At 37.8% G+C, this 72,089-nt stretch overlaps 3 protein-coding genes and 2 non-coding genes across 5 annotated transcripts; all 5 read left to right on the forward strand.

Annotated features, from left to right (window-relative positions):
- Positions 1-3,803: 3,803 nt before the first annotated feature.
- Positions 3,804-35,501, forward strand: senp3b (SUMO specific peptidase 3b). Its single transcript, XM_053343571.1, has 12 exons — positions 3,804-4,105; positions 5,593-5,718; positions 8,856-9,530; positions 10,381-10,494; positions 11,524-11,635; positions 13,275-13,422; positions 18,193-18,240; positions 22,335-22,412; positions 22,908-23,045; positions 31,011-31,094; positions 31,327-31,377; positions 33,859-35,501. The coding sequence occupies exons 2-12, from the start codon at positions 5,631-5,633 to the stop codon at positions 33,967-33,969; spliced, it is 1,647 nt and encodes a 548-aa protein (XP_053199546.1). The 5' UTR covers positions 3,804-4,105; positions 5,593-5,630; the 3' UTR covers positions 33,970-35,501.
- A 3,877-nt stretch (positions 35,502-39,378) lies between these two features.
- eif4a1a (eukaryotic translation initiation factor 4A1A) lies at positions 39,379-49,515 on the forward strand. The gene is made up of 11 exons (XM_053342939.1): positions 39,379-39,484; positions 40,825-40,867; positions 41,356-41,488; positions 42,508-42,647; positions 43,910-44,078; positions 44,649-44,758; positions 45,018-45,161; positions 45,366-45,503; positions 46,680-46,769; positions 47,185-47,264; positions 47,901-49,515. Exons 1-11 carry the CDS (start codon positions 39,462-39,464, stop codon positions 48,043-48,045), a joined length of 1,215 nt encoding a protein of 404 aa, XP_053198914.1. The 5' UTR covers positions 39,379-39,461; the 3' UTR covers positions 48,046-49,515.
- LOC128384878 (small nucleolar RNA SNORD10) lies at positions 42,996-43,135 on the forward strand. The gene has a single exon (XR_008324607.1). It is a non-coding gene; the product is annotated as a small nucleolar RNA SNORD10 (small nucleolar RNA).
- LOC128384880 (small nucleolar RNA SNORD10) lies at positions 44,184-44,323 on the forward strand. Its single transcript, XR_008324608.1, has one exon. It is a non-coding gene; the product is annotated as a small nucleolar RNA SNORD10 (small nucleolar RNA).
- A 15,293-nt stretch (positions 49,516-64,808) lies between the features above and the next one.
- sox19b (SRY-box transcription factor 19b) lies at positions 64,809-69,401 on the forward strand. Its single transcript, XM_053343019.1, has 2 exons — positions 64,809-65,541; positions 69,140-69,401. Exons 1-2 carry the CDS (start codon positions 64,877-64,879, stop codon positions 69,399-69,401), a joined length of 927 nt encoding a protein of 308 aa, XP_053198994.1. The 5' UTR covers positions 64,809-64,876.
- The last annotated feature ends 2,688 nt before the right edge of the window (positions 69,402-72,089 follow it).

A 72,089-nucleotide genomic window follows, 5' to 3' on the forward strand; every position in this document is an offset into this window, starting at 1 on the left:
ATAAGGCAAACAAAACAGGCAAAGAGCAGGCAGAAAATCTGAGGTCGAAAAAACAAACCAGTCTTACACAAGGAAACAGACATGAACAACACAAGAAAGCAAGTACACAGGGTAACAAAGACAATCTGGCAAGGAAGACATGGTGGGGCGGGGTTATATACACACAGGGAGGCAAGACACAGGTGAAACAAATAGGTAATCAACTAAGGCGGGAAAAAGAACAAAGAGGGGAAGTAAACTGACAGCACAGGGGAAGGCAGCTGCAGATGTGCCTTCCCCCTGCCGTATATATACAAGAACTTTTATTAGGATTTTTGACAGGATATGCCAGGCCTGTGATTTCAATAAAATGAACTAACCGGATCGTCTTCTTGTGGCTCCAACAGAGTGACTGTGTTCCCGGACACTGCAAGAAAAGTCAGACAGTAATATATTTTTTGATTGTTTTCATGTGCAGTAGTGCTGCATTATATACCTTGTATGAAGCAGTCAGTGTCCATTGCTGGGACACAGTCTGTGACAGTCCTTCCCAGGGTTCCCTCCATCACTGGCCTCCCTTTAAGGTGGAGTGCCAGCTCCTCTGCTGGGGTCATATCCTGGCTTGGTGGGCCACCCCCCGTGCCAGTTGTATGGGCTTTTTTTTTTACTGCTACAAAATCATACATTGAATATGTCAGGCACCTAATCTATTCACCTCATTTGTTCACTGTAATCTAAACGAAGTCACTTACCAGCTTGCAAAATGTTCTTATATTTAATTTTGACTTGCTGCCAGGACCTCTTCTGGCCAGACAAGTTTGTTCTTTATGAAGGATAGATCAATGAAATAGACAAAACACATAACATAGGAAAAACAGATTAAATAGATAACATTGAAACACACTGTGGATAATTGTTTGCACTTAATTATATTTTCTGAGTAGCATGCACTTTTACTTGCCACATTTAAATCAAAGTGTACAACTGTTGATTAGGGCTTGGACAGTAACTTCTTTAGTCCTTTAATTATAATTATGAGATTATATAAGATTATGACAGTTAATTGTACATTTTTGCACAACTTACGCATTGAGCCGGTCCCAGTTGTCTTTCCTTAATTACACTGCTTGTGTTGCCTTTTTTTGTCTTATAATTTCTTTAACCTCATCTTAAAATTCCATCAGGAGCCGTTGTTCAGCAGCCCTGAAGAATAACGCACATCACTTTTCCATTTTCCAATCTGTGATTCTGTGATCGATCCCGTGGGTCTATTTGAGAACGTGAACACGCACTTATCCCAACTATCTACACCTGGCTTGACATAGCTGCACCTTTTTATCCTGGCTCAGCAAACGTGCAACCGATTAAGCCAAGATGCGCCGGTCAGACTAGATCAAGCTGCGCTTGCTCAGTTATCCTGGATTTCTTTATTCTACTTTTGTGCAATACCCCTCTGGAGTCCTGTCTTCTCTCTGCACTGACTAATGGGCTGCATAATTCAAAATCTCTAACAGTATCTATCTGTAACATCCCTGTTAAAAGCAGTGTGACATACTTAGGAATAACCATTACTAAAGATCAAAAAGCAAGATGTCAATTTAATTTTGATCCCATAATTGATCAAACTAAAAAACGTCTCAGTCAATAATAATAATAATAATAATAATAATAATAATAATAATACATTTTATTTGTATTGCACTTTACATTTCAGCAATCGTAAAGTGCTACAGAGCATTAAATTAAAGGTTAAAATTAAGGTTAAAAAGAGAACCTATAAAAGAGAGACGTTTTTAGGTCTCTTTTAAAAACACCTACAGTCTGTGGGGCCCTCAGGTGGTCAGGGAGGGTGCTCCACAGCCTTGGGGCTGCAGAGGAAAATGCCCGATCACCCATGTGTTTTCAGAACAGAGGGTGCGTTAGGAGGTCTGGGGGGTGAGGAGTTCCTTGAGGTATAGGATCAATGGCTACAAAGGGATCTGAGCTTGATGGGTAGAATTTTATTGTCCAAAGCAGAGGGTTTATCTAAACTAGTGTACACTGCATTATCCTTTCATAGTCAGACACTGACATTCATTGACCACCTTTTGTGCAACTTTGTCTGGAATAACCAAACTCATTACATAAGAAAATCTGTATTTATAAATCCCTATGATAAGGGGGGCTTAAATTTCCTAGATTTCACAACCTTGAATCACACCTTTAAAGTAAATTGGATCAAATCCTACTCAAAGAATCCTACCTCCATTTGGAACAATTTCCTCATTACATATTCTCCCAACTGCAGTCTTAATTGTATGCTCCTTTGTAACTATAATGTTGATAAAATTCCTGTAATATTTTCAGCATTTCATAAACAGATACGTCTCTCATGGCTTTTCATTTATAAACACAAGTTTTCCCCGCACAAATTCTTTATTTGGTACAACAAATTTATACTTTATAAAACCAAATCCGAAAAATCTTGAAAAAACTGGTATGATAATAAAATACTATTAGTGGGTCAGCTCTTTAACAAGGAGGGTCTCTTACTGAAATATGAAGTATTTAATATGAAATTTAACCTTGTATATGCTATAGTTTTTGATGCTATCTCTGCTCAGATTTGTATGTTATTTAAAAATTCTTCTTTCAGTTTTGATGATCCTTCATTGTTGTACGTAGCTCACACCTCATTGGGCAAAATCCTTTGTCTGATAAGAACTGCAACAGCTATTTGTGCTCTGTTCCAACAAGATATTATTCCTATACCAAATGTTGTTTTTTACTGGAGTAAGTTTATTGCTAATATCTGTTGGAAAAGACTTGGATGCTGTCACATAAATTCCTGATAAACAACAAAATAAAAGAGGTTTCATTTAAGTTATTATATAGGATTTATCTCATGAATCAGTACCTAACAAGATTTGTTAAAACTCTGAATACCGATTGCTGTTTTTGCAAAGGTCAGACTGAGACAATCACACATGTATTTTGGGACTATGTAGACTGAAATTTGTTGAAATATATATATTTTTTTTTATCAGATCAAAAATTTGTTATGATTTTTCCCTTAAATAGGAGTAATTATTTGGGTTCTACAACAATGAAGGTGACAAAATGTACTATTTATCCAAAGTACAAAGTACAAAGAGTACACCACTCTCTTTTTTCCTGCTATTTCTTAAAGTACAAAGAAAAAAGCAATCAAAAGATGCAATGCTTGCATTATAATATTTGCTTGTAATGTGAACTTTGGCCTACTCCCTGGTGAATAATTGTGTATTATTTGTTTGCATTATTTGTCTTCTTTTTCTTTTCATTTCTTAATTAGCCTACTTGTTTTTCTTTTCCTGTGTCCTTGTCCTTTTTGACTATTGTATTTCATTTAAAAAAATATTCTAAGAATGTATTTTTTACTTACACCCACCTGAATGTTGACTTCTGTTTACATTGCCTGTATTGTCTACTGTTTTCAATTAAAACAAAACAAAACAAAAAACATCGGGCAGTGAATGTAATTTGGTTTGTCCAAGTGGAGTTACCGTACGTAGCTTTTCAAGATGGCGGAGCCCCAGCGCATGCGTGGTGCAAATGGGGCAGCAATGCAAATCGAACAAGAGGAAGGCTTTACTTTTATGTTCTTTGCTGTAACACAACATATAAGACACAATTCCAATGTTAATTACCAACAATCTAAATAAAATTTATTTTAAAAAAGTGCCCAAACTTTTGACTCGTACTGTATGTGTTGTTCCATTTTTTTTAAATGAAGAAAAAAAAGGAAGACTTTACTTGGTATGACGCCTTTGTTGTGCGACGGACTTGGTGTAGATGACATGAGAGCGAACATTCTGCAGTGATCGACTATCGCGCTTCTCTCGGTTCATTACAGATCTTTAAAAATATGACACAGTTTATTTTACTGTAATCAACTGTGTCGGTATGAGTACTTTCGTGTTTCTCTGAAGACTTAAAAGAAATCGAAGTTAGCAAGTAGGTGACATCTGGCTGCTCGATTCCTTTCATTGAATGAAGTTTAGCACCAATTAGCGTTTATTTTGTTTCGATACCCATACAGAATTAAACACGCAAAACATTCGATCAGAAGCAGTTGGACACGTTCTTATAAATCTGCAGGTTAACGGTAAGCATACAGTTGCTACGCCTAGCTGGGTTTGGAATACAAAAAGGCAGGCGTTGTATTTTTTGTTGCACGGTGTCTAACGCTCAACTAGCTAACGACAACATGGCTAACCTGCTAATATGTTAGCACGGATAGAGAGCACATACACACTCTCGTTATTTTAGATTGCTCTTAAATGTGCTGCAGTGGCTGCAGTAGTAGTAGTCTATAGCTCCTGACTAAACAATGTTTTAAATTTGCGTGAACCTTACTTCGGTTATTGTGTTCAGACTAAGATTGCCACAGTGCTAGCACCAAACAAGCTAGCACACAAATAGGCACTATTTCCTGCCCCGAAAAAAAACTCATCAGAGATCCGTTTTTCTTAGTCTTTCCTAGAATATCGCGACACATCAAATTATTCAATATAAAAAACGCCCAGTTGTTCAGTTATCCCAGTTTAGTCATTATGCTAATATTTGCTCCCCGACCAAGAAACACACAGCACATCTTTTTCTATGTATTCTGGAATACGACTGGAATTGTAATGGTTATGGCTTATTATGTGATATTAGTTAATAACAAAATATTTGTCTTAAATCCCAGTACTGCATTGTATGCTTTTGAGAATTGACATCACTATTTTATTGGAAGATAAGAAGAAGATATAACAGCCTGTTATATCTTTATGTATAAGTAGCATAACTAGCCATATCTGCTAGTTTTACCAATTGTAGCACTGTCATTGGAAGGGATGAATGATGCTTTGATGAGGCTGTTTTTGTATATCAACTGGACTGTGTTACTCAGTGGATGTATGCAGATAGGTGCATTGCTTCCTCATATCCAGTAACATTTTTAAAGGGACCTTTTTATCTCACAGTTGTCATTCGATTTTGGATGAAACCAACAGTAAAATTAATAACTATCACATAATGTTAACTCCGCTGTCCTAACCTATTGTAGGCCAGGGGAGTGAATGTAAATATTGATTTCTCCTGTTTTGGTTCCAGATTGGATGTAGACATCCTTTTCATTACAATATTCATCTGTGAGGAGAAATTCTATACGTTTGTTGACATGGAGTGAGAGTGGAGAACCATCGGGCAGAGTTCCAACAATCAATTGACTAGTCAAATAGTTTAATAGCTAGTTTAGTTTAATAGTTTTTATTATGTAGAGAAAATTAATAATTAATCAACCAAATAGTTTGCGGTAGAGCAGCTATGTTAAATGGGATGTTCCTGCTTGGTTCATGATAACTAGCAAGCTACATTTAGATTGAAAGTAAAGTGGCTTGCCACAACCACTAAGGTGGCTTTTAACTGTGTCAATAAAACAGAGTTAATATTAGTTGAGTTCATGACTGATCTTGCTGTGACAACAAGCATGTACTGTGTATTCCCAGAATTTGAACAGTTAACAAACTTGCAAGAAACTTCAGTTTCTCGTATAGATCCAGAGTGTATCTTTACATTCCCATTGTAGACTGTGTTTGTTGTTTGTAGGTGACGAGCTGGCGCAGGTCGTGGGTTGTCCGTGGATAATGCGAGACAGTGGTGGTAGCCTGGCCCAGAATCGCTGGCAGGGAGACCTGGGTCTGACTGCTGTAGGGCAGGACGACACAGTAGGAGGTAGGCATTCTTCTTGTAGTCGTTAAAAAGTTTACATTCTTGTAACGCTTGTATAATTATTATGGGGTTTTTGTTCAATGCTGAATGAACAGTTAAAACCCTCAAACAAAACAGCGAGAGTGCTTTGCTTTGCTTCCTTTGTATATATATATATATACTTTATGGCTTGGAGATGGCAACATAATTTTTAATTTTATTTATTTTTTTTTTTTATATATATATATATATATATATATATATGTGTGTATATATATATATGTATATATATATATATATATATGTATATGTGTATATATATATATGTATATATATATATATATATATATATATATATATATATGTGTATATATATATGTATATATATATATATATATATATATATATATATATGTGTATATATATGTATGTATATATGTGTGTGTATGTATATATATATGGGATGCATATTATGTATGTGTCTCATTTATTTAGTAGTCACATTTTTATTTTACTAGTTTACACATATACAAATGATATAGGTTATACACATATAGACAATGTGAAATGTGTTGGAGAAGTGCAAAAAACCCTCAAAGGGGGCTTTTTAAGGGTTACATTAATCAAAGGAAAACTAAGATGATTAAAAGGAAGGTTAAAAGAGAGATTAAGTTTTCACAGAAGATACAGGTAAGACATTTACATATATGCTGTACACTTGCACAAAGAAAACTTAAATTAGGATATGTGGATTGTTTACAAATATAATCCAACATTAAAAATAAACCTTTTACAGCTCTCTTGCAAGTGCTAAATTAAAAAAAATTGAGATGACAATGCATTTCAAATCACTGAACCTCTGTAGATTATATACCAAATTGTAACTGAGATGCTCGACAGATAGGAGTTATTACGGGTGAAAGAATTATGAAATTGGTGACAGTACAAGTACAGTTCATGATAAAATGGAGGAAGGATCTTGTTCAGAGAGCTGTATACAAATAAAGCAATCTGTAGTTGGTTGACTTGATACACAGTGAGAATGCCTGATCTTAAAAACAAAGGATGAGATGAATATGTTTGATGTACACAGTAGATAATTCATAATGCTTGTTTCTGAAGACAAAAAATAGGAACCAATTTAGTGGGATGGGTGCTTCCCCATACATAGTTTCAGTAATATATGTATGCATAAACCATAGAATAATATAAACGCATGGGTACCTCCATGTTTATCATGTTTATCAGGTATCATCCCAACTTTTTTAGCAATTTTTATTGTGATTGTGCCAATTTGTTTTTCCCAAGATAGAGATTTATCAAGATGTAGACTGAACTCTATCGATAAAGGTGTTGTTTATTTTTATATTTAAGGATAGTACAGTGTTCACTGGTTGAACTCCAAAGAAAACATCACAGGTTTTCTTAATATTTAGAGATAATTTGTTACAGTTAAACTAGTCACTTATTTTAATGAGTTTTTGATTTAATACTTAAACTATTTCATCAGGGTTTTCATGTGAATAAAGGACAGTTGTGTCATCAGCATATATACCCTAAGTCAGTTTCTTTGAGACATTACATAAATCATTTAATGTAAATTTAAAATAATAACGGCCCGAGTACCGACCCTTGATGTACACCACAAGTGATATTATAAAGAGAAGAATTAAGATCATTGATGGAAATATACTGCCTCCTAACTTGAAAAACAAAGTAAAGTGGATTTTCTTATTCCTGTATGGTAAATTTTATCAAGAAGAATGATATGATTTACTGTGTCAAAAGCTTTCGATAAATCGAGAGAATTTCCTGCAGTGCTTTCATTTGTATCTTGAGTTTTGTAGATCTCATTTACGAGATAAGACACAGCCATGGAAGTGGAGTGGTTCTTTCTAAACCCGCATTGATGAGAAAAAAATAATATTATGCTCATCCAAATGATTCAACAGTCTTTCATAAACAAGTTTTTCCAAAACTTTTGCTATTACAGGTAAAATTGAAATTGATCTATAATTGCAAAAGAAGGCTGATTTTTGCTGTTTTTAATTCATCAGGAACAACACCTTTTTGTAATGAGAGCTATTATATAAGTATGAGTTAACGGCAGTAGATAAATACAATAATAACAGAATTAAATCCTGAATGGATTTAAAGTAGACTACCAGAAATGTGATCCAGCATTTTTTTTTTTTACATCATTAGAGATTATTTATCTACCAAATTTGTGTGTTCATTTCATGTCAGCTTTGTATGAGAGTCTACTGTGTTTTGCTGTAATTTATGGTTGTGCTACTTTCCTCTGCTCTCTATGGTTCACTGCAGGCAGAGCTGAGCCCTCTGTGTGTTTGTCTCTCCAGTGTGTGCAACACAGGAGAGACAGTGAAACAGGTGAAGTTGACAACTACACTTGTTGGATGGACAGATAATGGGGGGGTGTGGCCACATACCACCAATTTATTCATTGAATTAAAATGTGCTGTATTGAGATGGGTATCATTATTGGGATATAAAATTACCTATATTGTGATATGAGATTTTTGGTCATAGCACTGTGCTGTATGTCACAGAAATGCTGTTATTAATATCATTAGTGCAAGGACTGAGGTTTGATAATATTTCATTAAATCAGAATCCAGTATTGAATCTAAGTCCTTTCATATCTTTTATCAAATTTAATTAGGTTAAGCTTTGAATGGTAAATGGACTGTACAATATAGCACTTTTCTAGTCTTCTGAAGTGCTTTACACTATAAGTAACATTCTGCTGCGGACAGTCCTGAGGAGTTATAACATGATTAAAAATGTCTTTGAACAATATTTAACACATATTCTTGAGATTACATTGATCCAGTTTCCATACTTTCAACAATTAAAGTCCTGCTGAGTTTAGCTGTTACTCCATGACTGAACAAAATTATTTTAAAGAGAACCAAAGCTGTAATTACAAGATAAACAAAAATAAAATTGCAAGAAATGAACAGTGTTCATTTTTTCCACTGTTAAATTAACAGTAGCGGATTTGGATACACCCTAAATGCACTTCCATCACATGTGTCAGACCATGTGCTGTAGAGAGAAATGGGGACTGAAGGCTTCTGTGTCATGATGGCACATGGTTGAACACAGCTGCTGATGTTTTCTGATGTTCTTATTTTTAGATGGGATTCCTGGAGATCACCTCATAGTTCCAGTGTCAGGCCACAACATACCCAGCCCCATGCACCTCAGACTGGGGCAGAAAGAGATGGTGTGGAGAGGTGAGTTTGTGGACAAGGAGGAGGATGGGATGGGCATGATTGAGGCAATAGGTGAGGAAGATGACAACAATCTGGATGCAGAGGGTGAATTTGAGGTTTGGGATAACAATGAAGAAGAAGAAGCGGAGGTGGAAGGGGACCATGCAGAAGTGGTGTGGGACATCCCAGACTTTCCCTCCCAGTCCACCCAGCACCTTCATTCACAAAAACACCAATATTATGGACCACTGCCAAAGGCAGAAGAAGGTGATGATGTCTCTGTAGAGGATACTGTCTCTCAGTCTGTAACAGGGGACTTGTTCAGGTCCCATTTCAGCAGATACAGGGTTCTGAGGAGGCTCAGGCGCTGGCAACGTTTGCGTTCCCATGGAGGCCATGGATTTCGGCTCACCCAACACTGGAAGAGCTGGCGGCAGCGGGCCCAGTGGGTCTGCTCCCTTGGGCACCGTTGGAGCCTGAGAGGGCAAAGGTACAGTCTATATGGGAAGCAGAGGAGGATAAGAAGGTATCGGCAAGCCCCATACCCTGATGGAGAAAATGACAGCACTGAAGAGAGAGTCACAGAGTCTGAGAGAGGTACTGGCATACACTACACTTATATCTAAGGAAGGCTAATTGATGTAGACAGAATGTGTTGAAATGGAACAGTAGGGTTTAGAGCTTAAGGGATTTGGTTGGCAATATTGTATTTTTTTCTTGTTCTCAGTAAATCCTATGAAAAGACTAAAACCAACCACAAATAAAATGGTAAACCTCCCATTCATTTGAATGTGTGCTCTGCTCACAGAGCTCAGAAAAAACACAGGAGCCATCTGGTGAAAAATTGAACCAGGCTTCACATCTGCTGAAATGCAGTCTGGCCAATTGGCCAATTACATACATGCAATTGCACATACCTGTGGGTCATTCCGTGTGAAATCAGCAGAGGCCTCCCAGCAGGCTAGGACTCCCTTTGAAACCCCTATATCTCAGAAAATAAATAACATTCAAGTTCAAAGTTTTGCACACTAAATTTTGTGTATGTGATAATATACATATTTACATACATATACAATTTTTCTTAGTGAGGTACTTTAATTGTTAGTCTGGATAGGGCCAGTAGGGACTGACCGATACTGGATTTTTGGGTGATGATACCGATAGTAGCCCATAATCTTGTTATAAACAGAATGTATACATGAACACACACTTTTTTTGCAATAAGCCCTCAAATTTTTGAATTGAATTTTGAATTAATTTTATTACTACATTTAAAAACAAAACATTTCATAAAAAGGCTGTCTGTACAACTGCATATCAGACAAATACACTGATACAATATATCTGTGATAGGCCAATAAAATGTTTTACCCTCATCAAAACAATGACAAAATCTAAGAATCTGCATTAGGTAAAATGTATTAATTTCTCTTCTTTTCTTTGGCAGATAAACAGACAAATGGTTGCTCTCCAGAGAGGCAGGAGGAAAGAGGGAGACGGGGACTGGAGGATAAACCAGTGGAGCTGGCTCTTACTGAGGAACACATGAATTGTGTGACAGGTATGGGTCAGAGACTGAGGATATTTGCTTACAATCATAGTCGATGCATTTTTTTTTTTTTTTGGTAAAGATTTTGTTGCCACAATGGCAATAATGTTATATAACAATGGTTCCCAAACTTAATGAAATCAAGTGATAGAAATCTGAGTCACTCAAAATAAAAGCCTACAGATGCTGTGCAGATAAATATTAAACTTGAAATGAAAATGAACACAGTTAAATATGGTAACATGTTAAATGTGTTATTAATTTTCTTCTCTTAGAACTAGCTTATGTTTCTGGTATATGAGGCAAAACAAAAAATCCTATTTTAATGAGATGTGTACTTGCTGTTCATGTGAAGAGGGAGAGCACAACCTGCAGGTGATTCCACTGACAGACGTTTCTTTCCTTGTTTTCATGTATACCAGCAATGAGAGAGCTACATCACACATATGACTTTGGGACAATGATGAATATCCATCTTCCACTAGCAGCCAAAACCTCTCATCTCTTAAGCTGTTAGCCAAGTAGCCTTCAGTTACATTAGGCTTTTGTTGGTGGGCTATAATTCTGTGTTGAGAGCTGAGATTTATTAGCATTTTTAGCCTTCTTTGGCTTATTTTCTTCTTTCTTCCTGAGTGTCGAGTTCCTGAAAAAAAATGTTATGTTACTATAACAACAAGCAACTATGTCATGACATAAGCTGCAGCATTTTAAAATTCTTATATGTTTGAAAACGTAACATAAAACTGTCACCAGTGTTTTAAACGTGATGAAATGTTAAAAAAAAAAAAGCACAATAAATCAACAGTATGATTAATCTTGCTGCACTCTTGGCCCATCCTTATGCCACCCCATGGTGCTGTAGGACCAACTGTGAGAATCATAGAAGCTTTTTGTCTTAGCTAGATGCTTAAGTTACACACAAAATATAAAGAAGTTACAATTAAAAAGGTGGCCTTCTTGAGTGGATACCATTATATGCTTGTCCAGCTTCTGAAAACGATGATTTATATTCAATGCCTTATTTTTTTCTCTTTTCTCCAGGTATTCTTGAGGAGTCTCTACAGCAGTATGGCAGTTTGATTCCCATCCATGTTGATGACCTTGTGGAAAAGCTTCAGGAGATCTTCAATGAGAGCTTCTCACAGCCACACAGGTCAGACACACACTTTAGTTTATAGCAGTGGTTCTCAAACTTCTTTACGTCAAGGACCCGATACAAATTAGACCAAGGATCCATATCTGATAAGATTTTAGATGTTTTATTACAGAATGAAACCCATGACCAAAATGGTAGTATATTCACTGTATTACGTATGCATGGAATTACAGTGAAAATAAATGATTCCCCTTTTTGCTGGGGACCACCTGGAACCTCCTGGAAAGACCCCTAGGGGTATTTTCTTGAGAAAAAGAGACGTTGAAACCAAATTAGATGTTTTGGGAATGCTTATTTTTTAGGAATGCATGATATAATGGTGGCCAATTTATAACAATTCAGAGCCTTGGGTTTAGACAAAGGGTACCACTCGAAACCTGCTTCTGACACACATATGGAATGGACAGCAAAGCAGAGCGGCCACAGTGAATGAATGCAGCTGATTTAAGGCTCTCATTCTTCTCTCATTTCTCAGTGCCCTCTCACTAGGTGTTAACTGATTTACACACACACACACACACACACACACACACACACACACACACACACACACACAAGAATTTGAAAAAAAAGAGCCGAGAATGGCTTATGAAGATACCTCCCCTGTATAAATAGTCATACATAGTTTTTTTTCAGATGTTTCTTGAATAATGATAATGTAGATGTTTACTGTTATGGAAGTAGATTGTTCTGTATGTCAATATATTAAAGGATAATTACCGTTTTTACAACCTGGACCTTATGTCTAGCATAAAATACGACCATTTACTCACTCAGACAACTTTGGTGTCATTTGGAGTCGTTCGGACGAAATTAGCTCCAGTGGAGCGCTGCGTATATCCGTATAATGCGAGTACACGGGGCACCGAAGCGCAGCCTCTATATAACGCATTATCTGCCGCGAAACTAGTTCATTTCACCAATATTTTGTTATGATGCGTTAGTGCTATTCCCCTCCGAGCCCGTGGTGGCATGTGAGGCCAGGAGATACGCGTCTGGATGTGTCAATAAACGTCTGTATCACAACGCTGGAGGATTTCTGCTCAATGATAAACCGGGCTGTGGTAGAGATGTTCAGAAATGACATCATCCAGATCAGAGGTTAGTAGGTCAACCTACGGACCCCGGATGTTGATTACATGCCACCACAGGCTCGGAGGGGAATAGCACTAACGTATCATAACAAAATATTGGTGAAATGAACTAGTTTCTTGGCAGATAATGCGTTATATAGAGGCTGCGCTTCGGTGCCCTGTGTACTCGCATTATACGGATATACACAGCACTCCACTGGAGCTAATTCCGTCCGAACGACTCTGGTATAGGGCATCATGGTAGTGATTTTGAACCAGACTGTTGTGATTTATGTTCTAGGACATACCTTATATTAAGATTTAATATCTTTTCAGGTTAGAAAGTAACCATGTAGATGCCCAGAATGTACTCAGTTTATGCCAAATATCTTGTGAGCAGTGTATCTGTCTATAAATGTCATGTCTGAATTCATCTTTAATGTAAATAAATGTGAAAGTCACTAGAATCTCAATGACAAAAAGCCATTGCATTAACAAATGGATGACACCTGCAATGGTATGTATTCCATATCTCAAAGGGGCTCATGTGTTTTCTTCATTAGGAAAGCAGTGGTCCATCACCTAATACAATCCTTTCAGCGTTCGTCAGGATCAGCTCTGGCTAAAACATTCAGGGTCAACTACAAACGCCATGTTCTGACCATGGATGACCTAGGCACTCTGTATGGACAGAACTGGCTCAACGACCAGGTACACCAATACACTTTCAGGATGTGGGCTTAAAAGGAACCCCGACTATAAAGACTTGTATGCATTTTTAGATTGAGGTTGTCATCAACTATATAAATGTAATATAAAACACCCCTGGCATCTTAATTTTTCATAAAATTTGAAGAAAAAAAAACTTTCACTTGTACGTCACCATTGTTGTTTACGTTGCAGTACAGTCTGGGTAGTGACGTCAAATGGTTGCAGCGGTCTTCAGTCCCAGTCTGTTCACACTACAGCAAGATAAACATGTCTTCTGTTCAGCCTTTTCAATTTGAACCTGAGTGTAACGTTAGCAAGGAGGACAACATAGTAGACAACACAAAATAGACAGGGTCAGTTTTCACAAAATCAGAACCCCGAAGGCATTTTGTGAATATTTATAATATACAACATTTCTAGGGGTATTAAGGGGTGCTGAATCCAAATCTGCTGTATATGAAGCTCAAAAATACCCCAAAATGCCTCAAAATTGAGAAATCCAACATGGCCGCCGCCGCCAGGCTGAAATCTATTTTTCAGTGTATCTTTTTGACTAAACAAGGTAAAAACATGAATTAAATGTGCTTTTGTTGGTTTTCCTATATGAGCAATCCAATGGCATATTCAGATTTGAGATGTAATGTGAAGAAACTGCTTAGATATTGCAAAAATAGTTGTTTAGTGAAGAACTACTCAGCTATTATTTTTATTATTAATATTTTTTATTATCAGGCTTCTTTTACTTTGTATTTTAATTTGAGGTCAAATGTGCTGTAATGGAACCTTGGTCTTCCCCAATATCTCCCTCACTCACCCACAAACCCCTTACATCCCTGCACAAGCACGGCCTTCTCCTTACGCCTTTTTGCAATTCTCACAGAATGGGTGATCTGCAACATAAAAGATAACAGGTAAAGTCATGTCCAGTGTATATTTTGATAATGTGACATGTTTTATGTAGTTTAATAATTGCAATAATTGCAGTCTATGTAATTTAGCATTTTTGATCACTAAAAGAAGCTTAACGAGCTAATATTAGCCAGCTAGTACAGGCTCAAATGAGCTAGCTAATTGAATGCATATCGATGTCTTTAACCTTGCATTTGTATTCTAAGAAAACTCACACTGTCTTGTAGGTGTGATGACCTACAAGGTCTATTGACAACTGATGCCATGGCTGAAGCAATAGACTAGGGTAAATAATAAATAAACATGGTAATAATCAGTCAAACTACCCACCTGCCGGCTGGGCCGGCCGCTTGACACCAGAAGCGAGAGCCTGCTCGTTAGATGACGAAGCATTTGGCTACCTTAAGAGAGTCATAGTTACTCCCGCTGTTTACCCGCGCTCCATTTTTTCACTTTGACATTCAGAGCACTGGGCAGAAATCACATTGCGTCAACACCCAACGTGGGCCTTGCTTTGTTTTAATTAAACAGTCGGATTCCCCTGGTCCGCACCAGTTCTAAGTCAGCTGCTAGGCGCCAGCTGAGCCGACCCATTGGGCCCCGTTCATACGGGGTCCCAATGGGCGCCGTAGCTGGGGAGATCCGCGAGAAGGGCGAGGGAACACAGCCGCAGGTCTTTAGGAAGTTGTATTAGTCCACAAGCATTTTCCCACTTAATTCTCCTCTTCTTATTGTTATGAAAGCTGTGAAGACTTGCATCACTTCTCTTTCTTTTCAACTGGAAATTACAACCAAATGCAGCACAGTCGCCTCTCGAATTGCAACCATTTTACATCATCAACCTAGAGTTTATTGCTCACGTAGTGTAATGGCGGCATCTGTATGTAAAAAATATGTATTAAACGTTGAGGATTTTCAATAATGAAAATATTACATGTGTTTGTGATGATGTGTTCTAGTAGGATAGGGCTATTATAGCGTATAAAGACACAGAAGTCGAAATAGTCGGGTTTCCTTTTAACATTTTGATAAAGAATACTACCAGTTACAATCATGGTTGCAGAAAATTCCACTGTTAAATAATGCTTATGATGTGCATAAAAATGAAGTACTTTCACCTGATTGCCAGTACTGTAAACAAGTAAAAGAGCAGAGGGCTGTGTTGTTGGGAGTGTGTTTTTTAAGAAAATAAAATACCATCCAGGAAGTCAAGTTGGATTAATAGATCTGTGTGTTTTAAAGGCTTAGCAGATGTCATTTTATAATTCTCAGTTTAAATTTTTATAATTCTCAGAGTTAGACTTTTACAACTCAGTAGAAACACTGTTTCTGTTACTAAGTATTCCACCAGGATTGTGCTCTTTGGTGTATGAGACTGGACAACAAATTACATATAGTAATATAGTAATAATATATTACATATATTGCATTACATCAAAATTTGAGTCGGGTTCGGCTTTCTTGCAGGCAGCCCTTCCTTGTATTGCTAAATCCTCTGCATTTGCAAGTTATTTCAGCAAGTCAGCTATGTGTCTGAGACGCAGAGAACATACAACCACTGCAGTTACCTGCATAAAATGGAAGAAAATAAGCATAAAAATATGCTATGAGGTGCTGTATTGTGTGTTGTGTAAGGCAGGGGTGAAATGTGAATTAGAAAACTGTATTGATTGAAATAGAACTGCATCTGATCCATCACATGCATGAAGACAGATAACTGAAAAACCAGACTGAAACACTTTCTTTGTAGACACTAGTGGTCTGAATCTTCACACTTTGTTTCGGTTATGATTCACCTGTCTTCAATTCTACGATGCATTGCAGCATTATTATGCATTGAAACATCTAAACATATCACATCTTCAATTTTCTATAGTACTACGTGGATAATTTTTCATAAAATTGATACAAAAAGTCAGATAAATGTGAACTCCCTTTTTATTTAGAAAGTACTTCAATGTGTTTTCACATTGAAATAAGTTATAAACCAAAATAAATAAATAAATAGTATAGGCCTGGTGGTGGTGGGAATCTCACTTAAATGTATGAAAATAACTGAGGGCAGAGTGGTCTGCTGTGTTCATATTAACCTCATATCTTGTAGTAGAGAAATAATATTACAGTCTCCAGCAATGGAGAGAAGCATCTCTGCAGGCTTTGAAAAAGAGTGGGCACAGGGTTGTTGATATGAAACAGACTGACACACTTGAATTATTTTCTCAACCTCAGAGGTTGAGAAAGGTTCGTTGGTTAAGTTATTTAATGCTGCAATGTGGTCAGTCGGTCTCGTTTTCTACTCCACTCTGCTACGGTTAGCAGTAGTTGAGTGATGATGCAGAAAGTTCACTTGATGGTAAACTCTAGCATGTGCACACTGTAGACTGTGCCCTGCCAGTTGAGCTACACCTTTTTCTTTCCATCAACATCACGTAATTAACTAAAATTTAGAAAATAATATTTTGACTTTTGTTAATCGTGATGGTGCATGCATGCACGATGGTCTTAACGTGACAGCTCTTTATACTGTTATAATCTTTCCTCCGTCAGTTAGGCCGGTCAGGTTGAATCCCTCCTGATGACGTGTTTCTCGGGGGGGGGGGGATCCCAGCCCTCAGCCCTCAGCCCTCAGCCCTCAGCCCCCAGCCCCCAGCCCCCAGCCCGTGTTCACGCCATGTCAGTGTGTGTAACAAACAGAAAAGAACAACATAAAGCGAAGCAAACCGAAAACCGTGACCCCAAAACTGTGATATGAACCAAACCAGCACATTGGAACATGGTACTAATAGCCCCACCTTGTTGTCTCTTCAATATAATATTTCCTAGTTCCAGCATTCATAAGCATTTTCTTCAGAAAAAGGAAATATTGTATTTAGTTTATATAATTCAGCTGTTCTGCAGAAGATTTCTTTGCTGCTTGTTAAGTGTTCGAAGGCTCCAGTCCACAGACTGGGGATTGGGAAGTCATGCTCTAAGCAGTGAGTGATAAAGCCTTGTCAAGTAAATTACATCTTGTTGGTGCACTCATGGCTTTGGCCATAGAAATTTCTGACAGTCAGCAGTAACGGACATATTTCATGTTTGTTTTGTTCTGTAGTCTTTAAAAACTTTGTACCAGCTCACCCCATGGTAACCTAAACCATAGCTTCCACTTAGGTGAAGCTGAATAAGTAAGTACTAGTCAATAGATTTGTTCAGGCTGGGACTCTAATCATTCATGAAAAATTCAGGGGAGGTGGGACAATGTACATTCGAGATACAACAAGCTCCTTTTTCATAGGGAAACATCGAAATTTGCTTCGTCGCCATGGCCACTGGGTTCAACTAAAAGTCACAATTTTGATAACTTTTCATGGCAAAAGTCCTTATATGAAACTGACCAAATTTGAAGTCTGTGGGGTTAAATCTTCACGAGTAGTTTAAGTTTGAAGCCTGGAAAAGGCAAAAATGGTGCAAAATTGCTCATATTGCACATTGAAATCAAAATAGCTGACTTCCTGTTAGACATATTGGGATAGGTGTTGTTGACCTATATCAGGATATGCGATTTTGATCATATTGCCCAGCCCTAGTTAGAAGGAAAAAGAAAGAGATCATGCTTGAACCAAAATGTGCATGTGAATTCTAAAGCTACAGTTACAAGTTTCTCTGCCAAGCTAATGAAAAAATACAAAAAATGTATCAAGATGGATTGCATACATAGAAAATCAGGAAAGAATCTAAGATGGCAAAGATTATCTTTTGAATAACTGAGTAAATGGGTTAAATACAACCTTATTAGATCACTGCTTACTGATCAGATTGTGTCCTTTGTCAAGATGTTTCTCTACATTTGGCACCTTCCTTTGTTTCTGTTTTATTCAGGTTATGAACATGTATGGTGACCTAGTGATGGATTCTGTACCAGAGAAGGTAAGGCAATAAAGAAAAATACTAATGGCATACTAAAGGGCACTCTCCAGTGAAAATGTATTTCAGGTACCTCACTATGAGGAGCAATACTCAGTGAGAATGGTTGTGTGGTTGTCTAATGTAGTAATCTACTTTATCTCAGCTCGAAATAGATTTTTTAAAGAGAGTGTCTAATTGATTAATTCATTATTTAATTTACTGATTTATTTATTTATCAGGGACAACTTTCATTAATTACACTAAACATGTAAATCTGTCAACGGATAATTTGCAGATCCAGCATTTCTGACGTTTGACCCATACCAGCAACTGAAAATCAGACCTCAACCTCTGCTGCAGTGACTTCCTGCTGATTATTCTTGTGTAGTAGCAAATCGTTCAAGCAGTCTATTTAAAAAAAGATACAGATACAGATTGTAAACATGTCTCTTTTGTCAGGTGTTTTCCCACAAGCCCTCAAAACTGCAATCATCAAAAATTATTTAAAAAAGAACGATCTGGAAAAATGTGTATTGAATAATTATAGGCCCATATCAAACCTGCCATCTTTAGGCAAAATTATTGAAAAAGCAGTGTTTCAACAGCTACATAACTTCTTGGCACTGAACAGTTGTTTTGATGTCTTCCAGTCAGGTTTTTGACCACACCACAGCACTGGGACTGCTCTTCTAAAGGACTTCATTGACATACTCGTAAACACTGACAATGTCAGGATTTCAGTGTTCGTATTACTGGATCTCAGTGCTGCATTTAACACGGTTGACCACAGCATATTACTTGATCGGCTAGAAAACTGGGTAGGACTTTCTGGTACAGCTCTAAACTTTTGTGTCTATAGGTAACTACACATCTGAGCCGCAGTGGCGTGCACAGACTTTTTGAAGGGCAGGGGCGAAAAGAAAAAAAGGGCACATACAGCGCATTCTCGCCACTGAAGAGGGCACTTTAGCACGCATTTTTGCCACCCAAGAGGGCATTTTAGCTTGTTTTGGCTCCCAGGAAGGCACTTTAGCGCGCATTTTGGCTCCAAGCAGGTACTTCAGCGTGCACACCACTGCTGAGTGGACTAGGGCTTGGGGGACGCAAGTTTTTCGCATCAACATATGTCGACGCGAAACATTTGTATTGATGCGTCAGACCAAAACAAAAAATGGCGGCAGCGTGTAGCAGCAGCAGCACGAGTTAGAGAAAAGTGCTCTAAAGAGAGAAAAGTAGACAGCGTAAACAGAGTTTTTAATCAAGATTGGACACTTTGGTCTAGACATAAAGCGTAGCGTTAGCAGCATGTTTAGAAGATCAACAGCAAGTGTCTACACAGGAGGCGTTCATGGTTAAGTGTAGGTCACCCGCGTTTTGAAAGTGCTTAGAGCCCACAACAGAATGACTGTATCTACGCACGTAAAATGAAGGAAATGCTTCTACAGGCAATTCAAAATCTGTTTTACTCATCTATCTGGAGAGATTATAGGAGCAATACTCTGAAAGGATGTATTAAAGAAATGTTAAATAAATATTGAAATGTTATAAGAAATCAATGTTTTTTGATATTCATAATGTGTAAATTGCTATAGTAATCAAATAATGGGAAAATAATCGATAATCGAAAAAATAATTGTTTAGGTAATCGAAAAATTAATTGTTAGATGAATCGAAAACATTATCGTTAGAATAATCGTTTAAAAAATAATTGTTTTGCCCAGCCCTAGAGCGGACAAAAATGCTGTGGTGTACCCCAAGGCTCCATTCTAGGGCCTGTTCTGTTAACATTTACATCAGAGGTGTCCAAACTATTCCACAAAGGTCCATGTGACTGCAGGTTTTCAATCCAACCAAGCAGGAGCACATCAGATTTCACTCATTGAAATCAGCTGATCTCAGTCTTCAGACAGTTGATTGGTCGAATCATGTGCTCTTGAATGGTTGGAACAAAAACCTGCAGCCACATGGCCCTTTGTGGAATAGTTTGGACATGCCTGACCTACATGCTCCCAGTAGCCCAAAGCAACAAAATAAGTTACCATAACTATGCAGATGACACACAAATCTACATAAACTTATCATCAGGGGACTATGGTCCCATGCAAACACTAAATATCTGCATTGATCAAATTAATGACTGGATGTGCCGGAATTTTCTTCAGTTAAACAAAGACAAAAAGTCAGCGCCCAGCTTCAATCAGTAACGCTGAAAACCACAGACCAAGCCAGAAATCTAGATGTAGTCATGGACCTGAATCTGAACGCTCATATATTAAACAATTACAAAGTTGGCCTACTATCGTCTTAAAAACATATCAAAGATAAAAATACTTGGAAAAACTTGTCCATGCATTTATCTTCAGTAGGCTTGACTATTGTAATGGTGTCTTTACAGGTCTCACTAAAAAGTCCATCAGACAGCTGCAGCTGATTCAAAATGCTGCTGCTCGAGTTCTCACTAACTCCAAGAAAGTGGATCACATCACACCAGTCCTCAGATCTTTAAACTGGCTTCCAGTTCCTCAGAGAATATATTTCAAAAATACTCCTGATGGTTTACAAAGCACTAAATGGTTTAGGGCCATACATCTCTGACCTTCTACTCAACTACGAGCCATCCAGACCTCTCAGATCATTTGGGACTGGTCTTCTATCTGTACCCTCAGTGCCTTTAAATCAATATTGAAGACTTTCATGTTTGCTGCTGCCTTTTATTAACCGCACTCTAACATTATTTTGCTATTTTATATCTATTTAGTCTGTTTTAGCTGCTTTATCTCCTTTTCCATTTCTTTTTATATTTTAGCTGTTAATTCTTTCTCTTGTTCTTTTTTATGTTCTCCTTTTGCACTATATGTAAAGCACTTTGAGTTGCCCTGTTGCTGAAATGTGCTATACAAATAAATTAGCCTTGCCTTACCTTGCCATTAAACTGCTGACTGCTTCAGCAATAATTTACTGTTTTGTTTACTGATAAATTGTTAAAATGGATGAAAGGTTAATGCAAATGAGAACCGCGTAGTGTCAGCTGTCATGATGATCAGCTCAATATTTTCTTGTGGATAATATAATCTTCTTTTTTGAGCTTGTGCTTTGAGTAACTTTAATGTTGGAAGAGTGGATAGTTGAAATTCTCAGTATGTGTCAGGCCAGTTGGTTTGCTTGGATTTATTCTTTTATTTCCATTTTGATGTGTGTGCTTTAGGGTAGTTGAAATAAACAACAACTCAGCAGAAGTGGTCATATGTTTACATGGTAACAACCAATAAGATTAAGTTTAATAGTCATTTGTCGATTTCCTAGTTGAGTTAAACACTGGCATGACGAAGTATACCACATGCATTTAAGAGAATGAAAAAGAATGGCCTTTTCGTTAACCATAAATAACGGGTCTCAGCTACTTATGAATTGGCTTGTATTAAACCCTAAATGCTTAAAATGTCTCCCATAGGGGTGGGAAATCATTAAATGCAAAAAATAACATTTCAGAGCCAACAAATGCGTTTCAGTTTCTGTGTATAAAGCTCAAAATAGTGAATCCATGCAGCAAATGTTATTATTCTAAGCATTTTATATGTATATACTGATATGCATATAACACATATATACCGAATACACATTGGGATAATCACAGGGACATACACTCAAACATTATTTTACTTTTACAATCATGAAAAAACAGACATCCAAATGATAATGGCTGAGCTATATTGAAACACCAAGCAAGTGATTACAAATGCTCTCATCTGTGAAGAAAAGTCATATTTGTTAATATGTTCTAATTGTCAGTTGCAAGAGAACACATATTTTACTGATTAAAATATTTAGTTTCATAAAATAAGAAAAAACGTAGCGTCATCACAACTACAGTAAACAGTAACACACTTTATGAAACACTTCCTGTAAAAGTTATACATCAGGTTTTAATTAGTTCTTCAAACATTGTTCACCTTTTTACTTTTATTTCAAAATTCTTACCATTAGATGTTTGTCAGCTGTGCAGGAGTTCATGAGGTGTTATGTCATATAGTGAAGTAAACACTTACAGCTTCACCCTTTCTGACAACTATTATATCTTCTACCATAATTATTAATTTTCTTCTTCTCTTCCCCAGGTTCACTTTTTCAACAGCTTCTTTTATGATAAGCTAAGGACAAAAGGCTATGAAGGAGTCAAACGGTGGACTAAAAATGTAAGTCTCATTACTTTCAGTTATGTTTTTTTTTATGATTGTTTTTTTTTTTTTTAATTACGTTCTTATGTAAACCTTTTTCATTTTATATCATTAAATGTGGCTACAAAAGAAGAGTACCCCACCTATCTGGTATCAGGTGATAGTCGATTTGTCTGAAGTTGTTTTTGTAGTCCAGGCATTATAGTCAGTGTAAACTGGTCGTATGTTGCTCCATGCTCTTCTTTCCGTTCACATAAAAAAGACAAAGGGATAGTCATTGCAGGGTTACAGCTTCGTTGTCAACAGTACTTTTTCTGTCTTTATTGTTCAGCTTGTTGTTGTGTTAAATGACTCTTGCCTGGAGTACTGTCCCGAGTCTCAGTCCTAAGCACTTCACAGTACCGATCACTGTATATTCTGGGCAAACAACAAAGTGTAACTTGATCTGGAATTACATCAGTTAAAACTGCTATGTGGAAAATTGCCATTGTCTTGTCGTCATACTTCTATCAGGTTGACATCTTTCAGAAGGATCTGTTGTTGATCCCCATCCATCTGGAGGTCCACTGGTCGCTGGTCAGTGTTGACATATCTCGCCGAGCCATTACATACTTTGACTCCCAGCGGACCCTCAACAGACGCTGCCCAAAGGTAGGGCTGAACAGCAATATCAAACTCCTTACACTAGTAGACTATTTTTGAATGTTGGAAATCCTCTTTTAGACTCTCAGTGAATGGACTGTTGTATGTAAGTTGCAGCCAAGCTTTCTCTGTAGGCTGTACTCAGGCTGCAAACTGCCTTCATACAACAGATCTGATATATAGGCTAAGGATGGGGACCAAAATCTCATATCCTGATATAGGTAATTCCATATCCTGATTATGATACCTATCCCAAAATAGCACATTTTAATTAATTGATTAACTAGGTATTTAGAGGCTTCAATTGTAAGGCTGTATTCAGACCAAATCAGGCAATGCTTGGAGACCTGCAGGGTTGAGTATAGGTTTAGGAGTTGTGTGCGTGTATATTTGTGCTGTTAAATGTAACAGCTGGGAGACAATCAGAAAATGATGTTTTGCTGATCTGATTCCCCGGCTTTCTTGCTGCCAGTGCTCACTCTCTAGCTCACTTGACCAAATCTGCCAACACAACAGCATCAGCTCCCTGTCCTGCCATGCCGACGTCAATCTGGCTCTGTGACTGGTTATTATTATTCTGTGTCCGTACCTTTTATACAGAACAGCGATGCAGAATAAAGGCACAGCCTGGAACAGGCCGCCTTGAGAAGAGAGAAGTGTGTCTTTAAATTACATTTAATTTCAGCTCAACGTGAGAGTATCTGGTGCATTTTGCTGAGTGCACATGAATTGGTTAAATAACATAAATAAAGACAGTCACTACTGTCTTGCTGTCATTTATAGTCACTGTCTCTGCTTCTCTCTTCTTTCTTGGTGAGGGCTGGGCTAAGTACTCCATGTATGCAGCAGCAGAGAGGCAGACAGCGATGGAGAGTTGACGTCAACTAAACTTGTGAAGTGTGATTTAACAATGTAATTCAAACAAAAGATGGACAAACATAACACAGACAGCCCTCATATAGGCTAAAAAGCTCAGGAACATGTAGTCCATTATGACCCACCTTCTGTAGTTCAATTCAACTTCCGATTGTTAAGATGACATCACATTGCTCTGGGCATCAAGTCCCAACTTTGCTTGTGTTGTCCCTACACAGTGGTAGCACTTCAGTGTCTACAGCGTGGTTGCAACTCAGTTGTGTTGCAGCATAATGTGTTAGAGTATAATTTTAATAGAGCCACTCAGGTAACCTAACCACAGCACCATGGCTTGGGATATGATGTTACATATCACGTTGCATTAAGACTTACACTACAGATTTTAAATGTTGACTGAAAAAACAAAAAACTGCTTTATCCTAGCCAAGTTATTTTCATAAGTGTTAAATATTTTTTCCCACCAGAAGTTTTTCCTTGCAGTTTTATTCCGTAACGTTGAAAAAAACACTAATCTCCACAAAAAATCGTGGTCGTGGTTCAACATGGTTATATGCCTTTGGATCACTAGTCTATGAACAAGACTAGGTCAATACCTATTATATGGCTGGACAGCAGTAATGAAATGCTAGACACTTTTAATTTGAACCAACATGATACATGATTTGGCACGCCCCTAAGAACTAAGTTGAGACTTGCATTGTTTCTAGTTCAGACTTGGCAAGTTTGTCTTGGGAGTACAAACTTCAGATGACGGGAAGACGTGGTATGATCATTCTGCAATTTGAACTGCAGCATACTGTTGATTACACCAGCTCAGTTTCAATTTAACTACCTGACTGTTCTGTGACAAAATAATCTCAACTCAAAGCTCCACTGACTCTTTTTTCTCACAAAAAACACAGAGATGCATTAAATTATGTTAGCCAGTCTGTAATGTAGCTATAATGAAAATTCAAACTTAGTGGCTCAGTAATGGCGCTGATGGAGTGGCTGCCAGTTACAGCAGCTCTGACCTCTCTCTTTGTTTATAGTGTTTTCATAGTGATTTCATAGTATTTTTGTAGTGATTTTTTAAATGTATTTTTTATTTTCAGAGCATTGCACACAGTAAGTCATTGCCATTAGATGCTTTGGATCAAAAAGACATATATATAATACAGTCTCGGCATTATCAATACAACTTAATATCAATACCCTTCTTTTTTTTTCTTTTTCCTTCACCTCCCTTCCTCCCCTTAAACATGTATAATATATATCTTAATATAAAACATTTAGTATTAGAACATTGTTGTAACTGCACTGGTCCAGTAAATAATGGCCATGCATCATACAGATGTCTTTTTATAATTTATTTCCGCCTTTCCTTCATCAGACACCATGAAAACCACAAAAAATAAAACATATAATAAACAATGAGTCAAAATACACATCTGTCAGTCATTTTTAAAGTCTCTTAAGCAAGTGTCCATAATTAGACAGTATGTGAGCACAGCAACAGAAATATATATCAAATGTACACTACCGGTCAAAAGTTTTAGAACACCCCAATTTTTCCAGTTTTTTATTGAAAACATGTTTTCATGCTTACAATCTTGGTCTTTTTTCCTAAGGTAGTTGTGTCATAGCTTGGACTTATATTTTGGGTCATTATCTTGCTGTAGGATGAACCCCTGACCAACTACGTGCATACCAGAGGGTACTGCATGGTGCTCCTGCGTGATGAACAGAATATTTTAAATATTGATTCATCAGTCCATAACAGCTTCTTCTAGTCTTCAGTAGTCCATTGGTGGTGTTTCATGGCCCAGGCAAGCCTCTTCTTCTTATTCTGACATCTTTGCAATGGCTTTCTTGCTGCAACTCGATCTGTCAAACCTGCAACTCCAAGTCTTCTCTTAACAGATGAAACTGAGACTTGCTTACTACGACCACTATGAAGCTGTGCTTGAAGCTGTTGTCATGTGAGCCGCCTGTCGCGCAAGCTGTTGACTCTGAGAAACTTGTCTTCTGACTCTGTTGTGACTTTTGGTCTGCCAGACCTCTTCCTGTCAGAGTTTCCCCCAGTTTCTGAGTGAAACTGTACTCACTGACACCTTGACTTTCTTCGCAATTTCTCTGTAGGAAAGACCTACATTTCTAAGTGTTATTGTATAATTTTCAGTTTTGGGTAACCTTACCTTTTTTTTTAACCTCTCTTTTAACCTTCACCACTTAGTTTTGTACCATTTCAAGCTATTCATTGGACTTGAACTGCTTGAATTTCAATAAAAAACTGGAAAAAGTGGGGTGTTCTAAAACGTTTCATCGGTAGTGTACATACAAAAGGCATTTCAACAAATATGCATAAATATAACACAATTAAAAGTACAAAAACAAATTACCATGTGCGCCTCTTGAACCGTGCAGAATATTGTTTCATTTGCCTGATACACTTTTCTTCTGCAGCCACCTTGGCTCTTTTCTCTGCAGGTATGTGGGTCTCTGCTGTTGTATTGGTTCTGACCCATAATGCAACAGGTGTGCCCTTCACTGAACTCTGGTCATTTGGCCTGTGACACTCAACATCAAAATACACCACTGGATTTTTAACAAACAATTATTTTTAAAGTAGGGTATTTTAGTCAAATTCTAAATCAAAGTTACCCTTTTTAACACCTTATTTATTACATTTTAACCCCTTTTTAATGATTGTATGAATGCAAACATTGATGAAATTATTACTGAAAAATCTAAAATAAACATTTGAATTAAATCAGTCTCTCAAAAATATAATATAAAAATAGTAGAGAATGTATAAAAAAATTAAAAAAAATATGAGAAAAATATATAAATAAGTAAATTAGTTAATTAATAAATATGCATAAATAAATAAATAAAATCAATTTAGACAATAAATGTATAAAATAAAGAAATAATAAAAATACATAAAAATAAAGAAGAAAAATAAATTAAATAGTAATAGAATGTACATATATGTATATACATATACATACATATACGGACATACATATAGCCATATCTCTATTTCTATACACATTTACAGTTTCGTACATATATACATATGTCCGTATATTCATACCCCCCTGCATATATGCCTGCATACTTACAGTACTTACCTGTGTAAGTGCTTCCTTACACAGCCTCCTTACATTTCCTACTTTCTTATACAGGGAGGGAAAAAAAGAAAAGAAAAGAGAGGGCGGAGAGCTTTAATTAAACAATAGAACAGGGAAGTGTGGAACCAAAAGAAAACCAAATAAAGTATTCCAGCACTTGAGTGGGGAGATTATCTAACATTTTTTATAGTTATATAGTTATATCTTTGAAATTTGAAGTTTCTTTTTTGTAAAGGAGACCCACTTTGACCATATCTTAAAGTCTGTGTAAAGTAAGAATAAATATGTGTGTTTGACATACCACAGAAAAGTGTGTTGTTAACCACTCTGCCAAATTTGAATGATTAAAAAAAATCGCCAAATATATGAAATTAGGCTTCAAAGTTGTGTAAAACTCAGCCTTTTTCTCTGCCGCCAAACGCCCTACGAAGTGTCAACTGTCAGTCAAAGTCACCATCTCTACCAGAAACATGGACGCTATGTCTGAGAGCTTTCTGCTGCTAACTCAGCTGCTAGCTCAACTACTCGCTCAGCAGCTAGCTCTGCGGCTAACTCAGCTAACTGGCTAACTACGACTGTAGTAGTAGTAGCTGAATGTATTTATACCGCTACAGCAGAAGGGGCGGGTTTATCCTAATCAATAACAATTTTCAGACCCGCCCACGAAATCTTGAACACAGAAATTTTGAAACACAGTTTGTGAAGCCTAACTCTACAATTCAAATCTAAATGGTTGAAAAAGGTGCTTTTTGAGAAATACATTTATGACCTATTTAATGTGTTTAGAAGAATACGTCTGAATTTACTTTACGGTCTTTAATGAATTTGTCCATTTGCAAATTGAGTGAAAAGGTTATTTTTTCCATTAGATATGTCATTGATCGTGTCAATCCATTCTTTTATCATGGGAGGGTCTGGGTGCAACCAGTGCCTAGTGATAATTTTCGTAGCTGCAGTTATCATTATTCTGAATACATTTTTGTTGACATTTCCCTGAAATAAATCTGCTTCACCAAGGAAGAATATTTTGAAGTGGTTTAATATAATTAAATATATATATAATTTAATATATTAAACAAATATTTCTTCTGTTGTTTTATGTACCTCTAACCAGAAATGTTTGGTTTTTTTGGTCAGGAGACCCTTGTATAGTCTTGAAATAGTACCTTTAGTAGATTTGCATGAATATGCCCTAAGGATTTCTATTAATACTGGGTCTTCCAGATCCACAGCGTGTTTTTTGTTACTTTTATCATAGTAATTACGTAATTGTAAATACCTATAAAAGTCCTGTTGTTATAGAGAACATTCCTTTCATCTGGAAGTCTCTTAATTGCTCATTTTTTGTTAGTGAGTAGAATTTTGTAATCCCTTTGTTTATCGATGTTTTAAGTCTAGTTGATTGGGTTTAAGGTCTGGGTCATATGCACTCCTTCTAATTATCCATAATTTATCCACTAATTTATATTCTGCTTTAATTGTGTTCCAGAGTTTAAGTTGGAACTTAACTTAACTAGCCATGGGTTTTTCAGTTTGTTTATCATTTGGTCTCCTTCCTTATTTTCAGCACTGCTTGAATTGGGGGGTCCCTAATTAAGGTCTTTTCCAAGACTTTCCATCAGCATTTTAATCCTGATTACATAAATTTAATAGAGGCCTGATTTGGGTTGAGGAAAAAAATCTTTCAAATGTGGGATATCCATATGGGATAACCTTCTTTTTTTTAGGAGTTGCCATGTCTTAAATCACACTCTTGGTGAACCTCGAAATAATTTTATCCCACTCAGTAAATTGCTTTAATTTTTCAGGTAATTTCAACAGGTAGAGCCTGAAACAAAAACAGAATTCTAGGGAGGATATTCATCTTAATAGATTCTATTCTCTGGATAAAGCTCAAAAATGGATTAGAATTCCATCTTGCTATGTCTGCTTTTAACTTATTTAAAAGTGGATCATCATTGATTTGTTTAATTATGGTTATTTCATTTGGCAGTAATATTGCCCTTTGGTCCCACCTTAAATTAAATCTATCTAGAAGTTGTCTGTCTCGTGCCACGTTCTAATTTGACAGTTTTTGATAAATATCCATTTATTTTAACTCGGGCGGTTGGGTTATTATATAGAGAGTTAACTCCTTTAATAGCATTGTCATGAAAAACACATTTCTTCAGGACCCTGTATAAAAACCTCCAGCTCACTGAATCGAAGGCCTTCTCGGCATCTAGACTGACCAGTAAAACTTGTAATTTTTGTTCATGAATATGGGTTAGTGTCGAATATTGTTATGTGTTTGCCTCTGTGGAACAGGGGCGATTGCTCTGAGACAACAGGGGAAGGTGACTTTCCCCTAAAATGTCATCAAATAAATTGTCACAACTGTCATATTTAATTCACACTAAAATTATAATTTACATGACATCAAATCTGCACTTGAATGCGTTCAATTTTACAACTATGTCATCCTATAACCAGCTGTTCATTGCAGACGCTGTTATTTTCTGATGTGATTTCCCGATCACACACTGGTAGTCAGCCGCAGACTCAGAGCTTCAATAGTGTTCAATGAGGCTTCTCCCAACAGCTGTTTTGGGCCAGGGTGGGACAAGCCAGGATAAGATGCTCATTGGATAATGCGACAAACTCGTCCCACCCTTGGACGCTGAGCGTCTCTGGCGGTCAATGGAGCAGTGGGCGGGTCGAACACTCTGCTGTTGTATGATGATTGGAGGAAATGTTTGGAGGTCTCCGCTAACTCTTCTGAGTATAGTTTTGCCAATGGGGCTTGACTTTCTCCCTAAATCTGGCGACTTTCCAACTCTTCTTAGCGACTTTCGATAAATCTAGTGACTTTTTCTGGTGTTATTGGAGAGTCATTAGTGCCACGGATTCTAGCTTTGCCCCGAGGCAACTATTAATCTTCGCCATACTTATTCTTCCGCCGTTTTTTTCGGCGCGTAACTCCTCCCGCAGCTTTGAGAAAACCACGACAATATATACATCAAAACGTGCGGCTCGATCGGGGGAGGAGTGCTATGACTTTTGGTGTTGAAATTCCAAAGTTTCCCAAAGTTATTCCCAAAAAACCGGGAGATTTCTCCATTGGAAATGAATGTGATTTTTTTGAAAAAAACCCAAAATTTCACCTTTTTTGAGAATCACCTAGCTCTCTCATACATGCACGTAGAAACATCATTCAAACTTTGAAACGGAGGAAATCTTGTGCTCTCTGGAAAAATACCAAACTATCTTACATAACATGTAAACTTTTCAAACTATGAGAAGTCAAACGAGGAGCCAAGCAGGTTCTCAAATCACCGTAGCAACCGCAGGGCCTTAGCTGACCTTGGCAACCTGTTGCTGGGCAGAATCTGACCTACTTTTTTGTGATTGGCCAATTCTACCTGTCTGTCTGTTTTGCCAGTTAACTGAGGTAATTCATTTGAATGGAGCGATTAATTAATGTTTACTGAGGACAAAATAAATAGTTTTATTGTTTTGTATTGTTTTGTATTGTAGTTATATGATTTGTGGTATATAACAAGATTCAACATTTATCAATATAAGATGAACAAAATGTACATAATATAATTTCATAATTTAAAATAAAAAGTATAATAAAATCTACTATCTAAATGATTTGAAGATTTACTTAATAATTTCATAACAGTGATGTTCCTGTCTGTGGAAAAAATGAAGTAGACTTTAATTAATTGGTGTAAATAAATATTATTTATGCTTCAATATGATCATAATCATTACTTAATATTTTCAGGGATGTTAAGTTGAGAATAAAGTACATTCATAAGGAAAAAATAAATCTTGTACTTGTCCCGGCAGCAGCCCCGTGGCACTCAAAATTTCCCTGGAATTTTCTAGTTTAATTTAATATGTTAGAACAAATCACTGAGGAGCTGAAATTTGTGTTGTTTTGCTTTATCTCTGTACTTTCATTGAATCTTGAATCTGTTGTTTTTCTTTTCAGCACATTTTTAAGTATCTGCAAGCTGAGGCCATCAAAAAAGACCAACAAGACTTTTTGATGGGATGGAAAGGATTTTTCAAAATGGTGAGATACCTTGTTTTTTTGTTTCATTGTTTTTGTTTTATGTTTTATTGTTTTTTTTAGGTTCGACAAAGATTTAGATTACTAGTTTCACAAAGCCCTCTAAAGGTTACATAAAAACTTTAATGATCATGGTGGGGGTTGCTGTTGCAAGTCATACATGTGGAACCGTGGTGATGATTTGCATATCAATAGTTGCACTATTATTGTTAAGATTGTGGATTGTGTGTTGCAGAATGTGGGTCGTCAAAACAATGACAGTGACTGTGGGGCCTTTGTGCTACAGGTGAGTTTTTCATGTCTTGAGAATATGAAATAAATGTGAAATCTTGTTGTTTATGCCCACACAATGAATTGTATTGATATCTCAATATTGATTCAGGCCTTTATGAGCTGATTTTTATGTGACAATGTTTCTGAACCCACTGCATCACACCATTTACATGAAATCAAGTACTCGCAAATGACAAGTTCCTGTTTCCCCAGGTGACAAATTTTACACAGGAAAAGGGTGGCAGGACATGAGTATGTTGTAAATATATCTACCAAGTGAGGCACTTGAGTAAAATATGGTAGAAGAATTTCTTTATTGAAACAAAAAATACTGGAAGCCCAGTGAATGTGAGGAAAGACAAATGCATTTATTTACCTTAATTTTGACAAGAACACTGATGCACTGTAAAAACAGTGGAACTGGGAAAAAAAAGATGATGACTGTCAAAAGTAGGGATGGGAACTGGTCAGATTTAATTGATACCAATGCCATTATTAATTCTGCTTTTTTTTGCTGTTCGGTCCAATTCTTTATTGATTGCCTTATCAATTCCTGATCAATTCTTTGTGTGAGAGAGAAGTGGGCCTACACAGGTTTTCAGTGAAAATGCAACTGTTTTATTATCTCTGTTATCACTGTTTATCAATGACCTTGCATGCTGATCAATATATGAAACATAATTTGGTAAGATAAATGGTTCACAGCCAGAAGTTAACTACATTATTTAACAGGGCCTGAATTTCAGTGTGGGATTGTTGGTATTGCGCAGAGTTTAATTGATTCCCGCAAATCTAACACTTATAATGCAGGAAATTCACACACACATTTACAGCGATGTATATGAATGCTCAGCCAACGTTTGCACCAGTGCTGAATGCAGGGCGACTGGCTGGAACCGCTGCGTCATACGGTCTGACTTCGGCCCTGGGTAACACACCTCAAGTGTGCTCTCTCCTGCGCTCTACCTTTACTGCTGCGTGTGTCTCTTGCTAATATATACACACAAGCTTGCAATGGTTTCCACTTGAAGGCATACAAACATGGACCACTGGCTAAAACATAAATCTACATCATCTAAAGCAGAACCTGCTTAGCAAAAAAACAGCGGAGCACGAAAGGACTCAAACAACAGCAGCAGTGATGCCAACGTTAACATTGTTAATCCTCAGGATCCTCAGACGGGTAACAGTAACGTTACTAAGGTGAAGCAGCCGTCCAAAAACAAGTTTCAGGCTAACTGGCTCAAAATATATCTGTGACTCCAACTTAAGAACAGTGAAATGAGCTGATTGACTTGTAGCGACTTTCATCAGCTGATATTGAAAAACGTCAACTTTGACTCAGATGGCGTTTCTCATACAGCAGCCTGTAACTTGATTACTTTCCATTACTTAAGGATCCCTGTAGTATCAAATATTCAATAATAAAGACACAGGGCACATTCAACACAAAATTAGCCACTTTCTGTGCAAATCAAAACCATCTAATAGACAAAAAGAAAATTTCTACAAGCAGTTAGGGTGGAGATATTAGTGTGTTGAGAGAGTTGGTGTTAACTCATCTTTCTGTAAAAGTGCCAGTGTCAGAACCACCCCAGAACACCCACAGCTGCGCTTCACCTGGCCTAAGCTTTTTACAGAAAATATTCAGATGTAATGTCACAGCTGGATCTAGGCCATGACAAACGAGAGAGACGCACTGTTTCAAAGGAACAACAAAACATATTTATTTAACACAATAGTGAAGATAACTCAGAAAATACAATAACCTGAGGTGTGAGAGTCAGTAAGATCAGTGGTGTAGGATGTGCATGCATGGTAAGTACGGTGTGTGTGGATGTTGTATTGTGCATGAAAAAAACCCAAAAGAACTTGAGCTAAGGCTGCCGCGTTACCAAGGGAGGTAGGTGTCTGTCTGCAAGGAAAGAGAGGGAGATAATGAATGAGCAACCACTTACATAGTAAACCAGATCACCGGTCCCAGGTGTCTTCAGTTACCAGATTGCCAGGCTGACCCAACCCACTCCAGACCAGGGCTCGCCACATGTAACCCCCTTTATAATCACAACATTTTCATAAGTAACTGTTGTATTACACATTTTTTTCCACTAACTGTAACAGATTACAGTTAAATTCATTTTTTAATTAAATTATATTATGCCGTTATATGGAACATGCATAATTTCTTGGAGAGTGGTTGAACAATGTAACTTACCAACAGTATATCAACGTTTCTAATTTTCTTATCAAGGACATTTTTCAAACATTTTCAGTGTTTTTTTTAGCTAGCCCTGCTTCAGTGATGAGCTTAAATGAGTGCCTTGCAGTAAAATGGTAATCCTGGATGCCTGTTGAGCATTTGTAAAACTGCTGGCTGCCAGGAACACACACCTACTGACAATCAGAGTAAATGTACTATTACAAGTGTTTTCTTGTCAATCTGTTGTCCCTGCAGATCAATAAATTTTCTATTTTCCCCTCTACTATCCTGCAGTATTGCAAGTGTCTGGCATTAGGGCAGCCATTCAGCTTTGGCCAGCAGGATATGCCCCGGCTGAGAAGGCAAATGTACAAAGAACTGTGTCACTGCAAGCTCTCTCTGTGACCCACCAGCCCCATCCCATCCCGCCATCTCCACCTGCTCCCACCCCTGACTCATGAAGATGGAGGGACAATGATATAACAAGAAGAGAACAAGGGAGCAAATGATTGACTAGAAAAAGAGGAACTTTTCAAAAAACTTTTATTTTTCTCTGCCAATAATCAGAGAAATTACTTCTACTGGTGTTCACTGTAGGTGATGTCACTGTTTCACTTTGTTTTGTCTCCCTTTGCTTCCCTCTTCACCCTTTGCCAATTCTGATTTAATTTCCATGTCATGGTTATTCCTTTGTGGTTGACAGAGGCCAAGACTAGCTTCCGTTTTGGGAATGTTCTAATCTTCCATCCTATCATAGTCCACTTGCATTTTTCAGTCTGAATGGGAGCTGATGGACATGGTCATTTAGATATCTTAAGAATCCAGTCCAGATTTAAGGTTGGACCACAGTTAGTCCAACCTTAACTGCTACTCCCCTGTAAGATGGCTGAACAGTGAGTGTATGAGGTAATGGCAGTGGACACCAAAAATATTTGAACCAGTTTATGTAAGCTTGTAATTAAATAGTATCAGTGGATTTCCATGCCTTCGATCCATTCAGTCTACACAGTATGTTGTGTTCCATTCCATATGTTAAAAGTCTGAAACTCTCGGCTAACATCAAAACAGAGATAAACATTGATCACCCAATATAAAGTGCAACCCCCCACACTAAAACCAGTGTTATGTTGCTGATGCTATATATCTAGTCAGCACATGTTTGCCATGTAGTGCAGTGGGACATTTCAAACATTTTCCTCAAAGATATTTAGATGGGTTTAAGGTGATACTGAAAATGGAACTTGCAATGCACAATTGATGCTGCCATGTGGACCATTCCAGCTTTGAGTTCTGATGTGAATCTGATCTGAATAGCCATAATAGTGACCTTTGTCTTTGAGGGATATCAGATTATACACAACATCTGTGGAACATGCTACATATTGACCCCTAGGCCATAAACGTCCTCTGCCTCCACCTTCACACTCATAGAAATTGAACATCTTCACATTGAGACTGGTTCATCCTCTGTGGATTGCCACCCAAGTACAAGCCAGAATGACAAATTGGCCCAAAGAGGCGGTGTCTTTACATTGCATTTATCTTTTTCCTGAGTCTTTATCTCTGTCAGTAAATGTGTTGCTATGCTTTTTGCTTTAAACAAACTGTTTTAAAAGGAGGACTGCTAATTTGTTGTTATTGGAGTAAGTACAAAGAAGAACCTCTGGTGAGTATTTCTTTTAAAGCTTGAGATCCATTTTGGTGAGGACCATGACAGCTTCACAACAGACCCAGTGTGTCCAACAGTGGAGTTACAGTACCCTCCTCTACTCTTCTTTTTATAACAAAAGACAATTTTGTTGAGAGCTCTGTGTGTGTATGTTGTTTTTCCCTAGTTTTTTTTTTTTCCAAACAGGAGTTAATGCAACAGAGTTGACAGTTTTATATATCTTCTACAATGCATTATGGTTGCTAAAAATAAAAAACATGTGGCAAACAAGTGATTGTGCTTATATTAGTGCTTTTGTATGGACATCAGCTTTGTATGACACAATCCACATGTAATCCTGGGTCCAGTGGTGGAATACAAATAAGTGCATTAATTCAAGAACCAAACGTAAGTTTGCATTTGATGGAGTTAAACATAACTTCACTATTTCAAGTCATGCAACATTATGCTTATACTCCACTGTATTCAGAGGAAAATATTATTTTCTTGACAACATTCATCTAACAGCCATAGTTACTGTACTTTATAATTCATATTTTTATAATAAAACCTGATGTTTTAATAAAGTGGGTATGAGTGTATGAGAGTTGAAAGTAAAACTGAAGGAAGTGTACTTTGAGAGTAAGCCCCACCAAACAGTATAACCTTCAGAAGAAAATGTTGATCTTTAAAGCTTTTAAGGAACCAGGACAAACAAGCAAAATCATCCAAAATATCTTGATACAGCTTTATATGAGCGATATCCCATGGGAAGGCAGATTATGTTTTCCTTCCTAACCTTACAGACATGGAAAGAATTGATAAAATATTAAAACATAACATAAAAACAAGGCAATTCAATGCAGGTACATTTATGACAACAAATAACACCTATAATGTGTGTGAATGTATCTATGTTTCATATTCGCCTAAGACCATCTTAGGGTATGTAGGCCTATATATTATCATAGCTTATATATCAAAGCATTATTATTTGTCTTGGTTAGTTAGATATTGTAAGCAAAACATTATAAAGGAAGGTAAGAGAGTAAATTAAAATAATTATACAAAGAAATACATTGTGATTGATTAATAGTATATAAAATATTTACAATGAGCTCCATCTGCAAGGTATACATGCATTTCCACTTTACCATTTTAAAAGACAGTTTTATTTGTGATGGAGTCATTGTATTGACACTTTTACTGAAGGAAGAGAATACCTCCATGACTGCTTGATGCCAAACTTTGGGTTTTTGATTTGCTGCCATATTCTTTTTTAATTTAAATGTTTGTATCCTTTTTGATTATGTGACAGTATAGAGAAACAGGAAACTACGGTGGCCGGGAAGTGCAAAACAACATTACAAAGTGTGAAACACTTTTACAAATAAAGAGAAAAATGTACATTTTGTAAAACATTTTAATATATCATAAAAAGAATGACACGAGTAAAGCACTTTTACCAAGGACAAAACACATTTACATTTTAGAAAACTAATTTACATGTGGCAAAATACTTTTACCAGTCCCCAAACAAATTTACAAATAACACAATCTTTGGGGAAAGGGTTACTTCATTTAATGGTTTAATTTGCATTGCATTGTACAAGTTCCGCCACCAGGTGAAGATGTAGAGTTAAGAGACGAGTTGTGAAAGAAAACTCCGTTCAGCATTGTACAGAGCATGAGAGTAGCAGCTAGTTTATTTCATAGACATATATACGTATATATGTCTGTGGTTTATTTCATATTTAATAGTATATATGTTTGTGGTTTATTTCATAGATGTTAAGTGTTGTAATTTGATGGCGCCCTTACTCCCTGTATTATGGTAGACATAAAGATAGATAAACTGCACTGCTGTATTGTATAAGGTTTACGGTACCTACAGGATATGACATCACCACGCTCCCAGTGAGTGCCAGTTGTTCTGTGTGAGTCATGATGTAATGACAACACAACCACCCACATCAGTCCGTACTTTATTATGAAATAAATATGCCAAGAGGCTAAATATGATCTAAGTATGTTCTGTTTATCCTCCATACGCAGTAGAGGACTGCACACTCCAGTAAAATCCTTAACAATAGACATATATATGTATATATGTCTGTGGTTTATTTCATAGACATATATGCGTATATATGTCTGTGGTTTATTTCATAGACATATATGCGTATGCATGGTTTATTTAACAGCTGTGGAACCATACTGCTGGACTGTCGCTGCTCACTTTATCACTTCTGTATCACTACCGGTATTTGGTACATTCCCTTTCTGTGAAGATTGTTATTTGGAAATTTGTTTGGGGACTGGTAAAAGTGTATTACCACATGTAAATTAGTTTTCTAAAATGTAAATGTGTTTTGTCCTTGGTAAAAGTGTTTTGCTCATGTCATTTTGTTGTATGATGTGTAATATTTTCCATAATAGCTTTGTAAAAATATTTCACATTTTGTAATGTTGTTTTGCACTTCTCAGAGAGGGAGATGGTATTATGAGAGAGGTTGAATCAGAAATATGGCAGTTACACAGTATGTCTCTATAACATCACCCAAATCTTAATAGATTATTTTGCTAAAATGAACAGAAAGTTGAAGCAATAAATAGTTCCCACAAAAACTGTACGTTGCTTTCCAAATACATTTGTCAAAATGTGTCTGGGTTATCAGTGTGAAGATTACAAAACTCCTTTTAATGTTATTAAAGTTACTTTAAACACTGTAGCACATGACATTTGTTTATTGGGGTATTCCAGTATTTAATATGTTTAAAATTTGACAACAAACAAAAATGTAATTAAGCATCCAACATTTATCAGATGTCTAATTTCCAGTTCCTCTGATCTCATAGTTTTGACCTAAATCATATTCTATAAAATAGCCTACTGGACATTCACATACCAAAGCTTCTTTCATGACCTGCCTAACTATGGCACACTATGGCTCACTCACTGACTCACTTACTACACTGTATATAAAATTGTCAGCGATGTTACCACTTAGTTTAAAAAAAGGTATGACATGGTTCAGGATGAAGCATGGAAAATATGGCCTTCATATTCAGGTGTTTGTCTGTGTTGACAAATGGCTGAACATAAAATTGGGGACCTGTGACTTAACACCTGGGTGGTCCAGGGGGATATGAGTACAGTTACCTCAGTCAGCTTTCCATTAACGGAAGTGTGCTAAAAAAATCAACAAAAGTAAAGATAACTGATAATGAAGCGTTGTTAAAAAAAGATATACTGTAGCTATCTTAAATGGCCAATTTCACCCAAAATAAAAGAAATTCTGTTTAAAATAATAAACAATATTTATCCTGCTGCTGAAACTCTAAGTTCAATCTTGAAGTGGATCCTTGTGTATTTTGTCTGACAGAGCACGAAACTACTGAACATTTATTCTTTTCTTGTTCGGTCACAATTCGATTTTGGCAAGATGTGTATCACTGGTTAAATATTGGAATCAACAATTCTTTGTTTAATAAGTTTCAGGTGATGATTTATACGGAAGGTATGTCAAAGAAGATGTCCAAAATGGTCAATATAATTATCATTATGGGAAAAAATCATATACATAAGGATAAATGGAAGAACAGCAAACCCTCCATAGTCTGTTTTAAAAATGAAATAAAAAACTATATGACATCTTTAAAAGAAAATCAGTCCATAAATGATTTATATAAAACTATGTCAAAGTCTCTTGCTCTTTAAGTTACAATCCTGTTTTGTTTTGTTTTAATACGCTTCAAGCACTTTTGTTAAATTGTCAAGCCCTATAATTATGTAATTTTATTTTGTTTATTATTTCTATTTTTGTCTGTTATCTTGTCCTGTTACTAATTGCAAATGTTGTTTGCCGTGATGTATACAATGAGTCTACAAAATTGAATGGAAATGTATATTTATACTTTTATGGGTTGTAGGCTTGTAATGTTTCATATTGCAAGTTCAATGTTCCTCCAAGGAGTTTTGTAAATTGAAATGTGAAATAAAGTTTTAAGGGGGAAAAAAGCTTACCGTTAACATTTAGACTCCGCCCTTCTGGAATGCTAACAGATATGCAATCGTGCACTGCCAGAGACGCAAGGTCAGCCTACTTTTACATGACGTATAGATCGACCAATCACTAGTCATGTTGGGCGGGATTACAGCTAAATGACGGCGTTCTGTTGCAATGAAAAAGCCTCTTTGTGTGCGCAACGTATATAAGACATTTCTGCCGCAGATTCTTCCTTTGTAATAATGTCGGCTGAATATGATAATAGGTAAGGAGAACTTGAATGCTGAAATGCTGTTTTTGTGTTTAAGAAATGGATTTATAAATTAAGATCGGTATGTTAGTCTTGTTTATTGATTTCTCGTGGCAATGTAGAGATTGGTCAGAGCATCCTGGTGTTTCTGTGGTCGAGTAACGTGAAGGCCCACCGATACCCTGTTTCACGGAAGCCTTACCGGTCTTCAAGCTATCAAACGATCGCATTGAACTCAGATCAAAGGTTTTGTCTTTCAATTTATACGCGTTCCATCTAACAAATTATAACATACGCGTGTTTGTAAGTAGTAGGAACGATGGCGATTACCGTAGGTCTGAAGCGTATCTGTAACAAAGTGGCACGTGAACGAGCCTGGACTAGGCCTTCTAAAGTTCTATCGGTTTCAAATGATTCTGTCGTTTATAGTGAAATATAAAATCTGAGTATTTAAATGTAACATTTACGGCTTGTCATACGGTGGATATGGGGACTATTGAGTTTGCGATGCACATTTAAACATATTCATTCTATTGGTAGGATGGGCGCACATGGTCGTGCTGGTGCTAACAAGAGGTTTGGACAATGCCGGTAGTATAGGCCGCTAAATGCCCCCACCCCCACCCAGCACCAGTGTACGTGAAAGCATACCCTGCCTTCGTGAAACAAATGCCTGGTTAGTGTCAGTGTAAAGTAGTTGATAGGTTTTGCTGACTTGACAAGTCTGACAAAAGGCCGCATAAAGACGAGCGAGGCCTGTTGGCAGTGACTATAGCGGGCCGCAGCTTCAACCAGCTAAGCCATGTCTTTACTTTTACTACGCATTTGCATTAGAGTAACGTCTTATAACTCATCATTCGGAATCTGATCATTCAACGTCAAAAACATTTGGCAATTTCTCGACTATTTGACCTAAATCGATATGACTAGTTGTGGAGGCTATTCTCACAGACTCACTTGATAGTCTCAGCTCTGACTGAGGAAAAACGACCATCTTGAATGGAAGACGTAGAAATGGCGGACTTCCGAAAACGCGTTTGCTTACAAGCACAAGGGTAAAATGACGAATTGATTTTCTCCATTCAGTGGCCCACTTCATCGTGGTTAAGAGTCAGCACATTACCCTATAGACATTTAATAATACAGGCGACTGAAAAGAATATTGGCACGATCATATTTTGTGTGTGAAGAATGGAGAGACAGAGGGACTGGAAAATTAACATCCCTCTACGGGAAGCTGCTTATGTTGGCGCGTAAAGGCTCCTTAATATTTTTGTTATTTGACACTTTGTGCTGACATTGTGTGGAATAAGCTCCCAGGGAATTACACCAATGATGTGTTTTGTCATTTTCAGAGACAATGGCCCAGAGGGCATGGAGCCAGATGGGATCATTGAGGTGAGTCCCCACTTGCTGCAGTTTTTAATTTTTAAGAAAAGGGGAAAAAAATAAGATAGTACAGTCAACTTGGAACCATTTGCATGGCCCAAAAGAGCCATGTAAATTTGCTTACCCAGTGCTGTGTTGGAGATGCAGAACAAAGTTCTCAAAACATTTGCCAATGTTTGGAAAACCCAAACATTGTTTTCAACACATATCAGCTACATGCTGAACAGGAGCTAAACAATTTTCTTACATTTTTTTTTTTAAGCAAATGTTGTGTTTGTGTAGAGGACTGCATATTTTTATGCAATTACTTGTGTGTTTGAAGGCTTTCCACAATCTTAAGACACAGCCGAGAACTTTTATTTTGAGAAATAGATGTTTTTGTTTTTAAATATAGGACATGAAATGCACTTAAATGGGCTGATTAGCCACACTTATGTGGTGAGGCAATACACTGTATGGGGTTGTTTCTGAATTTCTTTTTGCCCGCTCCCTTGCAGAGCAACTGGAACCAGATCGTGGACAGTTTTGATGAGATGAACCTGCGCGAGGCTCTTCTCAGGGGAATTTATGCCTATGGTTTTGAGAAGCCTTCCGCTATACAGCAGAGAGCCATTATCCCTTGTATCAAGGGTAAGTAAAATGCACCTACCAACTATACACACATAGAGACTAAATCTCTGTAGCCATTTTCCTTACTATAACAGTGGGATACATTTGTGTCTACCAATTGTTTTTATAATGGATAGTTGCTTTCTCCTGAGATGCTGAAGCACATCATTGATGTACTGCTATTATTCAGGTTAGTTTCACAAGCCTTTTTGGTTCAGCTTCAAATGATCCCAAACTTGGGACAATTTGTCGTTTTCTCAGGCCTGTCTTGTCTCTTCAGTCCTCATTTTTGCAATCTGCACCTTTTTACTTCATGTCTTCACATGAAGTTTTTGTGTTTGACACATTTTAAATGACGATAGTTGTCCAGTAAGATTCACATCGGATAAATTAGATATCTTGGTCAAACTATACAAAAGAAAGTAAATAGCGATGAAGTAATGTCACCAAAACATAGTTTATCTCCATCCAGTTTCAACTGAGTGACACCTGAGAAGCATTAGAGGAGAAAATGAGCAGGACACAACTTGGAAATGGCTGGAAATAATTTTGATGCTATTTGACTGACTTCCTATGGAGTTTGTAGTTGGCAAACCAGCTCAAAGGTATTACTGCCTCCTACTGCACTGAAGATTAAAACATCACAGCTGCAATTGATCTAACTTATTTAATGAGGGGCTCATGTCCTTGTATGTGGCCAAATGGTTAATAAATGTTAATTTAAGTTTGAGATGAGTGATGAACATGGTTTCCTTGTCACCTGTGGTAACTTAAACTTCAGTTTGAATCCAATGCAATACCCCATCAATGCATTGATATACTGTCATACTTAAAATGTGTTTGTGTGTACATAATGGCCTGTCCATTTTGTTACTAGTGTAATTTCTACTAGCCATATTTAAGGAAAAAAAAATATCAGGGCAAACTGGTGTCAACCATTTTGTGTTTAAAATATTCTGGTATCACCACTCTCACAGTTTAGTATGAGCTAAACCATGAATTCTGACAAAATATTAAGTTCTTTTTTTTTTTTTTTTAAGGTTATGATGTGATCGCTCAGGCCCAGTCTGGCACTGGGAAGACTGCCACCTTTGCCATTTCCATCCTCCAGCAGATTGATGTGGAGTTGAAAGGTACTCAGGCTCTGGTTCTGGCCCCCACCAGGGAGCTGGCTCAGCAGGTAGGCTTTCTCTTTAACACAAAACATGCACAGAAACAGAAACAGAAATCTAAACACTGTTTTGAAGCATTGTGCTCAGTGTTGTAGCAGGTTAGCGTTTCAGGCTAATTAATTTTAGAGCTGTGTCATTATCATGAAGATCATGGTTACAAACATTGCTGTTAAGGGGACAACTTTTGCTGCTTTAAGTGTCATGTATGTCAGCACAGCCAATCACGTAAGTCAGTGTCTGTACAGTATTCCTATGTACTTTAGGTAAAACTGAATCAAATGATCCGTATGTGAAATATGCTAACATCAGAAAGCTTAATACCAATTTGGTGTCTGCTAATAGACATGCAAAACTGCTGTATAATGATGAAACCCATGCGTGTCAACTGACTCTGTAAACCCCTGGTTGTTTTGTTGCTCTGGTTGGCGTTCTGCTGGCTGGAGTCCACAGGACAGCAGGGATCCAGAGGCATGATCATACCTCACTACTGAATACAGCACCCATCACATCTCTGAAAGGGAGTCATTGGCTAGTTTTGACTCTTGCCATAGGAGACTGCCTTGATCAGTATCACTACCTACTACAGGCTCTTAACTGTCTGACTGTATACTTCAGAGAGTGTCAATGCATAGCCATAGCTCTGCTGTCTATTAGCTTTCAGCCCTGAAAAAGCAATGTTTTGCTCATAGACCTCATCTGGCATATGCTAACTTTCCTCTTTCCTGTCAAAGTAGAAAAGGAGCCTGATAAGGTATATGTCACTGTTTATAATCCAGGATGGGTCAGTATTGTTAAGCCATGCAATCTAAAGAGCCAGACTATGTTGAACTTGTTTCTTGTGTTAGCAAGTTAACTTGGAAAGTAAGCGCACTCACTTGTGTGAAACATAGCTCCATAGGTGCTCTGCAAAGCGTTCCAGGATCATAACGAGTTAGAGAGAGGAGTGCTTGAGTCCAGAAATCAGTTTAGTGTTATCCAAGACTGGTTCAAGTGGAAGGTAAAGGGGAAATGTTTTCTGTATGGTCCTTTCCAGTATGTTAGACTCTCACAATGACAATCTTGGCTTGTCAGTGGAAAAAACAAGCATTTTTAGTTGATGTACATTGATAGGGTGTTTTTGGGCTGCCTGATGCAGCACACTCTCTTGGGGTCCAGGTTGAAGATGAGATGTTCCTGGATTAGCCAGAGTATCCAGTCCATTTGGATGAATACCATCCTAACCTATGCCTTGCACTGCCTAAAATTACATTGTTTGTTTGCTTTCTTTTAGATCCAGAAGGTGATACTGGCCCTGGGTGACTACATGGGAGCTAGTTGCTATGCCTGTATTGGAGGGACCAGCATCCGCAGTGAGGTCCAGAAGCTGCAGGCTGAAGCCCCTCACATTGTGGTGGGAACCCCTGGCCGCGTCTTCGACATGTTGACTCGCAAAAACCTCTGTACGTCATGATAAATGTGGAGGTGCTTTGTTACTGAAACAGTTTCACAAGTGAATAAAGAAGGGTGGCTCCCTCAGATACCTACAAAGATTTAGAACAAACTGCTGTATAATGAAGAAACCCATGCGTGTCAACTGACTCTGTAAACCCCTGGTTGTTTTGTTGCTCTGGTTGGCGTTCTGCTGGCTGGAGTCCACAGGACAGCAGGGATCCAGAGGCATGATCATACCTCACTACTGAATACAGCACCCATCACATCTCTGAAAGGATGTCATTGACTAGTTGTAACATTTACATAAGCCTCAGTGTAGGTCATATGAAGAGCTCTGGAGACTGGCATGGTTAGCAGTGCAAAGCACTTATATCGCTAACTGAAAGGTCACCACCCAGTGGTGTAATAAGGAACTACACCACCAAACAAATTGCAGAACACTATTTTTGATAAATGCTATTCATTTGTGAACATTCCTAGTATTCTCATGTCCAGCCTTTTTTTAAATAAAAAAAAAAACCCTCACCAGTATGAGTACATAAACATTTTTGTCTCACCTGTTTTTATTTTATTTGCAGCTTCAAAGTACATCAAAATGTTTGTGCTCGACGAGGCTGACGAGATGCTCAGTCGGGGGTTCAAGGACCAGATCTATGAGATCTTCCAGAAACTGTTAAGCAGCACACAGGTAGGAGCTGATTCACTGAATTCGAGGGTAAAGTCTCAGTTTTGTTGAGCCTCAGGAGCCTCAACAGAATCCCAAAGTGACTTTTAAATACTTTTTTTTTTTTTAAGATTTTGTCTGTAATGGCATGTATGTGGGGGTTGCTTTATTCAAATAAGCTGCAAACATCAAGCTCCCAACACTAGGGGGATGAAAATGCCTCATGAACATAGGAATGTAAAAGTCATAATTTTTTACCAGCCCTTCCTTGCATGTGTTTTAGGTTGTCCTACTCTCTGCTACCATGCCAGCCGATGTTTTGGAGGTCACAAAGAAATTCATGCGTGAACCTATCCGAATCCTGGTAAAGAAGGAGGAACTGACCCTTGAGGGTATTCGCCAGTTCTACATCAATGTGGAGAAAGAGGTGGAGAAACTTTTTTCTTTTGTTGTGGACTCAGCAAACTAGACTAATGTGGGGTGGGGGGAGGGGTGGGGTGAGTTTTAATTAATTCTTAATGAAGTTTTGTATACAGGTTGATCAGTGTGAATTAGTTACCTATGGAAAAAGCAAAGAGCCAGTAACAGAGCTGCTTGAGCTGGCTGTGTCTGACCTGGTCATGCCCCTTAGGAGTGGAAGCTGGACACGCTGTGCGACCTGTATGAAACCCTGACTATCACACAAGCTGTCATCTTCATTAACACGAGGAGGAAAGTGGACTGGCTCACTGAGAAAATGCAAAGCAGAGATTTCACTGTCTCTGCTCTGGTAAGATTCTTTCCTTACTGTTATACCTGACTCATTAGTTTCACTAGCTTAGACAGTACTGACTAGTAATGATGATAATTACAATCTGTAATACTGGGTTTTGTTTTAGTTAAGATTTCATGGATTATTCATGTCATGCCACTAATGCAATTTGAATAAATGTGTCCCTTTTTTGTGGCACATGGTCTTAAGTCAAACAAAGAATTATGAATAAATCTGAATTTGTTTCCTAGAACACTATTGTTTTAAGAGACTGAAGAGGGATCACCTCTTCAGTCTCTTGCTCCATTATACAGGCCTCAAACCATTCACTGGTGTCTTCAGTCCATTGAAATTTAAAATGAAATCTAACTGGCAGATTATATAAATGTTGCGCAGCTTTTTTGTCTTAAGTAATCAACTTTGATTAATGAATTATTTGAAACCATATGGGTCTCCTGCTGTATAAGCATAACAGACTGAAGGGGAGGTGTAGTCAGGTGCAGATTTGACCTCCTAAGTAAGGCAACTGTCTGGGGCACTCGACTTTAAAACTAAAGTTTTAAACACTTTTCAGTGTTTGAGAAATAAAAGCTGCACATTGAACACAGGTTAAGTACATAGTGTTAATACTTCTGTTTTACTCTTAAGTAAAAATGTACCAACAAAATGAGGACAAAGACATGAAAATGAACAATCAAAACTAAACCATTTAGTGGATTTAACTTCAGTACCTTCTGAAACAAATACGTGAATGTACTTAGTGTGACTGATTTTTGAAATTTTTGCATTAGTCTACCTTTCAAATGAAGTGCACTAGATTCCCCCCCTCCTCCTACCTCAGGCAGTCAGTGTAGAGACCTGAGGTCAACCTCTCTGCTTCTCTTATCTACTGCTGTGAGATCTCAGCAGCTAGAAGCTGTAACAAGGTTAATGATCCACACGGTGACATAATAAAATAAAACGTGGAAATAAGCGCACCCCTGACTAGATGCCACAGTCTTTCTAGTTATCACACTCTAGTAAACTGAAGAAGAAACTATGCATATGGAAACACTGTGGCAGAGATAACCCAGGTATCTCATTTGTCTCTATTCTTGTGAGTGCAAGTTTGCTACAGGGGTATGCATGCCTTCTAAACATGGATGAAAATCAGTCACTCTGTTCTCTTCACTGAAGTCTTGCCTTATCTTTCAGCATGGTGACATGGACCAGAAGGAGAGAGACTTGATCATGAGGGAGTTCCGCTCTGGCTCCAGTCGAGTCCTCATCACCACTGATCTGCTGGTATGTGCAGTAACACCTACTTTTGTCTAGATTAGGGATTATGTAACAGAGGCCCGATTAATGTGAATGCTGGAAAACATGAGTTGCTGACAGTGTCACAAGCACATCACATAGTATCTATGGATTTAGCTGTGTCCAAGGATCCCTCTCCTCCCTTCTGTAGTGATGGTGAAGGACTGAAAGTTCCTTGGTAGAGAAGCTTATCTGCCCTCCACTGTGGCTGGGGGTCAGTCTTCATTCACAACTAAATGGCAGATTACAGTCAGTCTTGTCCTCCATGTTTTTTCCACCAACACTGCTATTGTAGTGTATGCACTGTTGCCCTTTTAATTGTTTAGCTTTAGTGAACTGAAATGGTGGCTGAGATTAGTCAAATGATTTCATGCTATCTAATGGTCACTATGCTCCTCCTCAGGCCAGAGGCATTGATGTCCAGCAAGTGTCCCTAGTCATCAACTACGACCTGCCAACCAACAGGGAAAACTACATCCACAGGTAAACACACAACTGGGAAATATATTACAAATTGGCTTGAGCAATACAATTGTACGGACTAATTTTAAAAGACAAAACAAGGTAGAACTTTTGGATGACTAAATTATCCATCAAATATAGTTAATTAACTCCAGAGTTTGATTTGTCAGAAGATGCAATGCTATGTAACAGAGGCCAGATTAATGTGTATCCTGGAAAACATGAGCTGCTGACAGTGTCACAAGAACATCACATAGTATCTATGCATTTAGCTGTGTCCAGGGATCCCTCTCCTCCCATCTGTAGTGATGGTGAAGGACTGAAAGTTCCTTGGTAGAGAAGCTTATCTGCCCTCCACTGTGGCTAGGGGTCAGTCTTAACTCACAACTAAATGGCAGATTACAGTCAGTCCTCTATCCAAATACCCATTCCTGTCATTTCACATAGCAGGTTTTTGGTTTTCATTCCGTTAGTGTTTTATATAATAAACCATTTGACGTTGGCATGAGCAGTAATCACAATGACTGTCTTCATTTGTCTGTTACAAAATATAAATTTTTCACACCTTAACCTACCATCCTGTATGACATCTGAGCTCAAGTTTTCCAATTACTCTTGTTGCTGTTTGGAGCCACCGAATGTTCTTTGTCCTATCAGGATTGGTCGGGGTGGTCGTTTTGGCCGAAAGGGAGTGGCCATCAACATGGTGACTGAGGATGACAAGCGAACCCTGAGGGACATTGAGACGTTCTACAACACCACCATCGAGGAGATGCCCATGAATGTGGCCGATCTTATCTAGAAGAATCCACATGCCCATCGTCCACCCCTACCCCCCACATTTTAGAAGTCAAACCTTGTTTCTTACGTGATTTGAATTCCAAAAACTTCCTTCTGCTAAATTCCACCTTGACTTAACCCTATACATTCTAAGGAAAGGAAGACTGCAGCCATCACTCCTTCCAAACCTTTGAAATAGCTGTTTTTTTTTTTTTTTTTTTTGTTTGGTTTTTTTGTTGGTTTTTTGGGGGGATGTTTGGGCCGGCATATTTGGAAGAATGCATTGCTGATCTGCTTGCCAGTTTCATTACTCCATGTCGGCACATAAACTCCTCCTGCAGCTATTTCCCTTGCCTTCAAAAGTTGAAGCATTAATTTGAATATTTCCACATTGATGTTTTGCAAACTGATGACTTAACCACAAAGCAAGTTTTTAACTGATTCCAGCAAGTTCAAAACATATCCTTGTTTCCAAAAGCACATTAAAAACCATAAAGTTGTTGGTAAATGCTTAACATTAAATAAGTAACTTGACTCAATAGGTAACATAGATGATTGAAGCTTTTGTGAAATGTGGATGTGATTTGTACCTTTGCGACATCAACATTTGCTGCAGTTCTGGTGACTGATAGATGTGAGTACTTAAGACTGCAGTTCAGTTTGGACTCAACAATGCGCTAAATAAAATGGGAAGTGCTGCATTTGACCAGCCAGTGTTAAAACAACTTTCAGTGTACTTCACACAGCCTCTAACACATACATCCATCATCATGTTGAGAACAGATTTTGGGGCTAGAGTACACAGGGCATATTCAATAAAAAGACCTGTATAGTAAAATCCATCATGAATGAGTGGTTTACCATTTTGATGTTTTTTGTTTTTTTTTTCCCCCCAAAAAAAAGCTATTGTACGTATTGCTTGGCTTATATCGTCAGTTACTCAGTAGCATTCAGTTGAAGACTGACGGGTGGCTGCGGATGTTTGGAGGCAAAACAACGGTGAGTTCTGCAGAAACCTGGCCTCTGGACCTGGACGACCTGGTTGGATCTTCATCCCGAACGCTGACATTCTTTTACGTTTTATTTTTAAAGGAAATACTGGGTTTTTGATAAGGTAGAGGTAACTTTTTGTAACCTACCTCATCAAAATGTTGGGTGGGTGGGGGTAACGTCTGATATTAAAGGACCAAACTACAGATGATTTCTTACATAGAGGTTATATCCCCTCTCCAACCACCCACCCCTAAATATCTCTTCATCTCTAACTCTCTCTGACTCATTACAATGCCTGTCATGCTGGGGTGTGGTGTCTGGTTTAGAACAACAGTCATGTTTTGGGGTGTATGGTCAGTGCTATTTTTTAAAATGAATTTATGGAATTGTTAACCTTTTTGAGACAGAAACCGTGTATCAAGTTTTCTACATTGGATTCTGTATAGTATTTATTTTAATGGTCTTAAAAAATAAAGGTTGCTCCTTTTTAACAGTGTAATCTGGCCTCTGCATTGTTGAATATCACGTAAATTCTTACGGCCAAATCCTGTATATTAAATTGATATACACAATCTATAAGGGGAGCAGTGATAGGCTCCAGCAAATGGCAGAGTTGTTCTGAAACCGCAACACTGCAGTTTGCTCAACATCGGACAGATGAACTCAGGTGTCCCAATTTTTAATGGATCCTCAAAGCATCGTCTAGGTGAAGGAATAATTAAGGGGTCTGTCTTAACAGCCATACTTAAGTCTTGAGCACTTGCGCGTTGATGTATCACAACTGAGTAAGTAGAGAGTCCTATTTCTAAAATGTACCAAGACACTACACTTCACCCACATTCGATGCATATTTACGCCGGGAACCGAAGCGCGGCATGCGGCGAGATGCCATGAAATCTATAAACTCACGGCGGACAGCGGCTGTGGTGGGGAAGTCTGAATTCAAACCATTATTCATAAGGAAACTGCGTTCGCGTTATATAGGTTGCGATGGAAAACCTTTGAATCAGGTGATGAAGCCGGCAGGATGTTAGCATTAAAATTGAAACAGTTAGAGAATAATCTGATTATATCTTAAATTAGAGTGAATGACGGATCAGTCATCAGAGATAGGCTACAGAGGGTATAAGTGAAGCATTCAAACAATAATGCTAAATTATACACTGCAGAATGTGAATCAAAAAGCTCAGTAATACAAGAGTTCTTCACTGACTTAAACCTTCCCACTATTTAGGGGAATGACGTCTCAGTGTTAGAAGCATCTATTTCAGAAAGTGAGATACAACAGGCTTTAAAGGAACTGTGTTCACGAAAGAAGATGGTTTTAGTATAGAATTTTATAAATGTTTTCAAGGTGAATTATCTCCTCTACTCTGTAAAATATATAATGAACACCAGGAAATGTCTGTGTCCATGCGTTTTGCTAATATTACACTTTTGCCCAAACTAGGGAAGGATCTTTTGGAAATTAATAATTGACTGACTGATTAGTATTCTTAATAATGACTATAAAGTGTATGCACAAATCTTGGCTATGAGGTTATCCAAAGCCTTCTCTGATTCACTTAGACCAGACTGGTTTTGTTTATCTTCCATCAGTATGAGAAGACTTAATCACATAATCTATAAAGCAAGCTCTTTCTGTGGGCCAGCTGTTGCTGTATCACTGGATACAGAGAAAGCTTTTGACAGAATAGAGTGGTCTTACCTATTTTGTACACTGTCTAAATTTGGCTTTGGTCCAAATATTTTAAAATGGGTGTAATCTTTCTATAAAGGAGTATTTTTCTAACTTTAACCCTTACTTGCTCCTCACGCCAGGGTTGTCCAGTCTCTCCAGTTCTTTTTTTATTTTAGCTTTGGAACCACTGGCATCCGCTATATGTAGCAACCAAAAAATAGAGGGCATTAAAATAGGAGGTTCAAAAAATCTGGTTTATTTGCAGATGACACATAACATTAAGTAAACCTAAGCAGTCTATTTAATCAGTTTTAAGGCTTATCAATACATTCAGTAATTTCCCTGGTTATAAAATAAACTGGGGTAAATGTGAGGCAATACTCCTTATTTGTAATACTTTTTCTTCAGACTTGGGTAATGTACCATTTTTGTGGAAACCAAAGAGAATGATGTATTTAGGTATTATTATCATTGCCCCTATTTCCAAAATCTTTGAACTGAATGCACCTGTTTTATTGTGAAAAATAAAATATGATATCAATTCTTTCATTGTAATTAAGTAATCAAGGGGGTTCTAGTTATTTTGGATTGTTGATTGAAGAATGTTGTTTGTTGTTCCATCACTTAGATTTTCCCATGTATATAGTTGGTTTTACATATACATTTATTTAGCAGTTATCTCATAGAGAAGCCTGTGGTCTGCACAGTGAAAGCACTGATGAGGGAGGGGTCCATATTAGTGATGCCATGGTTGACTACACTCATCCCAAGAGTTGAATAATATGTAAACCTACCCATAGAGTCCTCTTTCATCCTGCCATTAAGCATATATGGACCTAAGGAGTGACAGAGGTACATTAGCACTCCTACACTCCCCATTTTGCTCACACCATGGTCTTGGTTGTGTCTGTGGCAAGTGGTGGGGGTAAGGTGTAGAGATGACTGTCCAAAGATGTGGCTGATACCAACAGGATCTACTATGTCAGGCTCACATCCCGTTCTGACATTTAAATCTCCCATTGACGGACCTGTGACCCTTAATCTTCAATCTCTTTATGGAGATTTTCAAAAAAATTGTAATAGGGCGACACAAATATATAATCATAATCACATTTGACAATATTGTTGTTTAACTTAAGCCTGATGTGTGCTGTTCCTTTTTAATTATTTTAAGATGGGATGAAAAGTCCTCTTTATAGTACAAAATAATCCAACCTGAATCTCTACCGTGACCTATGTCATGTTTGGTAAAGTTTACTTAATAAGTTTGCATGTTGTCCCTGTGCTCGCATGGGTTTTCTCCAGGTACTCCATTTTCCTCCCATTGTCAAAAACATGTATGTTCTAATGTCAGGGCAGTGTCCACTGCTCCTAGCACTTAGGTTGGGTTAATGTCAGAGGTAAATTCTGAATGTTCCATGAAATAGTAGATAATTATTTCAATTTCAACTTTTAAGAAAAGATCATACTGTATATATAATGGCAAGTAAAACAGTATGTTCAAATTTAAATTAAATTCAATTGTGATTCACAGAATGTAATTGAGAACTAAGGAACAGGCAAATTCTCCATAACACAAGTCATATGTTCCTGTGTGATGATGATTATGTTGTCAGGGTTACCCTGGTGGTCATCACAGAACAGTTGTCAGTGTGGGGACACCAAAACTTCCCATTACACGGTAACAATGGAACAGCTTTCTGTCTTCCAGGAATTTGCCATTGGAGTCAGTTTTAGGGTCCTGTTGACTAAGTGGTAAAGAAATAAAATGGCTGCGTGTAAAGCTGGAGAGGCAGTGTTGTCTTGTGGAAGGCTGGTTCATCTGGCTTGTGGTGCTGCATGGCTGGGTCCAGTCTGTGAAGGCCTGGTCTGTGGAATTCATCTTCGCTTTCTTTGTGTTAGCTGATCCATGTTTGGCCGGTGTCTTGGTATAACAAGTATACATTTTTTGCATGTTTCATTGACTTAAAAAGGGCTTTTGATTCTATTTGGCAAGAGAGATTGTCATAATTGACACATTTAAGTCAATATATGTCAGTAACAATGGTGAAGTAAAAATTGGCAGTAAAACTACAGATCTCTTTACTCAAGGAAGAGGCGTCTTTCAGGGCAACAGCTTGTCTCTAACTCTATTTTACATCTACATTAATGCATTACTGTTGGAGCAATCTGGAGCCCTTAGCCTAACCCTGACAAAATAGACATACAAATTACAAAATAAATATTTGACCGTATAATCCAACCAATCGCTCTTTATGGCTATGAAGTTTGGGGTCCACTCAGTCTTCAGGACTACACTAAATAGGACTACCATCCCATAGACACCCTGCATGCTGAATTCTGTTGGTCCATACTAAACAGCCAAAAAAACGCCCACCAATGCACATATTGATTATTAACATTACAAGAAGAACACTTACTTTTTGGTTACATCTCAAATTGAGCCCCCAGGACACATTGAAATTCCAGGCATTACAAACCCAAGAACTGAACCCCCAAAAGAATCCCTTATGTTATCTGGTCCTGAGACTTACTGATCAAATAACTCAGACCAGCACTTCTTTTACATCCAGCATCAGAGTCAACCACATTGGACCAAACAAACCAAAACTCAAAACAAATGTAACTGATATCTGGCCCTAAACTCTGGATATAAATTGGTAGAGTACTGTCAGAGATACAAAGCAGAGAGTACCAACAAATCTTTCCAGGCCATTTTAGAATATCTTTGTAGAATAAGCAAAAGTTGATCGCTTTTCATGCTTTCTTTGCCTTACTCTATAACATACCAGGGGAATACATGTTTGCATGAGACAATCGCTTTTAACTTGATCAGTGTTAAGGAGGAATTAGCTTTAAGGGTACCAACAAATTTATCCACATCTGTATTACATTTATATGCTTTAGAAATGTTGTTACTTTACTACGTGGAGACACACACACACACACACACACACACACACACACACACACACACACACACACACACACACACACACACACACACATACACAAAAACACCATTTTCTTGTTCTATTTTTATTTATGTATTTAATTTTTACTTAATTGATTGTTTTTTCCCCCATGTCATTATTGATCTGTATTATCCTTGACACATGTGTAATGATGCCATTCTCTTATCTCTCTTCCTCAGGAATTGAACCTTCATGGACAGTATTTGCTGACTGATATGATATTGGTATTTTTGCTCCTGTAGAAACAACCTCATGTTGAAGAGGAAATCTATCTTTTTCTGTTGTGCAACGATAAAGTGATGAATTTCATTTTGTTGTGGAGGATGTGAAAGTTTAGATGAGTCAGTGGTTAAGGTTTGATTTTCTCATGGCAGCAGTTGGTCAGCAGGGGCCGCTGTACTTCTAGGTAATTTCAACAGTCACATTCTAAATCATGAGGTTGATAATGAAGGAAGGTGGATTATTTTGATGTGGACATTTCACATACTCCTGAAGATCAAGTCCAAAATTCCCTTTTGCTAAAGTTATTTGGGGAGGTACCATCAATGAGTGTGACATCTTTTAATGAACTACTTAGTGTGTGTTTACATTAAGATATTATTTGGTTTCACATAAACCCAGACCAAAGAATATTTACTTAAAACAACACAGGTCTTTCACAGCAGTCCAGCATTTATTTATGGCTTATCTACTAATAGTATTAAGATATTAGGTTAAGGAAGTCTCTATCAATCCAATAGTGTTAACTGACCATAAAGTCATCTCAATTAAGATAACTATAAATGTTAAAGAAGTAAATATAAAACTACTAATACCGGAAACTTAACAACTCATTTCTAGAAAACAAATACTTTAACCAAGAATCTCATAGAATCATTAAGAAATATCGGAGACAAATGAGCATACTCAACAATGTGATTATATTGGAACTATGGGAATTAATTAAGTTAGAAATTTGGCTATTTTATTAGGAAAATGTCTGCTTACACCAAAAATAAAAATGAACTAGAAAGTATTATAAAAATCCTGGATTTTTCTAAAAAGCCTATTTTATAAAACATCTGTGAAGGGAAAGTAAGAGGAGCTTGTATAAGGTTGCGACTTTAATGGATGGAATGTGGCAAAAAAAAGTTATTATGAATAACATGACCAATGAGAATCCTGATAATACTTCACAATATGCTGACACCACTGTCTCTTGCAGCCTGCAGTGAGGAGGCAGAAGTTATTCAAAACCTTCCAAACTATCATACAAAATCATACAAAAGTCTTATGGGATCTGAAGCTTGCAAAGTACTCCATTTAACAAATTGATCTGATATTTACAAGCTAGAAAGAATAACTAAAATTTATAATTTAATCACTTGATTAACAGATCTAATCCTAACCCTGACCCTAACCCATAACCTAACCCTATGTGAAAGACAAGAAAAAGAGAATTCACTTGACAAAACAGTTTGAGTAATCATGTCTTTTGCTTTTTGGACCACATCTTTCTTCCATAGGGAGCACAAGTCCTTTAGCTGGACTCCAATGATCTTGGAGAAGACTGGAACAGTGTAATTCAGGCTATTCTTGTCTTTCACAGACAACCCATTGAACCAACCAATGTGTATATAATATGTAAATGTAAACAGGCTTTCAATAAAGGACTGATATTAAATATTATGACAAACACAAAAAGAGTTAAGCTTAAATCTTTATTTATTTTGAGGTTAATGGAGGTTAACATTGAAATTAACCATCCAGCTGAGTGCATGGGATGTACTTCCAGGTTAACTTCAACAATGGGTCATGCAATATTTGCTCTTTGCACTCCCCAAACATGGATTTGAGTAAATGAGGACTTAGACAAAACAACATATATTGTATTAAGCTGTGTGAGCCTCCTACAACTTTCCATACAATCATGATTTCTTTTACATGACTTCATTACATAATTTAAAACGCTTGACTCTGAGTCAGACTAAATGTTAACACAGAGATGCCACCTGTAGCAGCCATCATGGCTAACTGCATAAGGATGGGGCAACTTACAGGCTAAATGAACCACCTGTGGCTGAGTCTTGCTTTCACCACAGCAATCCTCTTTCTAAGGAAACTAAAAAGCTAAGTGAATACAATCAGAAGTTAGTTCACTTTTATGGCCAGCTATATTTGTTTGAGTACACAGATGGGAGCTAAATTAAGCAGAAGAAGAAAACTGAAGAAGGGTTAGGGCAATTTGGACCGTGTCTACTTCTATAGCATGAACATGGTAAATCGAAAGCTATCCACAGCCTCAAACATGTAAACAAACCGACGTTCAGTTGTAGATCCCTAAGCAGTCAACAATAATGGCCATTTCAGGCAGCTAGTTTCTGCTCCCTTTAGACTCAGAAGCATGTTTTATGTTTATTAAGTAAGCTGTAGAAGGTTTGCCTGACATGTCTTGATATATGTTGTTTTGTGCGAGTCATGAGTAATACCATCAGCATGAGTAATACCAGGTATTAACACACCCACAGACACACACACATTACATATATGCTGCACCTACACATGCACTGTCATGCATGAATTTGAATATTGCCCCTGGACAGTCACACACTAATAACACAAATAAAAATAGTGTTCTCCTGACAGCTGTCAGTGACATGTAATTCCCTGCAGCAACACATCCAATAACCCCTGTGCCAAACAAACACAGATACACGCCCACCACATCCAAGTTAGGTTAACTCCTCCTAATCCCCCAGTATTCCAATATGACATCCATCCGACCTCAAAACATGCTGCATCGCTATGTGTTTTTGTCCTACTCTCAGCCTAGGTGGCCCTTCTTCCAAAGGTATTTTCTCTGTGGCCAAGATACCCATGCCCTCCCCCAATTGCCCAACACACATACATACCCCTGTCACCCACTCCACCCCCTGTTGGGTGCAGGATTGGGGGGTGGGGGCGGGGGATTATGCAAGTGGGAGGCTCGTAAAGGGCCTGCCATGGTCTTTCTGTTGTGTGACGGATGGCTGGGAGGCTGAACAGGCCTGTTTTGCATGAGAAGAGAAGCCAGCAGAGGGGAGAATAGAGGTCTATTCAATGGGGCCTGTCACCCAAAACCACCCTCATGCACCAAACCCTCACACCCCACCCCTTCATCATCCATCCCTTCATCCTTTCTTCTCTCCTCCTCCTCCTCTTCCCTTGCTCTCCCTCTCTATTTCAGTCTCCTTTTCTTCCCTCATTTTGTGGCTTTCATTTGCCTGTGTTCAATGCTTCTTTTTCACTCTATAATCTACACCCCACCCCCACTCAGCTGCCCTCCTTACTTCTTGATTTCATCCCACTTAATTTCTGCTCATTCAGATTTCTCCTCCTTTCCATCAAGATGTTTTTTGTACCCCTGTGAGTTCCATAACATTTGAATCCTCACAATATTTTGCGGGTATTGTTAATGAGAAGCTATAATGGACATGTCATGGGCAAAACTCTTTAACACTAAAAGAAGTCATGTGACATGACTGACACACTGACTGAGTCCACATTTGAGTCAGCAGGAGATATTATGGCATAATTAGATTACTATTTTAAGCCCCCAGGGGGCAGGAAAACACCAAAACAAAACAAAACAAAACTTCCACTATTCATTTTTAAGGCAAGGTTTACATCTGTTGATGACAAGTAACTTAAATTGTAATCATGGAGGTTTCAGTGGAGCAGTGGTTAGTAAGTGTATATTTCTATTTCTATTACTATTTACGCATTCAGTCGACCCGCTATTTTCTGCCAGGCCTTTTTTCTCAGTTTAATTAAACAGCCATATTTCTTTTTTAACGTATATATTTCACCTCCTTATAAGTTTCCATTAGAGGCTGTTGCTTACTTGATTACAAGTAGGCAGCAAGTGTCTTCTCCATTTCTGCATTAGAAAATCTGTGATTGATTGAATGGTCTATTAAGAAAGTTGTGAACTTGCCCTTATCCAAATTACTTTTATCTGGCTTGACATAGTTGCATATCCTCATTTTGGTTTGGCAAATGTGCAACGGATTAAACCTGGATGAACTGATTAGAATAAGTCATGCCTTGCTTTTTCAGTTATCCTGGATTTTTTAATTCTGCTTTTGTGCAATGGCCATCTGACCGCATTACTGTTGTTTATCTGTGTTCTGGGATTTCACAGTGCTTGAGGTAAACTATTTTACTCCTTATCAGAGAGGCCAATTCATGGTTCCATACATACAATCTGGCTTCTGCAGACACAGACGTGTTCCACTTGTGCCCATCAGTAAACAAGGTTATGGCCATTGTAACCAGTTAAAGGGTTAGGGTTCTTTAAAAGAACCCTGATTCTTTAAAGCAATACATTACACACACAAGACTAGTGCCCTGCTTTCTTTTCTAACACATGTGCAGTTGGTGCACATACATTTTGGTGAGCTGCTACCTGTGTTTTTACTCTAAAGAATGTGACATATGATGTATTCTAATTCCAAAGTGCTCTGGTGCATTTATACCTTCATATGAGGTTTGATGTAAAACAGTTACAAATGGTTTTGCTTAAAATGGTTGCTTTGTTAAGGTTAGAGAAACCTGTGTGGGTTACTATGTCCTGAAAGTAAGGCAATCTTCATCATCATGGCTGCAATAATAATCACAGTTAAGGCTAGGGGACAATCGTAGTTGAGTTGGGTTTAACTGTCCCAACTTGCAGTGGAAACAAGAATCAAATAGCTGTCTCTTGTGGCAATTTCCACAGTTTTATTATTACTATGTTTTTTTTTTAAACTGGCGAGTCCCTTGACTTAAGGAATCTTTATGCTTCCTTTTGAAAATGAGGCTATTAGTTTCATGTGGTAATGAGACTGATAAGGTGGAGCTAGTTAAAAATAATGATCTGTGTGGGTTGTCCCTCTACCGGCCACATCAGCTACTGATGTCATGAACCATCACAGGTTGACAAAAGTTTCAGTTCAATAGTGAGCTCCATCAGCCTCCATGAGAACTAATTTTTCATGGAGGAAACCTATTGCATATTGTCTGATGTGACATGCACATACACATGCAACAAGTGAGTGTAAAGATTGAGAGATGACAGAAGGAACTGGAAAACTGCACTGCCATTCTATTCCACCTGAATCCATAGATGAAGACAGCCAGATGAAGAAAAGCAAAGAATGTGAGTGTTGGTGAGTTGATTTGATTTTGAAAGAGTGGAGAGTGAAGGGGAGGAGGGAGTGGAGGAGGGAGAGTGCTAGGTTTGGAGGGGATTCCAGACAAGGTTGTCGTGGAGATGGAAATGGAAGACTAGAGCTTCACAATTTCCAATTAATCACTAACACACACATACTACACTCTCTGGCTACCTCTCAAGAAAGCCCATTATTATATACACTTCTGGTAAGATGTTGCACACACACATGCATAACACAAATCATGCTTTCATTATCAAACACAAAAACATTTATGTACAACCACCAAATTTCAATCATCAATGATTGTCACACACACACACACACACACACACACACACACACACACACACACACACACACACACACACACACACACACACACACACACACACACGCATGTATTTGTCCATTTGTCAGCCATGTTACTGTCAGTCATGTTACTGGGTTACCACATAGCCTACTAACCACTGTGCAGCGCCAGTGTGCCTCCTAAAAAGTGTGCACCTGAAAAAACTTCAGTGATAGTGGGGACTCACACAACATCTGATATGTAATCTAATATTACAACAACAGGATCTAATATAATAATATCTAATATTACCAAACAATCTGTTGATCGTTATTTGCTTGTTAAGCAAATAAAACAAATAAATCCATGAAATATCAACCAAATGCAATAATATTATAAAGGTAAAAGTTCATATTAAAATGTAAATATAGGTACTTTCTTTGCTCTGCCCACACAATGGTTTGGAGGGAAAAGGGACTCGCGTACCTAAAAGGTGGAGTTTTAAAAAGTGGAAGTGGAATTACAGCATAATGTCCAAATTCTCTCCAGATGCAAGGAAATAGATTTTTGTGGCAGATTTACATCACAGGGGATACTGCAGCAGTCAAAGCTAACACCCCCCCCCCCCCCCGACCCCCACCCCCACCCACTCCAAAAAAAACCCCTCAACAACAACAAAACAAAAACAAAAAGCGGAGTGGATGTGGAGTTTTAAAAAGAGGAATCAGCCAGGAAACATAGTAGTAACAGATACGTGGGGTGATTGCTCACCATTGGGCCAGTGTAGACAGATCATTCTGTCCTTAGTGGTTCCTGGTTGGTCAGAAAGCAATGCAAATGTGAAGATTTAATGGAAATGTATAAACTTGAAACCTGTTGGCCTCAATACTTTTTCAAACCTGTAATGTATTGTGCTTGGCCCTAAACACCTTACAAACTCATGATCAAATGACATAACTACTCTGGATGGCATTACTATGGTCTCCAGCACCACTGTAAGGAACCTATATTTGATCAGGATCTGTCCTTTAATTCTCACATAAAACATAAAAAAACTAGTCCATGCATTTGTTACTTCTAGGCTGGACTACTGTAATTCATTATTATCAGGCTGTCCTAATAAGTCTCTAAAGACTCTCCAGCTGGTCCAGAATGCAGCTGCTCGTATTCTGACAAAATCTAGAAAGAGAGATCATATTACTCCCATCTTGGCTTCACTGCATTGGCTTCCCGTAAAATTCAGAATAGAATTCAAAATCCTTCTCCTCACCTTCAAAGCTCTCAATGGTCAGGCTCCATCATATCTTAAAGAGGTTATAGTACCTTATGTACCTACACTGCGCTCCCAGCATGCAGGTCTACTTGTGGTTCCTAGTATCTCTAAAAGTAGAATGGGAGGCAGAGCCTTCAGCTATCAGGCTCCTCTCCTGTGGAACCATCTTCCAGATTTGGTCCGGGGGGCAGACACCCTCTCTACATTTAAGAGTACGTTTAAAACGTTCCTTTTTGATAAAGCTTATAGTTAGGGCTCTTAGAGCTCTTAGCTTATGCTGCTATAGACTTAGACTGCCAGGGGACTGCCATGATGCACTGAGCTCCTCTCTCCTCCTCTCTCTCTCTCTCTCTATCCATCCATCTATATCCATTAACATTCATGTTCTATTAATTGCATTCAATAACCTGAACTTCTTCCCCAGAGTTGTCTGTGCTTTCTCGTCTCACAGGTAATCTGGGCCTGTAGACATCCGGATGACAGATTTTTCTTGCCACTGTTGCTCATGTGGGAATGTTGGGTCTCTTTAAAGTTAAAACCTGAAGAGTTCGGTTTAGAACCTGCTCTATGTGTAAAGTGCCTTGAGATAACGCTGTTGTGATTTGGCGCTATACAAATAAAGATTGATTGATTGATTGATAATCTTCCACCCCAAACAACACTGATTCAAGTGACATAATTTAAGGCAATTTATCAGATTTCCCTTTGCTCTCTCTGGTTTAAAAATCAACTACTGGTCTACGGCGGGATGAGAACTCCTGAATGAAACTCTGGATGCTACACGCTCATCTATCATTTGCATGTGTCCTGCAGAGAAAAGTCTGTAATCTGAGTTTAGTGTGTAATTAGTTAATAATTTAGCACTAAATCTTCTTTTGTCTAGTATTGATAGATCAGGAATGTATTCTGACCATGCTCTCATTCTACATACAGTCATGAAGGTAAATAGCTTGTGAGAGCTTGTAGACTTGATGAGAGAACTTGTAGAACAAAAATTGGAACTTTTTTATTTAAATATTAACTTCTGTATAATATTTTCACATGTAAGCTGAATTATAGTCACATAAAAGCTGTAGAAAAAGAGCTTGTAGAAAAATGTGAACTTGTATGTTGAAATTTTCACTCAGAAGATGTGTAGGTAGATATTTATATAAATACAATCAACTTATGTCTGACTGGGTGGGGTCACTTGTCTTGCCTATAGCGTCCTACCTGTATTCAAAGATTATATCTGTTCGTGGCCGCACACAGATCCTGTTGTTGTAGGTGAGTCTCGTTCTTTTCTCTCTAAATGCCAACTCATGATGAAGAATCTGTGTTTATGTAAATATACAACATATAAACTGAAAGTCATATAGAGTGATTTTTTCATATTGCCTCAGATGAAAAAGCTTAATATGTATTTAACATTATATTTCACTACAACACTGTTTGTATTCCAGCTAAAATCAATGCTGGATGTTGACAGTTGCTCTATTTGCCAGTCCAGAAGTCCACAACTTTGGTGTCATTCTGGACTCTTCTCTGTCATTCCAGTCACATAAAAGCACCATCCCCAAATCCACTTTTTACCACCTCAGGAACATCTCCAGACCCCAGACCCCCCTCAGTCTCTGTGGCAGAGGCCCTTATCCATGCCTTCATTACCTCCCATCTGGATTATTGCAAGGGAGTCTTAGCCAGGGTTTTCACCCATGGAAGTCAAAATTTCAGAGTTCCAAGTTGGAAATTTCAACTGTAATGCACCTTCATGTGAGGCATGTGAACATCACCAGCCCCGACCTCAAAATCCTTGAGTACTGGCATGATGATAAGTGAAACAAGCAGCCACTGCCAGCCAATTGGACATAACTTGACTGCCCGCATACCTGATCCTCTGCTCTTCACTCACACCTCCACAACTGTGAGTTTTGCAACATATTTATTGCAGGAAGTGCTGCAAATGTCAAAATGATTATGAGATTTGTTGCTTTGTGACATGATAGAGCTCATCAATGAAATTGCAGTGACTGATTCAAGAGGTGTTAATAGCAGTGTCACTGATTTTACTTTACCATGCAGCACTAATGTTTCCAAATAGTGTCAACAATGTATTATATTGTCAATACAATAAATATTACAATGCACTAAGTGCACACATCATAGCCTCTTTTGCAGTTAGCTAGCTTTACATAGTCGATAATACAAACATTGTTATGAGCAGTGGTGAAAGTAGTATATGGATTGTTTACTTAGAAGTACCTATACACTGGGGCATAATTTACACTGGGGACAGGGGGGACATGTCACTCCCACTTTTCAAAATCCTGTTTAGGATTTATTTAGGTGTTAATATAACTTCTGGCAGAATATATCATTATGATCAACTTAATTATTTTCAGGATTTTGTATCACCATAGTCCCTAAATGTATGTATAAAAATACAGAAAATGGGATTCAAATCCAAAACATTGTTATGGTGGAGGACCCCCTTGTTTTGTGCCTCCCCCACTTCCAAGTGTCTCTGCACAGCTAGCCATTTCTGTGTTTTTCTGTGTAGAGATGAGCAACACAGTAGAGATAAGTTCCATGGCTATGAACTGCTGGTGACTACTGGTACCAGTGACACTGACCATTCAGCATAGTTAGTTCAGCCTGACAATCCAGATCTGTTTGTACATGTGCTGAAAAATTGAGATGCTCAAGAGAAGATATCATTAAGTCACATGACCTAGACTTGTGTCAGACTTAAGTCAGGAATCTGATGACTAGACTTGACAGTCATAAATGAATGAATAAATAAATAAATGGATAAATAACTACATAGGCAGAATGAAAAGATTCAAAATTGTCTTGGACTTTTTGTGACATCATTTGGACTTTAAATAATGTGATATCCTCCTATCCCTGGACCAGTTACTTGAAAATTGTAATCAATTAATAATTATACATTAATTAATTACAAAGTAATTACATTATTGTACTCATTACTTAGCAGTAAAAGTGATACATAACATTGCTCGTTATTTTACTTTTGTTACTCAGCTGTAAGCTCTGTTAGAGTTTCCTTTAAACAAAAGGAGACCTGTGTGATTAAACAAGCAGGCAGGATACAGTTTAGAAGAAATTACTGACTGACCTGATGTAAAACATGCTGATCTCATCATCAATTTATTTTCTTCTTATTTGTAATGCCCACAAGTTTTACACTATTTTATTTGGAATATAACTTTTATTGTTTATGAAAAAAAAGGTAATTTTTTGTATTTCAAATAGAGTCACTACTTAAAATACAGGAAAAGTGACAGTGATATGAAAAGATGGAAAAGATCTTAATATTAAATAGATAATTGCTGTACTTTGTAAAAGCCTACAAAATAAATATCTGCCTGTAGTTTTGCAGTCAAAGTCACATTCTATGGACAAATTAATATTTGTATTTTCTATGAAAATGTGCAGCGTTTATTCTGACAGTACAAAACGGAGTGCATTAAATCATTGATTACAATTAAAGTTTGTAGCAGTTACCTCTGTGTGTGTGTTAGTGTGTGTGTGTGTGTGTGTGTGTGTGTGTGTGTGTGTGTGTGTGTGTGTGTGTTTGTTACGCACACTTCTCATAGACCAGTGGTACCAGATATAAAAATAACTAAAGAAATTAACTTAGATCTGTGCACTTAACAATAATTATCAACTTAAAGTGCCCTCTTTTAGGATTATAAAATTAAACTGAACTCATGAACTCAATTGTTGATAAATATTTCATTTTAAAGGATTTTTTGAATTGATGCTATTTAATATATATATTTTAAATCTCATGTACCCCCTGGAGTGCCTTCAAGTACCCTCATTTGAGAACCACTGTCATAGACAACACTGATAAAACCCTGTTTAAATGTGAACAATCTGTTAAGTAGCCTATAGCTGATTAGAAGTGATTATTAAGATGCCTCCCCTCTCTCCACCTCCGACATCACCAAGTATCTCGGGCACCATCGGAGCCTTTTCAGTTGCAAATGCACGCGCACTGGCTGAAACTTTACGCTCTCCCATTGGTTCGCACCCATACAACTGCAGGAGAATAGGGGAAGTTTTAGAGTTAACAGGCTGCTGAGTTCAGAAGCTGAGCTGGCTGTCTGACAACAAGTGGTTTTCCGCTGAGAATTATAATTTAGCACTGAAAGGAAGCAGTTGCTGCGTTTTTTTCATTGAATTTGGCAAATTATCTGTTAGTTTCAGCATATAGGCTAAGTAATGACTGCCAGATTAAAATTTAAAATTTGAAAAAAGGCTCAAGCCGGTCGTTCGCTTTGGTCTGTTTTCTTTCCCGGGTGTGTCGGTAGTAATTAGTTAATTTGGATCAGCCGGTGCTCCCGATTAAACCTGTAGAGAAACCCGGCCACAAGTCGCCAGGTGCACGGCGACAAAGGGCGGCTGCGAGCTTCGTCGTTTAAACTGTTTTGTAACTCATTTTAACTCTACCAGATCCAACATGTACAGCATGATGGAACACGAACTGAAGCCGACCGGCCAGCCCCCGTCTCATCAGACCTCCCAAGGAATGTCACCGGTCACCGGTAACATGACCGGGAACTTGGGCACCAACGGCAACTCACACCCGAGCTCTAAAACGGCATTAGCACCTGGAGGCGACCCCATGGATAAAGTCAAGCGGCCCATGAACGCTTTCATGGTCTGGTCCAGGGGACAGAGGCGCAAGATGGCTCAAGAGAACCCCAAAATGCACAACTCTGAGATCAGCAAGCGGCTGGGAGCAGAGTGGAAACTCCTGACCGACGCCGAGAAAAGGCCATTTATCGACGAGGCCAAGCGGCTCCGGGCCGTCCACATGAAGGAGTACCCTGATTACAAGTACAAGCCACGCCGCAAGACAAAGCCACTGCTGAAGAAGGACACTCAGGTGGGTAAGTACCCGCTGTCAGCCGGAAACTTGCTGGCGGCTGCGGCTGCGCAAGGCCAAAGTGGAAGTCCGAGGATGGAGAGCTACGGCTGGGGTCCCACCGGGGGGTACGCCGGTATGCAGGGCGAGGCGCTCGGCTACACACAGCAACTTCACCGATATGACCTGTCAGCTCTTCAGTACCCACCTGCAATGACGGCAGCACAGACGTACATGAACGGAGGCAACTCGTACAGGTGAGCTGCGGCTGAATGGGAACCACAGAGCAGTAAATTAAAGTACATTTTAGATTATAAATAATAGAAGTTTTGACTAATTCCCCTAACCATGTTAAACAAACAAGGACAGTTTAGTCCTAATGCCCTTACACTGATTAACTAAACTGTCCAGTTTTCCAGCAAGTACCAAAACATATCAGAGTGTGGCTTGCTGCTTAAACATTCAGGCCTATAGAAAGAGGATAATATTGATTAATCGTAATTTTTGTGACTTTACTGTCCGCCAAGCAAACTCTTTCAAAACGGCCCCGCAGGGATCAAAAGTAACATTTGAGTAAATGTTGGATTTTATTTAGCCCATTTTATTCAAAAAAAAAAAAAATCTCGAAGGCCAATTGTATAGATTGCATATTAAATAATGGTGAATATCCCCAAAGCATGCTCAATAAACTGACGAGATTGGGTACCCGCTGTCCAAATAAGGCCTGAAGCACGCGCTGTCGGACATTTAGGCTATTGGTTTCCTAGTGCATTTGGACAGAACAATCTCGGTAAAAATTGACTAATTCTAGATTCACTTAGCAAAAGGAAAACTGTCGTAATCACGTGTCTTGAAGGTGGCTTTCTTAAAAAAATGATTTGAAGAAGGGAGTTCACCAAAACTACAGTGTCAGAGAGAGGTCTGTACAGAACACTTCCAAATCCAGTGGGAGGGCATGGCAGTCATTAAATGAGTGTTTATGTATATCTATCTCTCTCTCTCACACACACACACACCAGTTTATTAAGAACAAGGTGATATAGAATTGTTACTTGATCATCATTGATCATGAAGACATCCCATGTTATTTGTACTGCCCCCTCCACAGCTTAAAAATAAAAGTAGTCAATATTATAAGATGCCACAACAGTAAATCAGTCTGCCAATTTGCTTTAGTTGTTGTTCAACTAGATTTAATTGTCTGAAATCAAGAGGGGTACCTGATTTCTGAGAGGACTAACTAAATAGATGTTGATTTTAGTGGTTACTTTAATAAAAAAAAACAGACCCTGAAACTTTTAAAGTAATGCACAGGAAGCAAATAAAGTAAGAAGTAATGTCAAATAGTTTTGAAGTGTACTGTTGTTGCAACCACTTAAGTGTGGTTGTAAGAGAGCACTTTAAAAATGAGACTTGGGAAAAATGTTGATAAATGACATTCAGTGCTATGAAGCCACTGAGAAACTGTGGACATGATGAGACAACAGGCTTCAGTCTGTCTACTTGTTATGAGTGTGGTGTTCTGCTGTGGGCTGGGTCCTGTCTGGAATGTTGATCAGGATGACTTGATGGCAGGCAAGACTGCTGTGTGTGTGTGTGTGTGTGTGTGTGTGTGTGTGTGTGTGTGTGTGTGTGTGGTCCTCTACCCACAATCCCCTGTTCCTGCTAAAACCTAAACTTGTCTGGATACATTTCTGGGTCTTTGCCTCCTGCTGTTGGTACACTTTTTTTTTTTTTTTTTTAAACAAATGTTCTAGTGTGAATGATGCTGAAATGTATTCCAATATTTCACAATTTTGAAGGTCCTCTGAAAGATGGTAGACTTCGTTGCAGGGTTCATGTTTCTTGCTGTTTTTTCTTTCACAAATAAAAATAGTTTACACTTCCCTGTAAGTTTTAAATGCCAAAAGCTTTGAGTGATGTTGGAGACCAAGCCTGTTGATACTTATCCTGTCCCTCTGAAGCATAGTATGACAGGGAAGTTTGTAGTAGGGACAAGAAGTCTTGTTAAACTGATACTATTCTTTATGAGCTCTAAGATTGAGAAATGGCAAAGATACTCACTCTGAGCAAAGACGATTCATTAAGTATGAAAGTATTTTAAACATTTTCTTTCATCATCTAGGCTGTTCTAATCTATACAACTGGACCCAGTTAGACTGGTATAAGATGGCCCACGATGTAAAATAAGTCACTACTTGATTCATTACTTGAATAATGTGTTTTTGCACAGAGACCATTTGAACAGAGTGGGATGTTGTCTGCTGGGAGGTTCCTACAGTGACACTTCTGGGTGCCTGGCACACTCTCTTCCATTATTTGGGATAAAGTCCTACTGTCACGTTGAACTCGTTGCTGTATTTGTTAGATGATGGATATTTTTTGTTTGTGTCCGTATCTAGTTCCACATGCAGGTTTTTGTGGATTCAGCATGACCATCCACAAATATGTTAAAGCTCTGCTTCAAATTGAATTATCCATAAATTCCTTTTGATGTCCTATTCAGTCAGAATTGTAATTGCAGCAGAGCAGCTCCAAATTCTGTCATCCTGAATAGAAACACCTGTACTGTATTTAATTTCTTTTCTCAACATGTCATTGCAAAAGGTTAAGTGTCCATTTCTTTAATGAACTTGTACCTGAAGTATAAACTAGGCCAGTGTTGATCTGTAGGCCAAACATACATGGTGACTCTCCTTGGTCCTGGATCTGTCTCAACATGCAGGTGCTCATTATGAATCATTTTCCATAGTTTGAAGACTGCTCTACTCTGACTCATTGCCTCTTTATAAAAGTCCAAGCAACAGTGCAAGTGACAGTAGCAATGCCACAGTGTAAACTATTGTATTACAATAAATATTTGATTTAGCTATATTGCTTAAATATTTCAACATTAGCGAGTGTGCTTAAATGTAAGGTCATTAAAAAGTACAAGCCCTCTCATGGGTATTTTGTGATCATATACATGTAGTGGTTAAGTCAATTCTGCTGTGTAAACACCACTAAGTTTGTTTTCTGATGCTGCTAATGTGTAAATGAACCATATTCCAGCATGAAAAAGCTATGATTGTCATATTCATCATTTAAAAATCCCCTAAATTTGAGTGAAAGCAGGCTTTGACTGTTTCAAAAATGGTTTTGGATAGGCCTACCCTTGTGTTCCCTTCTACATTTTGATACATTATTTATGCCTCAAGTTCTTTTTAACCTAGAAACACAACTCGAATGAAGTGAAAACTACAAAGCTATGTGAACATGGTTTTATTTTGGTAAAAGAGTCCGTTGTGCAATAAGCAAGTAATTTACAGTTGAAGATAAAATCCTGGTTTTATCCTCCACTGAATTTGTGCCATGAACACTGGGTACAGTTATTCTCAATACTAAACAGTATTGGACAGTGATCATTAGTTTTAAAGCTACTGAACACTGATTCTATTCTTGAACAGATAACTTTTATTTAAAACTTATTTTAAAAATGTAAGGACATTCAAAATATAAGTTGTTAAAGGTTGTAAGTCTGGGTTTTGCTTTCATTATGTAGCACACTTTTTACAATTAGACATTGAAATTGTGAAGTTTTTCTTCAAAGGTGTCAAAACAAATCACATCACATAATGCACATTCTTTTATTTTTACTACATTAACATGACAAAGTAACCTGATTTATTAAAAGGCATGTGAAAGTTTGATGTGTCTTGATCTGTGTAAAGCACTGAAAGAACCCTTAACATGGCTACATTTCTGAGTAATTGGAACAACAAATGCATGTATAGTCTGATTTCTCCTAGTAACCAGATGTATTTATATTTTACACTCTCAGATGAGGCATCTAACTTTTGTCTTTTCCACCCACAGCCCAATGTCATACAGCAGCAGTCCCCAGCAGCCGAGCCCTGTAACCATGTCCATGGTGAAAGCAGAACCCATGTCCCACTCACCTCCGACGGGGACACCAAACCACCATAGGGGTCCTCTGCAGGGTGACCTCAGGGACATGATTAGCATGTACATCCCAGGACCAGGAGGGGATGCCGGTGACCCCACAGCAGCACAGAGGGGCTACAGCAGTGTCCAGCAGCACTACCTTACCGGAACCGTCCCACTCACACACATCTAGGACTGAACTGGGAATCATGGGGTGAGGGTGAAGGGAGTGAAGTGACTGGGAGAACCATAAATGCTCATGCACAGCTGCCTTGCTGAAGTTGAAGTCCAGTGTGGTGAACTTTCCTGGCAAAAACACACGATGTGAAAAAACATTTATACCTGCATTCAGGGTTCTCACAGTTCCACATGTGCCTGCAATTAAAGATACAAGATCATTACTATTTTATATTTTATAATTGAAGAAAAATGTTTTTTTTCTACCTCTCTGGTGCCACATCAGTTCAGATCCATGCCTATTTTATATATATTTTTTAGATCTTATCCATAATAAATTTAAGTCAAGGACTCCTTAATTTGTGACACTGGCGATCATTACAGTTGTACCATACCCAGTCAGTGCCTGTGGACTGGTTCTGTTATTGGGTTTAGTCTTCCACTGTTTGACCATACAGCCAGTCCCTGCCATCACCACAGCACATAGATGAATGAAATGCCAACCTGGTCGATTGATCAGAATCTTTCAGCCAGTGATAAACAAATCACCTGAGTTGAAGTGCTCTGGTTGTGTAATTATTGTTGCTGACCTGATATGTGAGTGGGACTGGAGAACAGCTGGATGCTGGTGGGGAAAATAGAAAGCAAATGCACAATTTGAATAACAGGTGTTTTTTTTTTTTTTTTTTTTTTTTTTTTTTTTTCAAATGAACTCCTTGTGCCTTGGCTTTGGCTCTTGTGTTTTTATATTTTTAACCGATGAAAATGTTGGATGACATGGAAAACACCTGTTGGACAATCAGCACTGCATTCATTGGAAATGAACATAAAACACTGGCGTTTATGATCTATGGTGTTGTTTAGAATGTAGAACCAGCCTGGTTCCTTCGTTCTCTATAAAGTGTACGAAATGCTGAATAGCCTAGTGAAAATCTTTACAGTCACCAGAACTCTCGATTTACAATGAGTCTCAAAAGATGTGTGACACTGTTTTAACTGCCTGTATATGTTTTTTTGCTATTAGTTTTAGGTTAAACTTTTTTGATGTAAATGTTCAGTAATGGTGTTCTGGCATTGCCCTCAGTTGATCTGTGTATTCATTGTCACTTTGCTCTAGGCAATAGGTGTTGTAATGTTTTATAGGCTGATCTTTTAAGTGAGTGAAATTTGATATCTAAGGCTGTATTTCAGTTGAGTAGTTTTTACTCCAAATAGCACATTAAGATTTGCAAATTATATCAAAGTACACTGAACTGACAAAAAGCCTTCCAGGCATTTTTTTTTACCACCAGTAAAGAGAATCTATCAAATTAAATTTCAGATTATCTCTAATAAACATTCCAACTTGTTTCTAAACTTTTATTTCAGATAATTTTGCCTGTGCATAATTAAATCATTTTATAAAAGAATAAACTTAAACTACTACTTTAATTGTAGTTTCTCAAACTGACAGTACTGTCATTGTCTATTTTTCTGACTGGTTGCTAGTGCTGCTATGGACCTAAAGGGAACTTGTGTATATTTTCAACCTACAAAAACTGCGAATGGTGTGTGTAGATTAAAGTTCTTCAGTTAGATGCTTTCATTACTAACTACCGTAAACGCCCACTAGAAACAGATGCCTGACTTATTTTTGAAAAGGGGGGAAGGTATATTTAAGTAATATGTGAATGTTTACATTGGTACCTGAGTATTTTAAGAATTAACTGTTATGCAGATTTGTATCCATTTTTAGAATGAATTATTTTGTAAATGCTGCCAGATACTAGAATTACTGTATGTAGCATTCATGTAAATAATGTATACATTTTTAGGCTCTTATACTAAGAGCCTTGATTCATTTTGATTAAAAAATTGTTATGGGATTCATGACAATATTAATAAAAAGTACAAATCCTTTTTTCATTAGTGTTTGTTTAATTTTGTCTGTGTGGTTTTAGTTCAAAGGCAGTATACATGATGGAATAGTATTGACAACAAAACACAATTTAAATGATCAAAAGTAAAAGTACTCATTATGCAAAATGGCTCTGGAAGGCTTGTCACATGGTATATATTACTAACTCATTGATATGTACATAAAACACATAATTTTAAGGTCCAAGCAGAGCTTTAACAAGTTATAACCTAATTTTATCAAGTTTTTCTTCTATAAAAATGCAAATTCTGAAAATGTTTTTTTTTAAATAAAGTCCTGATCTGAAAAGTAACTAGTGATTATAACTGAAACAAATTAATAGGTTAAGTTACACCAATAGACATGTTTTGCATTTCAAGAACTATATGTTTTATTCTATTTACTAAAAATCATGTAGGCCACATAAGCTTCCATTAAACCTTTGCAGTTGCATTTTATAGTTTAGTTGATTGTTCTTGGTAGTTAATGATTTCTGTTCACATCTGTGGGATATGAAAGCTTAAAATTCGCTTAAATCCTGTAATTAAACTCGTAGGCTACTGAATGCCAAGTATGCATTAATTTGTGATGTAGTTTAATTCTTGAAATGTTAATGTAAAGTAGACTTCCATCCAGACAGCAGTAATCAAATTAAAAAAAATAGATTTTACACTTTGATTTTCATATCCTAATATGGTGGCCAGAGAAATACACTTAAAATCTGAAGCAGCACAAGAGATTATGTGACATACAACAGAGTTTCTCGGAAGATAAAACATTTGGATGGTCCTCTGTGGCCCCATAAAT

Source organism: Scomber japonicus, chromosome 22, assembly GCF_027409825.1.
Source record: "Scomber japonicus isolate fScoJap1 chromosome 22, fScoJap1.pri, whole genome shotgun sequence".
NCBI lineage: Eukaryota > Metazoa > Chordata > Actinopteri > Scombriformes > Scombridae > Scomber > Scomber japonicus.

Excerpts from the sequence above, each read along its gene's own strand:
- eif4a1a (XM_053342939.1), top strand. The coding sequence starts at position 39,462 with ATGTCGGCTGAATATGATAATAG. Across the intron at positions 44,079-44,648 it reads GTTGACTCGCAAAAACCTCT|CTTCAAAGTACATCAAAATG; the intron begins GTACGTCATGAT and ends TTTTATTTGCAG. Across the intron at positions 45,504-46,679 it reads ATTTCACTGTCTCTGCTCTG|CATGGTGACATGGACCAGAA; the intron begins GTAAGATTCTTT and ends CTTATCTTTCAG.
- senp3b (XM_053343571.1), top strand. The coding sequence starts at position 5,631 with ATGCGAGACAGTGGTGGTAGCCTGGCCCAGAATCGCTGGCAGGGAGAC. Across the intron at positions 9,531-10,380 it reads AGTCACAGAGTCTGAGAGAG|ATAAACAGACAAATGGTTGC; the intron begins GTACTGGCATAC and ends TTTCTTTGGCAG. Across the intron at positions 18,241-22,334 it reads TGGATTCTGTACCAGAGAAG|GTTCACTTTTTCAACAGCTT; the intron begins GTAAGGCAATAA and ends TCTCTTCCCCAG.
- sox19b (XM_053343019.1), top strand. The coding sequence starts at position 64,877 with ATGTACAGCATGATGGAACACGAACTGAAGCCGACCGGCCAGCCCCCG. Across the intron at positions 65,542-69,139 it reads AACGGAGGCAACTCGTACAG|CCCAATGTCATACAGCAGCA; the intron begins GTGAGCTGCGGC and ends TTCCACCCACAG.